This window comes from Dermacentor albipictus, chromosome 1 (genome assembly GCF_038994185.2).
Source record: "Dermacentor albipictus isolate Rhodes 1998 colony chromosome 1, USDA_Dalb.pri_finalv2, whole genome shotgun sequence".
Taxonomy (NCBI): Eukaryota; Metazoa; Arthropoda; class Arachnida; order Ixodida; family Ixodidae; genus Dermacentor; species Dermacentor albipictus.
Window position 1 is genome coordinate 461041776 of NC_091821.1, and position 68178 is coordinate 461109953.

Below are 68178 nucleotides of genomic sequence, written 5' to 3' on the forward strand. Positions count from 1 at the left end.
TCCTTCGGCCGGACGCTGATGCCCAGGACGGCGAGTTCGGGCCTCTCGCGTTCCTTCTTGATCTTCCCGAGAGCGTCGCGGACCTTCTGTCCCGCCGCGGCCGCGTCCGAGAAGTCGCTCGCGATGTTCAAGTCCATGACGGCGTACCTGTTGCCGAGCCACGAGGCCAGCTCCTTGAAGTACTTGGCGTCGGCCACTTGGTCGAGGCCGCCCGGGCGTCTCTTCTCGTCGTCGGCGCAAATTCCGACGAGAATCTTGACGCCGCGGATGTCGTACGCCATGTTCGGGTCGAACTCCTCCGGCTTGGCGTAGTAGACGAGGTAGTCGCAAGGCGAGTAGGCCACCTCGCCTCTCTTCTCGTACGCGGGGGCGCTCGTCATCACGCAGACGAGGCGGGGTGTGATGACGGCCGTCTGAATGTGGTGGATGGTGTGATTGGAATGCTCGGCCTTGTCGTCTTCCTTATTGGCGGTGTAAAGCATGTACGCGCCGACACCGCAGGCCAGCACCAGAGCGAAGAACATGAACAGTACCTTGAGTGTGTCCAAGCGGACAGCGACGTCATTCGGGGCACTGAAAACCTCTGGTGCCCCTTCGTTGCCCTGCGCTGCGTTACGGGGAGGCTGTGCAGGGGCGGTCATGTCGTGGGCTCTGATTCTTGCACCGAGGACGTACTTATGAAAGATTCGAGCCCGCTATGGCGTGCTTGCTTGTTCCTTCACGCGATGTCTTACTCGAACCTCCAATCTTCGTCTTCTTCTATCTTCTTTGGTGAAGAAAAAGAAAGGAAATAAAGAAGAAGGCCAGTTGCGGCCTAGACATTGCCCGTTTCGAGTCATTAAGGAGAGGGCGAATAACAAGCAGTAAACTCGAATATGACTTATGACGAAACGATCGCTAAATAAACGAGCGACCGTGCAGATTATTGAAATAAATACACAACAAAAGGATTGTAAAGGAATGGCGCGAGGTGAATGATCTGGACATAGAACAAGGACTAGCGCAAACGCAATAAGTGGCTTCGATGGTCTGCTGAAAGCTCTGGTAAGGAGGAAGCCAAGGAAGGGACGGATGGGCGTGGCCGGTTCCACGCCACTAAACATAGCCATGATAATGGTAGTATTGTCAATGTCATCATCACTGTAACCAACATATCATAAGACCAGTGCAGGTCGAAGGGAGCTTTCACAGGTCATTAATTAATCTTCATCTGCGTCAACCGACCCCTAACTTACACCTGCTCAACTTAATTTTATCGGCAAACCGATCCTCAGTCTTCTTCCGGTGCATTTTCCTGGAACGCAGAAACAATTTTGATGGTAGCGTACAAAGGCGCTGAGTTGGTAGGGTAGGTTCTTCTGACCATTAAGAGAAAGATCTAAGCGCTCTGCGTAAACTGTGTAATTTATTACAAAATTTTGAAAATGTGCATCGCTACCAATCTCAGTGGCGCCGTCTCCCCTGCATTTTCGAACGGTATACGTAGCGGCGTGGGGTAGTGATGTCACTCGGACGTGTGATTTGATTGGCTACGCACGTTACGTCATCGGGAATGTTCTAAACAAACCGCTGAACTATGCTTGTCTTTAATAGCACACGTATGCATCGTAATTTGTGTGCCCTTAAAAACAAGTACCCATATGCAATAAATGTAGTCGTTACTTCAAAACAGTGGCCCACTTCTGCCCGAGAAAGCGATGGGTCGCGGAGGGGGTCCCACATGAAAATGGGAGGAGCGACGTCTTTTTTGATGGCGGGGACATGAGCGGTACCAACGCTGCATTACGCTCGTCTTGCACTGAAGGTGTGTGCAGGCAGTAAACGGCAGCGACTACATGATGTACAGAAGACTCGAGCGCTGTACGTCAGTGTGGGCGCCAACCTCTTTGGTCAACGCAGCGATCACCCTAAATTTTAAAAAAAGCAAACCGCGTTTAGCGGTAACCGCAGGTTCCGCATTTGTCAGTGGGGCAAGTTTCGTATATTATTTTCCCAGAATGATAGCAGAAAGATATCTTAATGAGCCGCGATCCGGAAAGAAAGAAGCGTTGCGAAGGCAATTGAACGTATATTCACAAGGTGTCATACCGTCTTTCGGAGACTCGCCATGTGGAGTTATACTCCACATGGCGACTCTGTGGTGTTGGACCTCAGGGCGATCCCTCCGTTAGCAACCAGTTTGTTGCATTTGTAGGTGATCCCACTGCTAGCGACCTGTCTTTCGAAGCTCCACCGACGTTACTTATTGGGTAGCGTGGCGTTGTCGGCGAGCTGCAGGCATCCGGTAGACCATGGCGACCGAGCAAGGGCGAGACGACGTTTTGCTAGTGCGAAACTTGCACTATTTATTCAAAGGTAGTTGAAAGAAAATAAGATGAGAATGAAGGATGAAGTATGAAGTATATTTCGGAGCCCCTTAAATAGGCTCTCTACAATCGTGTGGGCGGGATCCTGCTTTCGTCGATGACACGTCACAGGCACAGAGAGAAGGCCCCTCCTCCTGCAATACCAAGCACGGGAAGGAGAAGTCGATCCTCTTTTCGACGAATCCGGAGAGAGCGTCGGGTGAGTGACCTCTCCGGTAGCGTGGGGATGACGCAGCACCGACGGGCCCCGACAAAATTGAGAGGGGGAGGGGATGTCGATCCTCTTTTCGATGGATCCGGGGAGAGGGTCGGGTGAATGACCTCTCTTCGACGAATCCGGGGAGAGCGTCGGGTGAGTGACCTCTCTTCGACGAATCCGGGGAGAACGTCGGGTGAGTGACCTCTCCGGTGGCGTGGGGATGACGCATCACCCACGCGCCCCGACCATGAGAGGGGAAGGGGATGACGTAACACCCACGGGGCCCTTGGCGTCCGGCCATACCTAACAGACTCTCCGGCGTGGGAGAAAGATCCCGACGTGTAGGGGCCAGCAGCCGCTGTACGAGGGATCGGCATTTTGGTTCAGGATTCTCCGTAGAGGTCACGAACCCTTCGTTCGTAGCAGGTAGATTCCGGGGAGTGGTCATCCGCCCACGTGGCGCTCTTGTGACATTTCTCCCTAGTCCGGTCCGGTGAAGTTGGTCTTGCCATTTTTCGTCTCCTGCGTGGGCAAGCAATCACCACAGAACAGTACCGGACCCACAACGACAAAACAGCGAGCACTAGGCCACTCTCCTCCAAGACACACCCGGCTTTAAAAAAAAAGAAAACCCGCTACGCTTTCCCCATTTCCTACGCGCGTCCTCCCCCCTTCAACACTAAAAACAGCCATTTCTTGAAAGCGTTAGGACGTCGTTATTAAAATCAGCTAACAATCGGCTTCACTTCGGAAACATATGAATGCGCGAAACAAAAACAAAAATGCCACGGAAACCCGGATGAGTATGAGGCTTTCGATACTCTAGGGGCAACGACTTAAACCGTCGGCATTGCCGTTAAGCTCACCCTTCTTGAACCAGCGATATAGCAAGCTGGCTTCCGCACCGCCCAAAACTACACGAACCGCATGTTTCCAACCTATCGCAGTGGCGTATTTATCGCACGTATTGGTGCCACTGAACAGTCTGGCCATCTTCACAAGTACGTAATCACAAGCTCGCTAGCCTTGTTGTCACTATTCAGAACGCGTACTTGCGTTGTAGGCAAACTTTTCATTACGCCTACTCACGTTTCTTCCGTTAGTCCCTACAGGACACGCAGCTTAAACGAGCAACTAAAATTGCGTAACTTACGCACTCCGCAGGACCCTTAAACAAGTTGCGTGTGCTAATAACTCGTTCTACGCACGCTCACTAAAGAAGTCAGAATACGGCTGCCCTCAACACACACGAGCAACCCAGTCATACTTCTGCTTCCTTCCGTCCACACAGGACACGTGCTAATGGAACTAAGAACGCTTCTCGGTGCCAATCATGCACTCACTGAAAACTTACGCGGTTAACCTTAGACAATAAAAACGCACAAAAAGAAGGTTAACTAAAACACACACACGTTACCGTAGGCCTCTCAATGATAACCTTGACACTCAGGTTACTTACACACAAAATTTGAAAGCCTATCTACTTATTAATGAACACCTCGCGATACTACATGTTCACAAAAAACCTCGTCTTTCAAATCTCGAGCGGCTCTAACAAAACACAAACAGAGCTCATACCTTACATATTGAAAGAAACTCTAGTCTCAAATCGCGGAAATTTCCAAATGTTCAAAAATAAAACAAAACTCTTCCTTTCTACGGAAGCTTCCTTGGTCTCCCGTTTCAAACGTTTTCAACTGACTCATACTTTTGAGCCGGACTCGAGGAGGTCGCGGACTGAAAGCTACCCTGGCTACGGAGGAACAACAAAAGAGCTGACTCACTATCAGCTCCCCCAAGACGTTAGAGTCCCCTGCCAATTTGAGTCCTCGCGCCCCGCTTTCAGCATGACCTCGATTGACCGCGTCGCTACTCCCCACCTGGTCTCGTCTTGCCACTTTGCGCTTGTTTGTACTGCACGCTGAGCTTTGAAAAGAACGGGGGAACGACGAGGAATTTAACTGCCCCATGCCCTTTTTCCGCGTTTGTGCAGAACATGCTTCTCGGTCCCCTTTTGACCGGTGGCTCGAACGTGTTTGATGCGTCAACATCGTCCGTGACGACTGCACCTTTCTTTTCGCTGCGCCCTGCCTTTTCGCGCCTGTTGCCGTCTTTGGCTTCGCTACTTTAGCCATCGCATTCCGATCCTTACGGCGCTTCTTTCTGCGGCGCTTTCTTTTTGATTTCTCCTTCATGTCGCCTTCTGGCTTCGCTACTTTAGCCACCGCATTCCGATCCTTACAGCGCTTCTTTCTGCGGCGCTTTCTCTTTGAATTCTCCTTGGTGTCGCCTTCTCGCTTCGCTACTTTAGCCCCCGCATTCCGATCCTTACGGCGCTTCTTTCTTCGGCGCTTTCGCTTTGAATGCTTCTTCCTGTCGCCTTCTGGCTTCGCTACTTTAGCCATCGCATTCCGATCCTTACGGCGCTTCTTTCTGCGGCGCTTTTTCTTTGAATTCTCCTTCATGTCGCCTTCTGGTGCCTCGTACTGGCCGTTACACCTCTCATCGGCCCGGATTGGTCTCTTGCCCGCACAGTCTGAGTGATTATCATTTAAATCGACTCTATCTCTGCCTCGACTGGCGGACAGCTCAACCGACTCTGGCACAATGCAGCAGGCTTTACTCGAGCTATGAAACTCGCACTCTTGCGAACTGCCCTCTACTGCATTGTCCAGCTCACGCTGTGCATCGACACACAGCCCGTCGGTCTCGAGCGCTGTCTCACACGCACAGTCCGAATGATTCCTAATTAAATCGTCCATCTCTAGGCTACCTAGACTGGCGGAGAGCCGCACCGATCCCTGAACCATGCAGTTGTTCTCTCGTGAGCTACGGAGCTCGCCATCCCGAGAACTACTCTCAACTGCATCGTCCAGCTGGCACCTCACTTTGGTACGCAGGTTTGACTTGACATAGGTGCTCGTGTCTGTCAAGTCCGCAGTATTCTGTATCTCGCTAACGACCTCGCTACTATGAGATGCGACGCACACGCGCGGTAACGGTGCCAATTTGTTTTCAGCTGGCCTAGCTGTCTCTACAGTCCTCTGTTGGCACAGCACCTCGTAGCTCTCACTCTGGCCTTGAAAGGCCTCTGTTGCCACTAAGGCATCGTTAGCAGCTAGCCCTTTCCGTTCGAGTATGATTGGGCCGTTAATCTCAAAGGCAATACTTTTCTCGTCGGCTTTTGGCGAAAGTCTGCTAGATACATTCTCATTCTTTTGCTCTGTACTGCCTACAGAATTTTCAGACAGGCGTTGTCTATGCTCCTTTAACTGCTGCCAATATTGTATCTGTTTGTTGTTGTTGTTGTTGTAGCCTGTGGCACGTGTGGCTCCTACCCACGATGGGGGATTGGCCAAGAAATGGATGGATTATTCCAAAATAATTTATAGCATAAATTTCCTATTATCTATGGGAATAGCATTGAATAGGGTTGAATAACCGGCTAAAATAAAATCAGGAAGGTGCTGTTGAGTGAGAAATAATTAATTTAAAAGTAATAATAAAAATAGAATTTAGCAGGGCATTCGTTTAGATTCTGTAAGGAATGTTTGGACAGCGAAGCATGCATCCCTGTGGCTGAAACCCAAAGTGGACGCCCCGAACGAAAGAATTGCAGGTTCTGTCAAGTCCAGGCCAATTCTTCTAAATGGCATCTCCAACAATCTTTTTCTTAACGCAGCAAAGCGGCGACAAGATAGAAGATAGTGCTGTATCGTCTCCTCCTCCTCACAAAAAGAACAAAGGGGAGAGGGAACCAAACCCGACCTGTGTAAATAGAAATTTAGGGAGGGAATGCGGCAGCGTAATTTGCTGAGGCAGACCTCAAGCATCTTTGTATAACAAGAATCGCTATGCCAGGGAAATGCCAGGTGTTTATACTCTGGAGAAGCTGTCAACTGTGGGTTTGATAAGGCTGATCTAATTGATCTCATCCGAAATCTTGCCGCCGTGATCTGTGCTGTCACTGGTAGAATAGGAAGAATAGGGCCGGCTAGTGATGCATGTGCCAGTGAATCGGCAGTTTCATTAAAAAACAAACCTTTATGACCAGGCACCCAAATCAAATGAATACATAGCACATGGGCAGGAACTAGTAAGTGGAAGAGTTTTAGCATGGGTGACTCCTTAGTAGCTATAAGGCAAGAGCAAACAGAAAGGGAGTCAGTAAGAATAGCAGCCGTTGTAATCATTGGGTCTAATTTAGGTAAAGCTAGGATTACTGCTAACAACTCGGCCAGAAAAATAGTCACAAAATCAGGCAATCTTAAAGAAAAAGACCAGTCGAGCGCAGGACAAAATATTCCAATGCCAGCTTTTTCCTCACACTGTGAGGCATCTGTTGCAATGATGATGTTTGTTTCTAGGGTGCTTAGGTGGTCTTGCAACATGGCGTTTAAGATGCCGTAAGGGAGTAGTTTCGCGTGGTTCGGGAAAATGTCGTCGAACCTGATCTCTGGGTAATTTGAATGCGTATTATTAGGAAGCACGTCACGAATTTGTAAATTTAGTGGGTCAAGTAATGTTTGCACAAATATAATCTGTGGTCTAGGAAACCTGGGCCAATGAACAGGAAAAATAATTCTGGATCGGAGATGAAAATAATTTGAGGACGGTTTAATGGTGATTCATATAGTCTTAAGTAGGTCTGAACAGTCAGAAGGTGAAATCGGCATAATATGGGTGGGATTCTTGCTTCCATGTATAATACGGCATTTGCAACGTATTTTGGAAGGCCTAAGCACAGACGTAGTGCCTCTCGTTCTAACAAAACTAGCGGCCGAAGCTTGTATGATGGAACACCTGAGAATAAAACACATCCAAATTCTAACACCGGACGAACGTACATTTTATATACCATCAAGAGGGATTTTCTGCGCATACCTCCGTCAGCAGTTTAAAGAAAAATCACTGTTTTGTACTTTCTAAAAAATACGTAAAAGCCAAGTGATATCCCAGTGAAGAAAAGCCGTGCACTCACCATATGCAGTCATGATCCAGACACCTTCTTTCCGAACGTTGTTGCCAGGACGAAGAGGCTACGATCTCGTAGTTGTCGTCCAAATTCGGGTCTCCAGGATTCCGTATCCCAAACGCTGCCAGCCAGTTTGTTGCACCACAGGGCGATCCCTCCGTTAGCAACCAGTTTGTTGCATTTGTAGGCGATCCCACTGCTAGCGACCTGTCTCTCGAAGCTCCACCGACATTACTTATTGGGTAGCGTGGCGTTGTCGGTGAGCTGCAGGCATCCGGTAAACCATGGTGACCGAGCAATGGCGAGACGACGTTTTGCTAGTGCGAAACTTGCACTGTTTATTCAAAGGTAGTTGAAAGAAAATAAGAAGAGAATGAAGTATGAAATATATTTCGGAGCCCCTTAAATAGGCTCTCTACAATCGTGTGGGCGGCATCTTGCTTTCGTCGATGACACGTGACAGGCACAGAGAGAAGGCCCCTCCTCCTGGAATACCAAGCACGGGAAGGAGAAGTCGATCCTCTTTTCGACGAATCCGGGGAGAGCGTCGGGTGAGTGACCTCTCCGGTAGCGTGGGGATGACGCAGCACCCACGGGCCCCGACCAAGTTGAGAGGGGGAGGGGATGTCGATCCTCTTTTCGATGGATCCGGGGAGAGGGTCGGGTGAATGACCTCTCTTCGACGAATCCGGGGAGAGCGTCGGGTAAGTGACCTCTCCGGTAGCGTGGGGATGACGCAGCACCCACGGGCCCCGACCAAGTTGAGAGGGGGAGGGGATGTCGATACTCTTTTCGATGGATCCGGGGAGAGGGTCGGGTGAATGACCTCTCTTCGGCGAATCCGGGGAGAGCGTCGGGTGAGTGACCTCTCCGGTAGCGTGGGGATGACGCAGCACCCACGGGCCCCGACCAAGTTGAGAGGGGGAGGGGATGTCGATCCTCTTTACGATGGATCCGGGGAGAGGGTCCGGTGAATGACCTCTCTTCGACGAATCCGGGGAGAGCGTCGGGTGAGTGACCTCTCCGGTAGCGTGGGGATGACGCAGCACCCACGGGCCCCGACCAAGTTGAGAGGGGGAGGGGATGTCGATCCTCTTTACGATGGATCCGGGGAGAGGGTCGGGTGAATGACCTCTCTTCGACGAATCCGGGGAGAGCGTCGGGTGAGTGACCTCTCCAGTAGCGTGGGGATGACGCATCACCCACGCGCCCCGACCATGAGAGGGGAAGGGGATGACGTTGCACCCACGGGGCCCTTGGCGTCCGGCCATACCTAACAGTGGGCATGCCTGTGGGCTAGCGGCACCACATCCAACTTTCCACGCAGGGACTGTGCGTTCAATTAACGATGCAAGTGCTTTTTTCCTTACCTTTTTTACATAGTAGAGATACGAAAGCGTTATCAATAACCTACTTCACAACACTGGCAAGTTCGCGCGCCAGCGCTTTCTTTTTTCACTGACGGCTGCAAAGAAATCTTACAAGTGTAATGTAGAGACAACCGTAGACGTACACGCGTTATTTGATATTTTCATGTTGTGAGGTGATTACCAAACCGAAATAACACCGGAAACAGCTACTGTGTAGTTTGTACATTGCATACACGTTCGAAGCAATGCGGCGAACGCCAGCAGTGTCATCCGCCCTTTTTCGCTTCGTGTAGCGCCTAAAAAACAAAGAAAAAGGAAAAGGCAGCGAACGTTCTGCATAGTGCCGCTCGGTCTCCATCCGGCCGCGCGCAGTTCGGCTTTCAATTTCCCTCCATGTAACCCAGGCTCAACGATAAAAACTGTTCATGAAAGGCACGCGGGAACGCACGCGGTCCTAATCAGCCGTAAGTACACAACAGTTGCGTCACCGCCTAAAGGAAGCGGAACATAGCGATGGCCGCACGGTGTGAAATTCGAGGGAGAAGGCCACGGCTTGAGGAGAGGCTAATGTTTAACTACTTGTATAGCTGTGCTATTAGGCGGGCCTCATAACCAGAGAGTGGTTTTGTCACCTGAAACCCCATTATTCAGCTCAAACCTGTGCGATTACAGCACGCTGACAACGAAATTCTAGTGAGCAAACATTTCCCGAGAGATGCCCTCTTTGTCTATAGGCGTATTCGACAAAAACCACTTCAGGGACCCTTTGAAAACTTGTCACGCTAATGTATACGTAAATTTTTTTCATCTGAGGGTTGCATTAACCTTTGGTTTGACATATCGAGGCCTCCACTAATATATAAACATATATACATAATGTATATATTGTCACGCGCTAAGGCAAGAATAAGCAGCAGGATCAGCAGCCAGACACGAAAATGTCAGACACAAGGAGGACGGTTCACCAGCCGGCGCAAGATCCTTGACTTCGTCGTCTTCAATCACCGTTTTTGCTGGGCACGCAGTGCTGGCTCAAAACACCAGGTGGCATTATTCCCCCTCCCAACGGAGCATCGACTCGATGCTCAAACACAAAACGTACATGGAAACTACACAAATTAGGTAAGACAAAAAAAAATGCGGGGGGAAAAATGCACACGGAAAAATGTGTTCTGCGGTTGGGAACAAAAAAAAAACGCTTCACAGTTCTTTGGAGGAAGACGCAACGACAGCGAAAAAAAAAAAGGTTGTTTCACTAGTACACTTCACCGTGTAAAATACGGCTTGAGGCGGACCACATGTACAGTCTCTGCGCGTGGTAAACAGCGCTTGGACGATGGCAGGTCTCCATCTGGGATCACTTCATAGTTCACGGCGCTTACACGCCTTAGTACTGTGTATGGTCCGAAGTACTTGCTGAAGAGTTTCTCGCTGAGGCCTCGCCGTCTAATGGGTGTCCAAACCCAAACTTGGTCACCAGGCTCATAGGTCACTTGTCTATGGTGGAGATTGTACCTTATTGCATCGGTACACTGCTGCTGTCTTATGTGCACGCGGGCCAGTTGACGCGCTTCTTCGGCGCGCTGAATGTACTCCTCGACGTCAGGAGCTAACTGGTCGAGCTGGTCGGTATCTTCATATGGCATCATGGCGTCTAGCATAGTTTGGACATCTCGGCCATAAACGAGGCGGAATGGCGGGAAGCGTGTAGTTTCCTGCGTGGCAGTGTTGTACGCAAACGTTACGTACGGTAGGATTTCGTCCCACGTCTTGTGCTGCACATCCACGTACATAGCGAGCATGTCGGCCAGTGTTTTGTTGAGTCTTTCTGTCAAGCCATTAGTCTGAGGGTGGTATGCAGTGGCCTTTCGATGACTCGTGTAGCTCAGCTTGAAGATGTCATCCAGAAGCTTCGCCGTAAATGCCGTCCCTCGGTCAGTGATGATGAATGACGGTGCGCCGTGCCGAAGCACAATGTGATGCATAAAAAACTGGGCAACTTCCGATGCTGTCCCGCGTGGTAGTGCCTTCGTCTCAGCGTAACGCGTCAAGTAGTCAGTTGCGACAATGATCCACTTATTGCCGGAGGAAGACAAGGGAAATGGTCCAAGAAGGTCCATTCCAACTTGATCAAACGGCGTACGCGGAGGGTCGATGGGTTGTAGAAGGCCTGCAGGCTTGCAGGGTGGTGACTTGCGGCGCTGGCATTCACGGCATCCTTTCACGTAGCGTTTGACGCAAGCAGTCAGTCTAGGCCAGTAGTACAGTTGCCGTACCCTGTCCAGAGTCCTTGAGTAGCCCAAGTGGCCAGACGTCGGCTCGTCGTGGCAGGCTAATAGGATGTCGTCGCGAAGGGCTTGAGGTACTACTAGCAGATGTGGTTTGTCGCCGGCACCTGTGTTTCTTTTGTATAAGATGCCCCCTCGTAGGCAAAATGACGACAACCGTCGCGAAAGTGGGCGAGGAATGGACGCGATGCCGCCTTCTAAGTGATCGATGACGGGTCTTAACTCAGTGTCCGATCGCTGTTTAGCGAGCAGATCCGGCCCGCTGAGGGCTCCCAGAAAGGCGCTGTCGTCTTCCTCGTCAGGATTCGGAGATTTAATAGGTGCCCGTGATAACGTGTCAGCATCTTCATGTTTCCTGCCTGACTTGTACACGATGGTGATGTTGAATTCCTGGAGTCGCAGACTCCAACGTGCCAATCGTCCAGAAGGGTCTCGGAGGTTGGTCAACCAGCACAAAGCGTGATGGTCGGTCACAACTTTAAATGGCCGCCCGTAGAGATACGGCCTAAACTTTGTGGTAGCCCAAATAACCGCGAGGCACTCCTTCTCTGTGGTGGAATAATTGGACTCTGCGCGTGACAGAGTGCGGCTCGCGTAGGCGATGACTCGTTCAGTGCCGTCTTGTCGTTGCACCAGGATAGCTCCGAGACCGATATTGCTGGCGTCAGTGCGTACTTCTGTGTCGGCATCCTCATCAAAATGACCGAGCACGGGAGGAGAAGACAAGCGACGTTGTAGCTCCGCAAAGGCGGTCTGTTGTGCATCAGTCCAGAGGAATGGCGTGTCGTCACGCGTAAGGCGAAATAGCGGATCGGCAATCTTCGAAAAATTTTCAATGAAGCGGCGATAATATGCACACAAGCCCAAAAATCGTCTCACACTTTTCTTATCGGTTGGAGCGGGAAAAGCTGCTACGGCAGCAGTCTTCTCAGGATCAGGCCGAACACCTGCCGCGCTTACGACGTGACCAAGGAACTTCAGTTCCTCGTAGCCGAAGTGGCATTTCTCTGGCTTGAGTGTAAGGTCAGCCGATCGAATGGCTTCGAGTACATTCCGAAGGCGTCGAAGGTGCTCGTCAAAAGTCTCCGAAAAGATAACGACATCATCGAGATAGACGAGGCAGCTTTTCCATTTGAGGTCAGCGAGAACGGTATCCATCATTCGCTGAAATGTGGCTGGAGCGGAACAGAGCCCGAAAGGGAGTACTCTAAATTCGTAAAGGCCGTCCGGAGTTACGAAAGCAGTTTTCTCGCGGTCACGCTCATCGACTTCAATTTGCCAGTAGCCGCTTTTCAGATCGATAGAGGAGAAATACTTCGCGTGCCTCAGCCTGTCCAGAGAATCGTCGACACGAGGCAACGGGTACACGTCTTTCTTTGTGACGTTGTTTAGCTTCCGGTAGTCTACACAAAATCGAAGCGTGCCATCTTTCTTTTTAACAAGAACGACTGGCGATGACCAGGGACTGCATGAAGGCTGGATTACGCCGTCTTGAAGCATTTCCTTCACCTGCGTTTGAATAGCATGTCGTTCCGTCGGGGAAACACGATAAGGCTGTTGCCGTATGGGGGGCACGTCGTCATAGGTGATGATACGGTGTTTCGTAATCGATGTTTGACGTACCTTCGACGACCGTGCAAAGCAAGAGTGGAACTCAAGCAACAGCTCGCGCAGGGGTTGTCTGTTCTCTTCAGGAAGGGTTGGACTAATGTCGACGTTGCGTAGAGGTGCGTCAGCAGTGCCGATTGCCTCGGAAACAAAACACTCAGTGACATCGGCGATCGGGTCGGCGTAGGCGATGACAGTACCGGGGAAAAGGTGCCGGTGTTCGTAGCTGAAGTTGGTGACAAGAACCTCACAGTGGCCATCGTGGAGATCGACAAGGCTTCTTGCTACGCAAACACCATGAGAAAGCAGGAGAGACCGATTGCTTTCTACGACTGCTTCACCGTGTATGAGCTTGTCACATGCCACTTGAACCACGACACTTGCACGCGGTGGTAACGTGACAGCGTCATCGATAACACGAAGGGATGCTCGAGGGTGGATGGTGTTGGTCGTCGCTGTGGCGCTTTTCGTCGAGAAAGTGACGAGGCGTTGTCGAATGTTGATTATAGCGCCGTGCTCCCTGAGAAAGTCCATGCCGATGATTAGGTCTCGAGAACACTGAGGGAGAACGCTCAAACTGGCAACAAACGTAGAGCCGCGAATCTGTATTCGTGCCGTGCACATGCCGAGTGGTGTGACGATGTGCCCGCCAGCTGTACGAACTGGCGTTTTATTCCAAGGCGTGGTCACTTTCTTCAGAAGGGTGGCCAGTTTTTCGCTGATTATAGAATAATCCGCTCCAGTGTCCACTAAAGCACTCAATTCACGACCGTCAAGCAGTACAGGAATGTCCAAGGAAATTCTTTTTCTGTAATCAGCAGGTACTGTCGTCGTCGATGTATCGTCGGGTACTGTCGTCGTCGATGTATCGTCGGTCCGCGTACGCGTCAGTGGGGGTCCTTGAGCACGTCCAGACTGAGCGGCCTCGCCCCCAAAGGTCGCTGTGGTTAGTTTTCCCGTCGTGGGCTGGGCGACCGACCCTGCACCACGCTTGCATACGTACGGCGAGTCGGAGAAAACCGCCGCGGCGAAGGGGAGCGTGACTGGTGTCGAGCTGATGGAGATCCGCGCTGCTGGGCAACGTATTCTTCGATTTCAGGAGGACGCTGGCCGAACCTAGGTCGCGGCGAGTTCGCTGAGAATCCGCGAAGTCCGAGCTCTCGATAGGAGCACTGTCGGTAGACATGCCCAGCTTCGCCACAGTGAAAGCAAATGGGATGGCGATCAGGTGCCCGCCACACGTCTGATTTCCTCGGGGCCTGTCGGTGGTCCTGGTAATACGAGGCAGCTTAGACGGCCTCGAGCATGGCCGGGCGCGCGGCGCGAAGCGGGGAGGGAGGTGGGGCAGGTTGCCTCAAAGCTTGCGAATATGACATATGTGGGCTGTCATGTCTTAGCGGTCGAGCTTCTGTATTGAAGGGTGGTTCTTTAAGCGCATGCTGAACTTCGTCACGGAGAACGCTGGACAAGGAGCTGAGCGTCGGCTGTGAAGGTACCGACAGTTTCTGGAGTTCTTCGCGGATCACGGAACGAATGAGCTCTCGAAAGAAATCGACGTGACCCCCGAGAGCTCCGAAGAAGTCCGTAGGTGAGGCAGTGTTCACTTGACGGTCGTATGATGGTGTCCGCTGGCGAAGAGTCTGCTCCATGGTGATGGCCTCGGAAAGAAACTCTGGCACAGTCTTGGGAGGACTGCGCACGAGACCGCCGAACAGCTGCTCTTTCACTCCGCGCATCAGGTACCGCACCTTCTTTTCTTCCGACATGCTGGGGTCGGCTCGTCGAAAGAGACGCGTCATGTCCTCGACGTACATTGCGACACTCTCGTTCGGCATTTGGATACGGGACTGGAGATCACGCTCAGCTCGCTCTCGGCGATCAGGGCTCGCATATGTCTCAAGAATCCGCCTTTTGAATTCTGCCCATGAACTTAAGGCATCTGCGCGGTTCTCGTACCATACACGTGCGCCATCGTTAAGGCTGAAATAGACATTTTTCAGCTTGTCTGCGTCATCCCACTTGTTGAACTCGGCAACACGTTCATAGTGCAACAGCCAATCTTCAACGTCCTCATGTATGGCGCCGTGGAAGGGATTCGGCGTTCGCGGATTGAGTAGCATACAATGAATCGGCGTTGTGCCTTCCATACCGGTTGGGGTGGTCGGAGCTGCCATTTTCTCTGGGAGGAGTCCAAACTCAGGGGCTTGTCCACGGATCCTTCTGCTGGCGCGGTGTACAGGCGTAACCACCGGTACGGGGCTGGAGCTCCTGCTGCCCGGAGGGGTTTGGTGCATAGATTAGATTACCCCGCACCTCCACCAGTTTGTCACGCGCTAAGGCAAGAATAAGCAGCAGGATCAGCAGCCAGACACGAAAATGTCAGACACAAGGAGGACGGTTCACCAGCCGGCGCAAGATCCTTGACTTCGTCGTCTTCAATCACCGTTTTTGCTGGGCACGCAGTGCTGGCTCAAAACACCAGGTGGCAATATATATATATATATATATATATATATATATATATATATATATATATATATATATATATATATATATATATATATATATATATATATATATATATATATATATATATATAATGTGTTTAAATATTCCTTTTTTCCGGTCGCCATCCGTGAATGGAATATGTTATCGCTTCTCACCACCAACACAGAGTCACTGTCTCCGTTTGAATTAAAAATTGAGAAGATTGTTTAGCAGGTTAAAATTGCTAGTGCTATTGATCGTGGAAACTGTAGCAAGGCTGAATAGGTGCTACGTCACGCTTATATGTATGCACTGCGCATGACCCACTGCGGCACTACTTTGTATATATATCCCGTTCATTCTTGCAATAAAGTTGTTCATTGCCTGACCCCGACTCGCCTACATGGTGGCAGCGGTTCACTATCGCTATGTCGGCCCCGTCAACGCTGCTTCCCCCGCCGAAACCACTGGACCCGTCAGCAGACGCGTGGCTTGGATGGAAAACTTGGAAATGTGAGTTCACATTGTTCTCCACGGCTACCCAGTTAAGTAAGCAGCCCAAAGAAGTCCAAGCAGCAACGTTACTTGTAACAGTTGGAGAGGAGGGCAGAAAAGCTTACAACGCCTTCAAATTCGAAAATGAAGCGGATAGGAACAACGTCGACATTTTGCTTCAGAAATTTGAAGAATTCTACAAACCAGTGACAAATTTGACGTTTAATGAATTTCGTTTCGGATCAAGAGACCAAAAGCAAGGGGAGTGTTTCAATGATTGGCTAACCGACCTCAGGCTTTTAGCAAAAAACTGCGAGTTCGGGGACCTAGAAGACCGTTTGCTCCGCAGCCGAATCATTCTGGGACTGCGAAACAAAAGCTTGCAGGAAAGGCTTATTTCCGAGAACCCGTCATACAGTAAGACCATTGAAATTTGCCGGGCCCAGGAACTGGGAAAAGAGCAATTTAAAGAAATCAGGAAGGCACAGAAGCAGCACGTGCCACAGTAATTCAAGCAGTCACCAAAGAAAGGAAACCGTGTGGTCATTGTGGCTATACCACTCACCGTGGCGAAATATGCCCGGCTGAAGGGAAAACATGCAAGAAGTGTGGTGGGCGTAATCACTTCGCTCAAGCATGTAGATCCTCAGTGCGACGACAAACCAGAGGCGCTAAAAACTTGCTGTGCGAGGTACAAGCGGAAGAAGATGATTTCTTTTTGCAAGCCCTGACTGTCAGTGCAGTCGAAGCGGCAGATCATTGGAGTGCAGCAGTTGACATTGGAGGCCGTAAGTTTACGTGCAAGCTAGACACAGGTGCTAACTGCTGCGTCATTTCAAACAAGGATGCCAAACTGCTGCCGAGCAAGCCACAGCAAACCTGCCACGCCACATTGACCGCTTTTTTCGGTCATAAGACTACAGCGAGAGGGAAAATTCGGCTGCGACTGTCAGCTAACAGCAGAGTGCACGAAGAGTCGTTTTTCGTGGTCGAACAAAATGTGCCCGTGACGCTGAGTGGATCAGTGGCGGAACGCCTCGGGTTTCTTTGTCGCGTGCAAAACGTTCACGCCGAAGAGTTATACCCGGCAGCACAACCTTTCGCAGACGTTTTCAGTGGACTGGGACAGCTGAAAGGCGAGGAGTATACAATGCAGCTAAAGCCAGGAGCCGTAGGAGTCGTCGTGCCAGCCAGGAGAGTTCCAGTGGCCCTTCAAGACAAAGTCAAGGAAGAGCTTCTGCGCATGGAAGAACAAGGCGTGATAGCAAAGGTAAAGGGCCCGACGGAATGGTCGAGTTACATGGTCACAGTCATTAAGAAAGATAAAGTGCGGATCTGCCTAGACCCCATAGCGCTGAACAAGGCATTGTTGCGGGAAAACTATCCTATGCCTACTCTCAAAGACGTTGTGCCAAAGCTTGCGGGCGCCAACGTTTTTTCAACCTTAGACGCAGCATCGGGGTATTGGCAGATAATGCTAGACGACGCAAGTTCAAAACTTTGTACAATGAGTACACCGTACGGACGCTACAGGTTCTTGCGCATGCCTTTTGGCATTGCCTCTGCTCCGGAGATATTTCAGGCAGCGATGCACCGCGTCCTAGAAGGTCTGCCAAATGTCGCAGTAGTAATGGATGACATTCTTCTCTGGGGCAAGACTAAGCAAGAGCACGACCACAATCTACTTCTCCTAACGCGCTGCCGTGAACAGAACCTTCGACTAAATTTGAATACATGCTTCTTTTTGCAGCGATAGGTGCGCTACCTGGGACACGTGCTCAGCGCCGAAGGCCTGTGTGTGAACGCCCAACGTGTTCAAGACATTCTGGAACTGCCAACACCAAGAAACTGTAAGGAACTTCAAGTGTTTTTGGGCACTATGAATTTTGTACAGCGCTTTGTCCCAAACATGTCTGTAGTAACAGCACCACTACGAACTTTGTTGCGAAAAGACATTGCATGGGTTTGGACGGAAAAACAGCAAGAAAGCTTTCTGAGATTGCGTGAGGCTCTTATTCAAGCACCTGTGCTCAGCTATTTTGATCCAAGCAAACCCGTGACGCTATCAGTTGATGCAAGCCAGCTGGGGGTAGGCGCTGTGCTGATACAGGATGCGCAGCCTGTTGATTTTTCCTCACGGACACTCACAGAGGCACAGACAAGATACGCTCAAATCGAAAAAGAAACTTTAGCTATTGTTCATGGATGCACCAAATTTCATGACTACATATTTGGACAGCATGCTGTAACAGTTGAAACTGACCACCGCCCCTTAGTGGCGATATTCAGTAAGCCGCTATACCAGTGCCCGCTAAGTCTGCAACGCATGCACCTAACTCTTCAGCGTTATCCTATCATTGTGACGTACAAGCCTGGCAAAGAGCTGTTCCTCGCTGACGCCTTATCAAGGTTTCCTAGTAAAAGATTCTTGGACGAAAACGAGCAGTTTCAAGTAAATGTTCTTGAATGTGTTTCAGCCTCTCAACGCTCCCTGCAGGATTTACTAGCAGCTACCAATGATGACGACACCCTCGTAAAGCTACGGGAGTACGCGAATACAACGTGGCCTCTTCACAAGCAAGAAGTCCCGGAGCCACTTAGGTCGTATTGGGCGTACCGGGATGAGATACATGCACAGGACGGCCTCGTGTTTCGAAGCAACAAGGTAATTGTACCACAATCAAAGATATGGGAAATGATGAGTCTTCTTCACGCGGCACACGCGGGAGTGGATAAGATGAAGGCGAGAGCAAGGAACGTGATGTTCTGGCCCAATATTTCCAGCAACATTGAGCAGTTCTCTAAAGCCTGTAAAGTGTGCCAAAAGCATCAGCCTCGACAGCCTAAAATGCCACTCCTGAGTCATGATGTGCCCTCACTGCCATGGCAAGTTGTCGGCATGGACTTGTTCTTCTTTGAAGGCCACGAGTTCGCCCTTATTGTCGACTTCTACTCCTTCTTCTTTGAAATTCGAGAGTTTCGTACAACAACGGCGAGCTCTCTTAACACGTGGTGTTCTCAAATTTTCTCAGTCCATGGCTTGCCCAGGAAGTTGTGCACTGACAATGGTCCACCTTTTAACAGCAGTGAGTTTAAGGACTTTCTCAACACCTTGGCTATTGATCACATCACCTCAAGCCCCTATCATCCGCGTTCCAATGGCATGACTGAGAGAGCGGTTCAGGAAGCAAAAAAGCTGTTAAAGAAGTGTGCCTTTAAAATGGCTGTGTTTCAAATGGCATTGCTTGAATGGCGCAATACCCCACGTGATGATGTGCTCCAGTCCCCCGTGCAGAGGCTGATGGGACGCCAGACTAGGACGCTTCTACCAGTACCTACCAGCCCCTTGGAACCACGGACAATTCCCCCTGACGTGGTCCAGGGCCGCCTTCAAGAAATACGCCAACGACAGAGGACCTACTACAACCGTGGCAGCAGGAACTTGCCGCCTGTGATGCCAGGTCAGCAGGTCACAGTGTACGATACCAACCAGCGGACCTGGTCTCCCGCCGTCTTTCTCCGACCAGCCGATGAACACCGCTCAACGATAGTCAAGACTGAAGACGGCCGGGAACTTCGGCGCACGCGAGAGCACCTCCGCCTGGTAGACCCACAGACGGAAGCGAGCCTCCTGCCCGAAGACGTATCTTCCACGGAGCCCCCGCAAGAACTACGTCGAAGCACAAGACTACGACGTGAACCCTGTCGGTACCCTCAACAAGAGACACGGTAACCACGTCTTAAGTTCCCCTGTAAAAGGGAAGATGTAGCAAGGCTGAATAGGTGCTACGTCACGCTTATATGTATGCACTGCGCATGACCCACTGCGGCACTACTTTGTATATATATCCCGTTCATTCTTGCAATAAAGTTGTTCATTGCCTGACCCCGACTCGCCTACAGAAACCACCATGTACTACTTGTGCACTGTGTATGTAGTCGGGTATGCAGCGTAGAATACCTCAATTGCCATTTTTTTTTAAAAGTTAGCATGTACTTGTGTTTGGTGTATACATTTTGTAGTGAAAATTGTTTATGTTTAAAGTGCAAAACTGACGTTATACATGTATTGATACTTAACATTAGCAGTGTTCTTTGTTTATGTACATATATATAGTGCCCACCTGCTATCGTTTCAGTAGAGACTGGCAGTATTGTAAATAAATTATATATATATATATATATATATATATATATATATATATATATATATATATATATATATATATATATATATATATATATATATATATATTGTTTTGTTAGCAATAATACCAGTAGCAGTCACCTCAGGCGACATTCGTCACTGCCAGGCTAATAAAATAAAAAGAAGGCTAAGCTCCTTCATTTAAGGCAGAAAGCTGGGCTAGTTGGTGGTTATTCGTATAAGGGGTGTGTTCGGTGTGTCTTCTTTCATGTTTTTCCGTGTCCTTTTTTACGCGCTAGTGCAATGTCCCCTTATACGCCAAAGCTTCGGCCTGCACCCCAGCTCAAGAGACTGTAAGAGGTAAGTGAAAAAGCGAAAATCCGTTCTCTCATGAAAAATGCAAAATGCACAAAGAAGGAAAATATATATCAGAAGGTTCTAGCAGGGAAAGACGTCAAACAAACAAATCTGAGGAAAAGAAATAATAAGAGGGTGGAAAGGCGAGCAGTAGTATAGGTGAGACGAAAAACGAAAAATAAAAAGAAATTGGGTAAAGTAACAGCGCACAGAGGCTGCTCGGACTGCATGAAAATTACCGAGACCTATAGTATGCAACTACGTGAACAAGACAAAACTAAAGGTCCCTTGCGTAAAACGTTCACTCAAGATATCACCGGTAGCAGCTTCAGGGATTCAGCTCGAAACCTTGCACTATCTGCGAGGTGCTGTTGATGCGTCATCATCGGCGCAACCAAATGCACGGCTTGACAAAAAAAAAACTTATTTTAGAGCATAGAACTACCGTTGCAGTGAATACGAGTCCTTGAGGATGTCTGCCATCTTTTAAAGAAAACATATAAGTTAATCCTCACGTCACATCTGGTGCATTGTTTCTCATTATGGCGCATATGTTCCGCGTATATTTTGTGATTGCGCATCAGGGGCGCTATAATGTAAAACTGTTCCAAACTGTTCTATTCCAATTCTGCAATCGGCCCTCTGCGATTGGTCAACGACTTTTTTGGACCGCCCCCACTTCATCTGCCTGTCACCCGACGTTACAAAACCGCAAAAACTCACCGCGTCAAAGTCACGTGTACGCGTTAAAGATGTAATAATATGCAGAACAAAACTGAATTTTTTTCTGAATAACCGCAGGCTGCCCCGTTTCGAAAGGAATAGCAGATGGCCGCCGCCGATCGCTCAGGCACTGGCTACTCGCACCTGCCGGAGAGCATGGGCTTATTTGCGTGTAACAAAATTTTTTGCGTGGCTGTGTAACGTTTTCGAGCCCTTTCGGCACGTTTACGACCTCGTTCTGCCAACTATTCTTTGCTGAGGATCCGTTTTAGCATCATTCTTAAGCTTCCGTTGCATGCCGCCGCGATTTTCGACTAGCCTCCGTAAACTAAGAAAGGGAAAGCGGACCAATCGCGGACACCAGCTACACCCTCTTCATCCGGTTATCGATTTTCACTGTAGTGGCTCGGCCCCATCGAATGCCTCTCCACTTGAGCGTGCTCGTCGCCTCTTGTCAGCCAATTAGATAAGATAAGCCGCTCAGTGCAGGCAATGTTTTTCGTTTTTCTAGCAAACAAAAGTGACCTCCCATGAATGAGGAGAGCGTTTGATTGGTATGTTCAGGCAACCCTGCGGGTCACCGCCCGATGGTTGCGCCTGTGGTTACGCAAATTTGACGGCAGGTGATTGGAATAAAAACATATTGGAATAGTTTTACGTTATAGGGCCCCAGTTCTCCAGTTCTCGCTTTTGTGCTGCCCTGATCTGGCTTCCTTGTAAGTTCCTCGCAGTCTGTTCTTAGCACGGCGACAACCTTCGAAGACGACATTATGCATACGACTATACCGCGTTCCGCCGACGGTATGCGCCACACCATCTCACTCAACTGTCGCGGTGACATCATGCGTGTCCTACTATCTTTAGCTGCTCACGTCACGTACTTCCCTATGGCCGCGACCTCTCCTAAACCTGCCAGTGCGTAATTAACGATTAAACATTTAATTAAAGTTAGCTCTATGCACACGAGAAAGTTCTCAAGGCACCCATGAGGGTGCACATGAATTCAGCTCGTGCTGTACATAGGTCAAGCTGCGCATGCCTTTGTATTCCTCGTTCTACAGTGGCAGTTCACAAATCCCAAAGAGACTTCTACGCTAAATACACGGAAACGATCGCTATACGAAAATATTTTGAAATTCTACATATAATTATGCGAATTTTAGTAAGTATTTGCGTTCTGTATAACGGTCCAAGTTCCTTTATTAAAAAAAAATAACTTCAGTATATGCGCACTGCAGCTGTACCTGTGAAACGATTCACCTGGTTACCCTAATTCCTCTGTCCGTAGAATGCGGTTCAATTGTTGGACGTTCCGTGCAAGTGCTGTGGGCCCGGTTGCGACAGATGTAGTTAGAAAGGCAAATTAATCGCCGCTGCGCGCACGGGCTGTCGCATCTGACAGCGCTGACACGATCTTCTGACCGTGGGCTTCTTCGCTCGCACTGGAAGCAGCTCGCAATTCTCTCGCTCACTTCCTAGAGAAGTAGCGACACGCTCCACGGCGTACACTGACGCACTGCTATACCCTGTTTTTTATATACTTTTATAAAAAATACAAAAATATTTTTATAAAAATAACGTGATAAAAATTAATAATGTTATTATTGTTACTGCGTTATTGTCTTGCTCTCCTTGTACACAATATAGTTTTAACTGGGCGCAATAAAGGTTGCGTCAGAAAATATGAAACGCCTTCATTCGAGATTGAAAAAAGGAAATGCCAAAAAGTTGTCCAACAGCCCACCAAAGATCTCGCACAACGCAGGCCCACAATCGCGCACCTGCGGTAGCAATTAACGTGACTCCCCCCCCCCCCCCCCCCCACACACACACAGAGAAAGAAGAAAAGAACAGAAAACGTAAGAAACTCAGAGCCACACTTTTTGACTCATGAAGTTGCTTTATTAGGTCGCAATAGATGTAGCGAAAAATAAAAAAAAATCAAAATTACGCTGACTCCTGGCGTTTACTCCTCCGCCCCGAGTCAACGATTGCTCTAAGCAGCTCCGATGCCATTCACTCGTTCGCATGACCTGTACGAACCCCACTCGTACGGCCAACGAAACGTTCGCAGAAGCAATGTTCAAGAATGGTCTTCGCATGAACGCCACCCAGTGCTGCTTAGTGTAACCACTGTTCGCTCGCTCCTTCAAGCGGGCAAAGACATCTATACCAAGTAACAGCGCGTTGACATCATCCTACTGTGCAGCCGTCGCTGTGTACTGCAAGCTGCGATTACAATGCCCACGAGCGTCGCGTTTCTTTCTTACTTTCCCACTCGTCTTACGTTATCTATATACATCTTGTATAATTAATTAAATGCTTACGAGTACATCGACCGCCCAAATAAGACCGTCTCTGGACTTATTGGCTCCATTGTTTACATAACGTCTGAGGTCGGCACGCAGGGTACAAAGTCTCTAGAACGTGTCTCTATACATCCCAGGTGCGCATAACTATTGATTAGCAAAGCAAATCTCCGTAAGGAGTGGAGCTTTTCCAAACCCAGTTTCCGACCCCGATACACCGTGTTTCTTTCGGCGAGCACTTCTTCGCTGCTCGGTGCCGCTCCCGCGGCTCTGCCTATTCACGGTCACGCACGAATTCGTGAGCTCGAAGCATCCGGCGCCGCATCGGGTTACGCGTAACCCGTAGACACACATATACGGACGCGTGACGCGAGGGCACGAGACGGCGGCGCGCCACGGACACGGCGAGCGCTCGACGCGGCCCGGTCGCATAGCCGGCCGAGCGCGCCCGGCGCAGCCGTCTCCTCGCGTGGCGCGCACGCGGTGAGGGATGTCACCGGGGGGTGGGGGAGGCCAGGCGGCCCGGAACGGACAGGCGCCGCTGACCGAGCGCGTCCCAAGACGCCGACAAGGAACGGCAGCTGGAACGAGCGACTCTGCCCGGCCACGCGGGCGAGCTTATATAAAGGGCGAGGGCTTTACCTCGGTGGAAAGGTTTTCACGGCCGCCGTTGCTGGAGAAGACACCGACATCTGTTGACTTGTGCGAGAGCAGGTCCTAGTTGGTTACTGAAGGAGCGGTGGCTGGACTCGGTCTCCCGAAGGTGGTTGCCGTTGTGGTTTGTGGCGTTCGGTGGGTGCTCGAGAATAGGAGACGCGAGGAAGACGGCGGACGACGCAAGTGGTACGTGCAGCTGTGCAAGAAAAAAAAAATGTCATGTACAGACTTTGTCAAAAAGTACGCGGTCGTTTGACTGCGTGCGTCTGTTCCCGTTGCCAATCTGACACTCCAGACTTCTGGGCGATGAGTGCGATAGTTATTTTTGTTCTCCAGGGTGGCCAGATCTTTCGCGATACTCCAAGAGCTCCTTTAACAGCCGGTAGTCAGCATGGCGGTCGCAGGCAATGTAGCCAGTATGCTTTTGATAAAGTCTGTATACAAGGATGGTCATTTGTTTTAAGGGCGGCTATGTGTGAAAACTTGCTGGTGCGGCAATTTGAAGTTATGAGCGGGAGGTGGCAGGTAGCTCAGTCGCGCAACGAATTCGGAGCAGAATCTCGCCCAAACCGACAAAGTGCGTGCGCGCTTTCGATTGTGTAATGACAGCAGCATCCTTGGCGATGGAACAGAGATGTGCAGTTGCCGTTGTACTTAACCTGAACGAGCCTTGAGCGCGCGTTTGCTTTTTCTGCGGAGAGTGCTGGATGTTGATGCGAATGCGTCGAACGGCCCATTGAGCCAAAAAAGCCGGCGTCTGTCGCCTGTAACAGCGAAACGGCAGGTAAATGCCCATTGGCTGCGACGGCCGGTCACCAGTGCGCCTCGACGGGGCAGAGCGGGCGAAAAGGAACACCTGCTGCAGCGATAGTGCGCCAGGTGTTACGTGAGGGAAGAGGACATCGTCGCGACGCCACGTCACCCTCGTTCTCACTCTCGGAAGCATGTGCTGCTCACGCGTTCCTTGTCCGCGCGGGTTCACGGCCTGTGTTCTATCTGCACCTTGGGAAGGCCAAACCGAAACGCGTTGAGCTTCGCAACGCGCTCGCTCGCCCACGTGGAGAACTCGAAGCACCGCTCAGCGGCATCCAAGCGGACGTTAGTGCTTTCGCATTCACGACTCATAAGAAGTGCTTAGGTGTCAGCGGACTTTTTGTTCTGGTTAGGATGCCTTGATTGGGGATGCTGTCTTCGTGCGTCTTCTTTCCTAAGCATGGACGCTTGCTGATTAGAGCCCGCGTTTGAAGTTAAGCAGCTGTAGATGTGTCTACATAGCTTGGGTTAAGTCTGGCGATGGCTGTATAGAGCCGAGGTCCGTACGTGGACTGGTGGTGTGTGCTCCTCGCTGACAAATTCGAAGACCTAAATAGCCAACCTTGTGCATGCGTAGATGATAAATACTGTCTTGTCGTGAACAAAGCAGCTAGGCAAATCTTAGTGTAATTTGACCGAGAGTCATCTCTTCTTGTCATGACCGTCAATGAAAGCATTTCCTGTGATTCCGAGGGGGATCATAGTGTAAAATATTTGTACGCGTTGCCTTTCTTGTTTTAATGTCCATTGCGATGCAGTGAGCTATATTCTCTTAGAGCGCGGAGCCGTTGGCATCAGGATGGTTTCATTTCTTGGTTGTTTCTGGGTAGTCAGCGATCTCATTTGCCGCAGTGCTGTAATGCTGCTCGCAAAACCTACAGCATTTAAAGTAAAGGAGGCGAAGTCCATACCAACTTTTTCGATTCGATCATGATGCACCAAAATCGTTTTTGTGCCTTTCTCGATTTTATGAAGGTGTTTCTATCGCACTTTGTATTGTTCTTTAGCTGGATACCGGTTAGTGCGCCAAGATAACCGATACAGAAATTTCGTCTCATTGGCAGCACCCAATAGTTCTCTAGATGTGAAAACAAAAGTCGGGCAATGATAATTGTGGACATGTCTTATCTGAACTGAACATTTAATCTCTGTCTAATGCAGATTTCGCGGCGCCAACAGGGTGATATTTAATTTCTCTAAACGTTCTCCAACAATGGTTCGCATCAAAAAGCCTTTAGAGTAGATTCAAATGCTCCTGTTAGCTCATTTGAAAGCGGCATAACTGTGCTCCTGGTAATGAGGTACGGATCATGTCGCATCGCTCCTCCTGCTGTGTGGAATCGACTTTCAGAAAAAAAAACCCAGTTAAGGTAATCTAAGTCGTGGAGGTATTTCGGAATTCAGGGTTTCAGTCCAGAATAAATACCGCGTGGAACTTTACTATGATAAAGTTAATAAAATAGGCGGCCGCATTTCGAGGGGGGAGAAATGCGAAAACATCCGTGTACTTAGATTTAGGTGCGCGTTAAGGAACCCCTGGGGGTCCAAATTCCCGAAGGCCCCACTAAGATCAGATCGTCGTAATTTTGGTTATTAAACTTGGATGAAAACTCGCGCCGCATTTAGTGATCAGTTTTGTAGCGACACGACATGGCACTCCAGAGTAATTGGATATACGGGGTGTTATACTTCAATGAATCCTCGTATCGCTGTATTTCGCGAGTATGGTACGTCTCCCCAACAACGGTGAGCAAACGACCTTGAAAGGCTTGACCTCACCTCAACCTCTAATTAGATTTAACGACATCACTCAGCCTCAACTTCACCCAGTGAGGTTGAGGTCCATTTAAGAGACCTCACCTTTGCATTGAGCAGCCGCCATCGACCTCACCTCGACCTCATTACTGAGGTTGAGGTCGGGTATTCAATGTCAGCCATGTTACCCGTGCATTAACCTACGTAAACATGTCCTGATGCTTCTTACACAGGTGGCCCCTCTTTCGCAACAGAGCGAATTAAGTGCCTTATATTACTCGATAAATAATAATTTTGTTAATTGGGACGTCCCAACAGCGAGACATGTGATGTTCAGGTACTCTACGGATTAGTTAAGCTATTGGTCTCGCGCGCCATGGATGGTTGCGGTGCGAATGGTGTTCCGGTGACGTTATAGCTGGGAAGAAATCGCTTTTAGAACGATTCGATTCGTTCTGCACTTCGTGAACTATAGCGCCCTCCAGTTCAGTGCCAGTTCCTGCTCGTTCGCGACCGGCTCGGTGCCTCCTGCACGAACGCTGCATGCACTGACGAGTGCAGGAGACGCTGTGAACCCGTCCTGCGCGAAGGCTGCACTGCAGTGAAACGGACGGCGACGTGCGGAACCTCGTAAACTAGTTCAAAAGGCATAGGCTCATCGAATGGCCCTCTTTTATCGTCTTGTGCGCTCCGGCTGGAACAGCTGGTTGTTAAACTTTGATCAACATCCGCGCCGGATTTAGTGATAGACATAGGCTACATTGTGTTCCTCCCGCTCTATCATGGCGCTCGTCGACTACTGGCTACATTTTTTTAAAGTGTTATTTTTCGTAAACGTCAGCATTTTAAGAGAAAGAAACGTTCTTTCTTTGTGTGTGTATGTGGGTGTGAGCTTTCCTCTAAATCCCAGCCGTCGTGGTCCATCACAATATCTTTTCACTCAGTTGCAAAAAATCACACCAAGTAAATAAATTAGGGTCAACGCAGCTGCGCAACAGAAGCAAGATCTTGGGAAGCTTTAGTTCGAGTCTAACTCCAATTTTTCCGACTAAAAGGCGTCTAAGAAACAGAAAGGCTTTTATCAGATCGCCAGTGCACCGGTTTGAGTGAAATTGGTTCCAGTTAAGCGAGAAAGTTAAAATGTAGTGACTATGGGTAGAGAAGAATTTTGATTTGAAGCCTGTATGTTTTTCAGCGACTACTCCTAAAGAGTTCGCGAAGTTTCAAAAATATTAGAGCACAAGGTCTATAAATCCGTAACTGTGCCCCAAAACAGATATTGAACTTATATAAAGTGAATCCGTCAGAGCATATAAAGCGGACAAATTTGATGTACAAATTTTACAGCTTATGTGAAATCGTTCCAATAATTACGAGGCTTTTTCGTAAGTCTTGCGTACACAAAAGTGATATATTTAAGAGCGTGTGGTTTGCAATAACTGAACTTTATGCGCGTTAGACGTGTTATTGAGTGAGTTTACAAAATAATGATATCGTCTTTTATTGGGGAGCTATAAAGTTTGAAATCTGATAGTTCAGCTTTCTGAAATTATTTCTGAACAAATTTGACAGGCAACATAAATATCCGGGGCCCAATCAAAAAATATTTTCCTTCGTAAGGGCTCGTTACCAAAGACGAGAGCGGCCCTTCGTCGCAAGAAAGTCGTGCCATCAGTGTCAGCGATGACAACACCCAAGGGAGCGTCACATCGACATTTACTCGTAGTCACTCACCATCGCCCCTTGCAGGAACAATGATACACATCACACACGCTGGTGCCACGGACTGACCTGAGCATCTGTCGCCGCGGACGAGCGTAGCCCTTTCCACCTCACGCCACCCTGGCCAACACTCCTAGAGGGTGTTGTCCTCTAGAGGGTGTTGTTCTCTAGAGGGTGTTGCCTTGTCCCCCTCCCCCCCTCGGAAGCGCAGAAGAGATTGCCCACGAGGCGGTGGATGCCATTGCAATCGGCAACTCAGCGCATGCGCAGGCCGTTTCTCTTCCGCTCCTCCTCCACTTTCCGCCCCATGCTGTCCCTGTAGCCTCCTCCTCCACCTGTCTCCTCGCGCGTTCTTCTCTCTTCTACCGCTGTGCTCTCCGTTAGCTTTCATCTATCGTAACGCCGTCGCCGAGGCTTTTAGAGCGGAGCGCTTAGGCGCCCGTTTCTGCAGCGAGCGTCGGCGTTGTCCCTCGTTGCCGAGTAAACGAACTCAGTGAAGGACGAAAGCGAACGCGAAGCGCAGCGGCAGAGAAATAGATTCTCGTTGTTGGGAAGGAAGGGTTGGGGTAAAGTGCAGCGCAGTAACTGTCTCTCAGCAGAGGACACCTCAACCGCGCTGCACAGGGGGTAGGGAATGAAAGTAGAGGGAGAGAAAGTTGACAGACTGCGATATCGAAGAAAGTGTGAGGAGGTCAGCGGAGGAGGTGGATGCAGACGAACCATTATGAGGACGGCGGGGGAGGATGGTATGGCGAAGGCGCGAGAAGAAAAGCGTAGCTCCGAGCAAGACGTGCTTTGCGGTGACAATGCCTATTAGATGGCGCCAGAGTAGCGCGCTTCGTCTGCATGGAAACAAAACGCTACATGAGCGAAGGTCAGTCGGCGGCGGCTCCTGTGAATCGCGCCCACGCAGCACCCGCGTGCCGCCTCTCGCGATCTCCCAATTAGCGAGGTAGTCACTCCACACATCGCTCCGTTTGCAGCATGCCGCACGAGACAGATTGTCCGGGCCAGCCACTACATCGCGACATGCGCTCAAACTTCGCATTAGGGAGTGTCGTAATCGTCGATGAATTATTTTATGTAAACGTGAGACCTGTTTTCTACAGCCACTAAATTTTAACTTTCTTCTTTTTAATACAACATACAGTATCACAATCGGGGTAGTGAAGCGAAAACTTTATATTTTGTCTATAATTATTCTCATTATATTCTACATTATTGAAGCTATTATTTACTCATATTTTCATCGCCTAGCGCTTACTCTCGAGCAGTATTGTTGCATTATTGTATTTCGCAATCGTGAAGCATGCGTTGCCCTATCTTCCTGAATCAAGAAGGGGGCCGACAGTGAAGCAGCAAACTGTGGTGTAAAAGTGTGATAAGCAGGAATAATGTGCCCCAGAAAGGCTGCGCAACTTTTCCATAGGTGTACCTATCTAAGGCCCTCCAATCAAAACGTTTGCCAGCCTTCTGAGGCACTCTGTTTCCGTTTATGTAAACTAATATGCATTCAAACAGTCTCAATCATCACCTTTCAATGCAAGGATGCAGAGTTAATTTTCGTAAGTATGATGGAACTATTTCTTCAGAATGTGCATTCACAAAGCATGTTAGCAGGTGCATTACATCCCTTTGCCAATGCAAGAAAAAGAATAGCATATGATCGCGAAAGATACACGCGAAAACATGTTAAGGCTGCCGTAATGCGTCCTCTTGCCTGCACTTGTCTCTTTACCGCTCCAGTTCAAGCTCAAAATTTTAATTATTTTGGTTACCAAATAAATATGACACGGTAGCCTGTGTTTGCATCATTGGACAAACCTCACCCATGGGCCAAGGGCGTTACCAAAGACAGAAGAAACGGAATAACTATGCACCAAGAGTCGGTTGTTCATTGAATTTCTGGTTTCCAAGACGAACGCCGAACTGAGTAACGTGCAGAGGCTGAACGGAGTTCTTCGTGACGTGTCGCTGCTATCTCTAGTGGCATAATGGAATTAATCAAGTCCGTTTTCCTAGACATATCAGCATGTATGGTGGCACACTACGTATTTTTGTCTAATTTTCTTCCTAACTTCGTAACGTACCTCTGGTACTGTTTCATCGTCCATCCTTCTGCGGTGAGTTCCTGACATTTGATAACCGCGGAAAACCTGTCAACGAACGGTCAGTGGTACGCACTGGAATGTAAGTGCACGTGCAACGCTGTTGGTTTGGTCAGTTCTTTGGTATCGATACACTCTGATTGCCGCGACTTGAGAATGTATTATCCTGAAACATCATTTTACAGCGAAGCTGTTAGACTCTAGTTGGTCGGCATTCTTCGTGTGTGCGTCCGTCGGCAAAACTGTGGGCCTATCCCGATGGCTGTGCAGGGCCAGAAGCAGTGGCTTGTACCCCTGGAAGGCAGATGCTCAGTCAGCCTGGTGAAGCGAATAGTGCATACATTCTTTGCAATCACGTATGCAGCATAGAGAACAGCATACGTTTCAGTAAAGAACAAGCACAGAACAGTCATCCGAACCACATAATTGATGATCAGGCGCTACTGATTACAATGCGAAGCACATGGGGCTCCGTGCATACATTTCCCGGTGAAGATTACTGTTGCGCAAGCGGCCGTGGTGACGGCAGCTTGCGACGTGGGGAGTGACTTCCATAGCCTTTCGTATATAAAAAAAAACCGGCCTAACAACTGATTTCAATGTTGTTGAAACACTGCCATTGGCGGCTGCATGTGGACAAAATTACCATGAGACCCATTACTCTGAATTACCTTTACTACCATTACCCAAAAGCAATAAAGCATTGCTGCTACAACTACAGCAAGCTACAAGCTACAACTGCTGACGCAGTTGTAGTGATGGTTTTCAACAGCTTCGCTGGACATTCAGTTTCGCAGAGCCGGCAGGGCGAGTCAAGTTTTTTATAAGGAAATAGCATCAGGTAAGCACGGAACCTAGCACTGAACCGTTCAATACTCCAACATCTTTTAAGCTTTGTTAGCACGTTCAGCGCGCACCATGCCTGAACATTTAGCACTGCATCACATTTGGCTGCTAATGCCACATTATTTCTACCTTGCTACAAGAACACAGTATTAAAGCATCACAAAAAGTACTAGTTCCTTAGAGACGGCATCAAACCCCTTCAGAAACGTCCTCAATAAGCTGGCAGACCACAAAAAATGCCTGTGGAGCACAGAGCATGAAAGACAGCGCGTCGTACGTTGGACACAAGCTTATTACAGCACAAAGACAGTGCAACGCCTAATGTTGCTGTTCTTCGCCAAAATAATAACAGGGCTCACGAGCCCTTGTGAGTGCCCCGCAACAATCACGAAACAAATTCTTTGCAAAAGAAACACGCCGTACAAGCACGTGCGCAAACACTGATGGCTAGCATTGAACTTGAGGAGTAATCCATGTTACCAAGGGTCTGCCAGACAGCGAATTCGGCCACTCGATATCACGGCCAATTATGCAATAGCATCTACTGCATGAAATCTAGAGAAATCTTGAGGACTCACACGGTTTTGAAAACTTGAGCCCTGGAGGTTGACCAGCCCCATGAACCAATTTTTACCCAGCGAATGCACACGTATAGCATGCTAGTTAAGCCCTCCTGGTCACGGCACACGTGAAAGGACGCCATGCTAACCTCACTCACAAAATTTATACCCCTCAGCAAGCTCACCACTATCTCAACCTCACAAAGTGAGTTGAGATTGAGGTGAGGTGGAAGTAGACCTCATGAGGTTAGAGACTTATGAGGTTTCCCACCTGTGCTCCCTAGTGCGAATTGCTGCAGAAACACGAGTTTGAAGAGCAGCTTTTGTTGTACACGCTCATTTGGCTATCCTCAGCGAGTTTCGCCGAAGTTAGTTGACCGAGGTTCGAAGGGCGACAATGGACATCGCCGTCCTCGTCAGCGTAAAGGAATGGACGGAGTCCTATTAGAAGGATTGTGTTACCTTGTGGAGCAGGTACATCGCCGAATATTCCTTTAGAAGAAAGAATAGAACGCACCTTTGGTCTAACGTTCATGATTGCCTAGACCTTGTCAGTGCCCAATTTTTCTTCACATGAAATGCTACTCGCCTCCAGACTGGAGCCGCAGCCTTACGGCTCATACGCACGCTGATAATACAGATGACGTCAAACATTTACAGCACGCTAGATCTGAAAAAAAAATAGAACTGAATATTTTCTCAGCCCAGGAACGCATCCTGGAATTAAAACTCATATTACCTATACTAGTCCCTTGACTAACAGGGTGGTGCACTGTTTTACTGGATGCAAATGAAGACTGGGCTGAAACTGGACTTTCTCGCGGTACTTGCATCCTGCAATGTTAAAAGAACGTGTGCGTGCACACAGGCCACGAGTCGAAAAGTGTACACGTGTCGTGTTTACATCCTGCCTGACCCTTTCGTCACACAGCCTGGTGCACTTCTTTTGCGTCGTCTCGTGTGCAGGACGGGAGGCAGCCATGCGTCGCAGGGGTGGTCGGTCTCGGTCGGCAAGGTCCGTCGCAGCTCCGGTGGCCGTAGCGTGCGTCGCCCTGTTAGTGCTCGCCTCGTCGCCGTTGTCGCGTGCGGAAGCCATGACGGCGGAAGACGGCGGCTCCGCCACCACCGCACCGTCCTACGGCAACCGCACCCTGCTGGGCGGCGGCCCGGTGAGGCAGCAACCGGCCAACAGAGGAGCACTCATGGCGACCGCCCTACCGGCTACTCTGGGGCTGAGCGGCATCCTGTACGGACTGACCGTGCTGCCGGCGCTGCTGGCGCTCTTCGGGAGCGGCGGAGCCTTCCCGCTCACGGGATTCCTGGGCAGCCTTTTCAGGGAAAAGAGGTAGGCGGTTGAGGAGAGAAAGTAATTTTTTTTAAAAGTGAAGCTTTCATTGCCTTTTCCTTTGACTGTCCCACTGCTACTGCTGCTACTGTCTGGCATACCGCGTTGGGGTGTTGTTCAGAACGTGTGTAGAGAGAAAATGCGGTGCGAGAAACTTGTTTGGACCTTTGCACCGCGTCGAATGTGTGCGTGACAACTTTATTAAATATCCTGCAATTGATATTTGGGTCTAGCCACGTCGGGGGCAGCAGAGAGACGTTGTCTCTCGGTAGCTTCCTGGGCTTTCTGCATGGCCCAAAGTTGGTCCGGAATATCTGGCATAGTGCGCCTCTCCACCGCGCCTCTAGCTTATCCGGGGGGACTGCAATTCTCCTCTGAACTACTTCACAATCCCAGAGTATATGCTATAGGATGGCTCTTCTATCATCTTTGGCATCAGGCTATGATTCCGAGTACATGCGCTTAAGATGTACCGGGTTCGTGTCAGTTCTGGTTTGAAGGCGCCTTCAGTCAACCGCCTGACACATGTACAGTTTGAGCTGGGAGGTGGATATATACACCTCGACAATTCCCTCTGGAGCTTCCTGGGCGTCGTCACATTAGCCTTTTGACAGCTGTAATTATCCGTGACTCCTCGCAAAAGCAATGCAGAAATTGCAACCCTTACTTTTATACTAACGTGCAAGTAAACAGGGAAGCTAGATAGAATGGTAGAGAGTAGGGGGAGAGGAGGCAGAGAATGCGTAGAACCGACGTAGCCGCGAAAAGAGTGAATACCAGCCTTGCCACTTTTCACCCGCAGTTCCCTACAAGGGGAACTGTACGTACTAGAAGAAGAATAAAACTTGAACTTGAACTTGAATGTGCTCAACGTTCTCAGTGGTTATTAAATATGGCGCACACCGACGACTCAAGCAAACACCTCCCCCTGTGTGTTCTGTGTACTAAGCAGACAAACAGCAGGGGTGCACGTAAGGTAACGTTTAACATCAACTCACCACTCTCTTGTTGGACTAAACGTTGAAGAAATTAAACGTTCATCGTTAATATCATCGCTAATTACCGTCACTCAAGGCAAAAGCACAGAAAGCTTCGCTTACATCGATTCCCACAGTGCGTGGAATCCGCATAAATTCTTAGTCATTGCTTTCTTTGACTGGACAAGATGATTTCGAACACAAGAGTGACACAGAATACTGCTCGCTGGAACCATGTAGTCCAAGGGAAGGTAGTGCACGGTGTTGGCGAAAAGCTTGCAAGCTCATGTTCCACACCTGTTGCGAATAGATCTTTCTTTTTGGGCGCTGTTCATCTGTGACTAGCCCAGGGGGACATGCATCCTTAACGCAACATGTATAGTGGCCATAAGTTTGTTACCCGTAGAGGCGTCAGTGCTTTTCCTGTATTCCATACCAACTCCCTCTCAAATTTCGCAACAGAACCTACGTAAAAGAAGGCATGCTGTTGAATCAGTAAGAAAGGTTTGAATCAGAGCCATATAGTGCGTCTCATGACGGAACCAAGGGTGTCAACTAACGTCACTACCATGTGGTGACGCAGTTGATCACTCTTTTTCCCAAGATAAATACAAATAATAAATACAAATACCTTTATTTCAACATCAGGGATGTTAGGGGTGCACCCAAAAAGCCTATGACTGGCTTGACAGAGGGGCGCACCCCCGGTTTGAACGAACAGGCTTGTGGGCTAAGAATACAGCTTATCAGTAAATTACGCAATGAGTTCCTATATACAGATTCTCAATCTCTAGTAAAGAAAAACAGGAAGCACAGAATCATATTTTTCTTTTTTTTTGCAGAAGAAGACAACACGTAGCCGGTAGTAATTTTTTCCGGTGCTTTGAACTGTTTCCGTGTCACTAAGAATGGCTACTCGATGGAATCTTTCTTCGAAACGCTTCTGATGCCCTTCTACAGCGTGCTTTTGAGCGTTCTCGCACGCATGCCTGAAAAAAAGAAAGCACGACAGAAACAAAGAGAGTGACACCACTTCCTTGAACTCTGCATTAGAAGCACGCAAGCGCTTTTATGACACTGGCAGCTGACGCCTCAAATTCAATACATCCCGTGTCAAGTTTGTTTCGAGCGAGTAATTTTACTCGAGTAATGGTCAGTAGGTTTCCCGTGCTCGATATAGAAAATAAATTGGTTTTTATCTAGGCTTAACATATCCAGATTTTATTACGTTCCACTTTTCATCTTTTCAACCCGCGGCGATAGCTTAGTGGCTATGGCGTTGCGCTGCTGAGGTGGAGGTCATCTTTCGATTCCGGCTGCATATCGATGGAGTTGAAATATATAAAAAAATATGCAGATCCAGTGCAAATCTTGAAATCTACGTGAAGCGAAGCTCTTGTGAAGCGGTTAATGAAATGCGATAAATTTTCCCATTACATTCGTGCGCGTTTGACGTAGAAAAAACTGGCGCGTGCCTGTGCTCTCACGCTCCCGTGCTACGCTTTGTGATACGCACAGCTAGCTGCCGTTGGCACGATAGAAGTACGCGTGCAGTCTTGTGGCCTGATGGTGAGAGCAAAAACCCCTTGATAATTTGAAAGTAGCGACACTCTCTTCCTCACGGCGCTTTCCTCCTCGATTGTCCTCGCTCGCCGGATGCGCATGGCGTGCTTTTTTCTCCTGGGCTCCCGTGGACGGACCGCAGGATTCTATGGAGGCGTATCATTTTGGGCAAGTTCCACGCCCCAATGGGGCTGAAAATTTTGAGAAATGCTAATAACAGCATCGATAATGCTGGAGGCAACGTTTTTGAGGAGGTTGTTGTTTTTCCTAAATCAGTATGAACGGGGTATATAAATGTAAAGGGAGCTTTGAGGCAAATTCTATACTCCAGACAATTTTTCTGCCACATGCTCAGATGCCTTACTTTGTGCGTCTGATCTAGTATTGCTTGTGACACATCCCTTTGAGTGTGGCTTATTAAGCGAAAGCCTTAGACCTCTGTTTCAAGGTCCCGTTGTGAGCTACAGAAAATATCATGTGACCGAAGGAAGGCGGGAAGCGAACCAAAGCATATGCAGCCGCGTATAAGAGATGATTATTGATTAGCAAAGTAATGACTGATTAGTGATTGTATTAATATGAATTTGGGTGTATTAAGGAGGCTTAAGGGGTATTAAGGTGGATTAATGTCGATGAAGGTGAATTAGGGTGAATCAAGGTGGATTAAGGTGCATTAGGTAGGATTAAGGGGGTGAAGGAAGATTAGGGTGGATTAAGGTGGGTTGAAGTGCATTAAGGATGCTTATAGGGGAATAAAGTGCATGAAGAAAGATAAGGGTGGATTAAGAAAGAATAAGTTGCATTAAGGAGGATTATGGTGGGCTATAGCATCAAAAAAGTGAATGAAGGAGGATTAGGGTGGACTATAGTAAATGAATGTGGATTCGAGTGGATTAAGGACGATTATAGTGGATTAGGGTGGATTAAAGGGAATGGGGAAGCATTAGATTCGATTAAGGAGGATTAAAGTGCATTAAGGAGGGTTAGGGTATATTAAGGTCGATGAAGGCGGATTAGGGTGCATTAAGGAGGACTTTCCTGGATTATGGTGGATTAAAGTGAGTGATGGATGATTAAGGTGGATTAAGGAGGATAAGGGAGGAATAAGGTCGATTAAGGTGGATTTGGTGGATTAATGTGCATTAGGAGGATTATCGTAGTCAAATTGGTCTTAATGCTCAATGAACCCTAATTCCCCTTAGTCCACCTTAATCCACCATAATGCTACTTCATCCACCTTAATCCAGCGTAATACTCCCAATCCACCTTAATACAACCTAATCAACCTACATCGCCCCTAGTGCACCATAGCCTACCCTACCCCATCTTGATCCTCCTTTATGAACCTTAATCCACCTTAATCCGCCTTAATCCTCCTTCATTCACCTTAATCTTTACTAATAAACCTTAATCCAACTTAATCCCGCTTAATAGTCCCAATCTACCTTAATACATCCCTATTCATTTTTATCAAACCTAATACAGCTCCATGGTCCCTAATCGACCTTAATCTACCCTAATCCATCCTAATCGGTCTTAATCCTCCTTTATCAACTCCAATCCACTTTAATCGACCTTAATCTCCCTTTATCCCCTTGAACCTCCCTAATCCTTGTTGATAACCCTAATCCATCCTAACCGCTCTTAATACATTTTCATCAACCCTTCACCTTAATCCACCATATTCCGCCTTAATCTACCTCCACCCACTTTAATCTTTATTCATGCATCTAATCCTTCTTAATGCACTATAATCCACCTTAATCTTCTTTAATGCACTCTAATCAACCTTAATCCTCCCTAATCCACCTTATTTAAATCACTTAATGATTCATTAATTAACTTGGGTTATCATTCTTTTATACAGGGGTGGACATGCTTTGGGTGACCTCTGGCCTTCCTTGGGTCACGCGATACTTCCAGTTTACAACACGACCTTGAAACAGTTTTCTAAAAGCTTTGGTCTTAAAAATATAAAAAAGAAACTCAATGTTGACTAGCTAACGCTCATCACCTGCAATACCACGGGTATACTTGCCACCAATTTTTTCAGGGCCCGAAGCAGAATCTATAACGCTGCACTTCCGACTGCATAACAATAGTTGGCGACGTGCGAGGTGATGGAGCCGCCTCAGAATAATAAGCATACTGAGGACAACCGCATTTTTATGCAACGTACAAATTGCCGCAACAAAAACGCTGGTGAGCAGGCCAAAAGAATGAAAAAAAATGCAGCAGTACGGGATGCTTTGCTACGAGCTGTAAGAAAGACGTCTCACCTCCGAAACAACGCTGTTCTTTGTCGGAATAAAGTTCTTTCGGCCAATGTTATGCAGCCACTGGTTCCTGCGCAAGCCGTCACGCTTTCCTTATGGTATCATAAAAACGGCATAACCATCTTCAGGCTTCTTGCTGCAGTTATATGCGCAACAGCCCGGCATAGCGCTAGCACATAGAGCAGGAAACAGCGTACAACGTTCGCTACGCCGAGCTAAAGCGCCGAGCCAGCCGTGCTCAGGAGAAAAATGACGCGAACGAAAAAGAAAAACGCAAGCAAAACTCCAGATCCGCGCGTTTCCAAGGCCAACGGCAGGGTGACCAATCGTCGTGCAGAAAAACGGGGGCAAAACTGGTTGCCGCGGGGGGGGGACGCATTTGCTGACGCGGATTTAAGTCGTCGCACTCTTTGGAATGTACACTGGAATTATCGTTGCGTCTCCCCGATAATGTTCGTCAGGATTTAGCTCCCTTGTTCGGCTAATTAGCTTTTGGTATTCACTCTCCGCAGCAGGACGCCATTGACACCGATACGTCACCGTCTCTGCCATACTCCTGGATATATCTTCAATATTTAAAATATTCCATACATTTCTTAACCGAACTTTTATAGCTTTCAGTAAACGCTCTCTATAAAAGCTACGAAGCTTCACTGCAAAGTTTGCTGAGGGTATGGCAAACCGATGAAATACAGCGTAAGCAAAGGCAGAATTAAGGCGCATGGCAATGGTTGAAGGATGTTTCGGTTAGATGAAACTGGTACTGTACAAGCCAAGGACATGCATGCTGGTGTTATATTGCAGGTACTGCTATAGTGGTGAGAGTGGCGCACGCTTCAAGAAGTTATACAGCCGTTAATTGAACACCATTTCATGCTGAGGAAAGTAGAGCGAAACATAGCGCTACTATTTGTCAGCCACATATTGATAATAAAGGGTAGCCAGACTGATTTTTCTACAGTTTGGTAGGAATTCATTGAGAAAATAGCTTGAAGCTTCTCTTATAGTTCTTTACAGCTTAGTGGCATTGCGCGCCAGCCTCACAAAGTAATTTCTTCAAAGCAGTTTAAACGCTAATTTCATACAAAGGAGAGAGTACAGGACATAAAGGCTGCATTTGTGTCGTACACTCTCATTTTTGTGTTTTTCGTGGGGCAAATACGAAGTTTCAGCCCCATAAGGTGAACAATTTGAACGACCGACTAGGGCCTCATGCTCTAAATAAATGAGCAATAACCACGCAGCCTTTCTGAAACACAGTTGCCTTCGAATAAATAAACGCTCTCAGTGATATTAATAAAAAAACATTTTGTAGCGATATTCAAATTCTTCGAAGACGGCCACTCGTTCCTAACCTCCGTTAAGTGACGATCGTGTTTGAGTGAGCAACGAAAGTTAAGCAGCGCTGCTGCTGCTGCCTCGCGACAGCTCCGGTACGCCTTCTTGCATCGGCGTACTGGAGGGCAGTGGCCGCGCCCACTGCGCGTCCTTCTGACTGTGCTCACACACTAACGTGTTCTCGCCGGATGGGCCCCGGAGCATGCGCAGGTCCACCTCGGCCGACGGTGCCAGCGCCAAGAGGGACTCCGGCAGCCTGCTGGCCGTCCTCCAGGAGGCGCTGCAGCGCTGGGACGGCGCGTCCGAGCCCTGCCGCAGCATGTTCGTCTGTCAGGTGGCCAAGGAGGCCCTCGGCGCGGGATACCTGCCAGACATGAGGCCCTTCGACGGCCTCTTCCAGCTCTTCTTGGGGTGAGGAATCCCTAGCCGTGGCAGAGAGAGAGCACAGGGGACGCCGCCATCTCGAATTCTCCGCAACGCCTTCCGGTTACGTCTCATGTTTTAGGCCACGTCTGTTTAAAGCTGTCGTTACCTGTTGACCCTAGAGGAACAATTACATAACGTTAAATAACGAATAAAAATCAGCCTAGACAGTTCGGCGGAGTTTTTACACGTGAAAAGGGGCCAAATTATGCGAAAATATTGCGATATCTTTGACGTCCTAATGACGTTGACGGTTTGGTGGGTTGGGCGGGAAATTCATAAAGATGAATTTAGGCATTCGTGAAATTTGATTCGCCGGGAATCCTTCGGCAGAGCTTGTGCCATGGATAATATGACATTGCTAAAAAAAAGAGGACTTCACGTTTATGGTCACTATACGAATCGAAGCCCTGTTACATACGTACTAGCGAATGAATTATCTTGAACAAGCTCTGTTATGTAATAGTTGTTAATTTGATAATTTTATTTTACAGCTTCTTAAAATAACTTTATTTGGGCTATTGTGACGCTGTACGTTGTGTGGAGGCATTTGCGGTTATTGTTATAGAATCGCGATTATTTTCTGTTTGCAAGGGTATGTACAACATGATATGTCTTCAGATATTTCTTTCAATTGGATGTTTACAATGATCTGTATATCGAGACGATACACTAACGTGACTTGTTTCCATGCGCGCGAGTGATGTGTTCAGATTTATTGTGACACAGATGCAATATTTCGTGTGCTTCTGAACCATTTGTAATCTTTACAATAATCCCGCGGTGATTTCTTGTTTTAATTTCCTTAACTTTTGTCGTGCTTTTATGCATATGTACGGGCGCCGTCTTAAATGTTTTTTTAAGGCATGCATATAAAAATATTGTCGGAGTAGAATGTCACTATCTGGCCGAGATACCTCACAAGTGCTCGAGTTGACTGACGCTATTATTTCGGACATTGTAGAGTTCCGTGATGTTGTCGAATTCTTTTATTGAAATTGTGAAGAGAGAACGTGACAACCATCGAAACCGATTTGACAAGGTGCTAGATCCACACGTTTCCTCGTCAAAGCCAATGTTGACAAGCAGACGTATTGCAAGGAATTCACCTTTAACATCGTCCATGTTCGCTTAAGTCGCCGAGGGCAGGCGTAGCTGAATTACGCAAGGGAGCCTGCGCTTGCACTTGAAGGATTCCCGCTGATCGGGTTAAGGGTTACGTGGAGCGCGACCCAAGGGGGGCCTCAAGGAAACATGTATCTTAACCTAACGTAACTAAAAGGAACCTGAACAGAAAGCGCGTTAATTGGCAGAGTCATTGTGGTTGTACGAAGGTTGCCTGTACAAATGAGTTCCTAAACTACGTATGAGGGAAACTTTTGAAAGCTGCGGCACATTAAGCGATGATACAGGGGGTGTCGGCCGGACACTATCATGGCAGAACCGTGCCTGTTCATGCAAGTGGCTTGAGGAGCTTTTGTGGTCTTTTATGGGACTGACTGGCCTATTTTGATTCATTGTTGCAAGTGAAACGAATACTCGGAGCAGCTGGCATGTGGGGTAGCCAACAAAGTTTCGATCGATCGATCGATCAATCAATCAATCAATCAATCAATCAATCAATCAATCAATCAATCAATCAATCAATCAATCAATCAATCAATCAATCAATCAATCATGAGCTTTATTTATGCTAGTGCAGGGATGATGCGACTTGAACTCGGGAGTGAAAAGTTAAGGAATAGATGGCGCAATAGGGAGGGGGTGCCTTTCACAATGTGGCGGAGAGTAGGCAACTAAAAAAAATGCCTAACAAGAGGTCCAAGCAAAAGGGTAATTTTTGTTCGCAAGTTCAAGCAATGTTGTTTGCGAACCCAATGTAATTGACTGTTTTAAATATGAGCAACGATTGAGTTGTGGGCTGTAGCGTCCAGGCGGCTGCATAGTGAACCACGAGAGACGCCGTAATGGAGTACTCCGGATTAGTCTTGTCAAACCTGGGGTTGTTCAGCGCACACCGAAAGGACGGTACCCACACGAGAGTTCTCGAATTCCGGCCCCATCAAAATGCGGCCGCCGGAGGCCGGGATTCGAACCTACGACCGCACGTGCTCGAAAGCAGAACGACTTTACGACTGAGCCACCGCCACTATTGCGCCCCAAATCCAATTTTCTATGTAATTCGGCAATAGAGCACAACGATTCGTACTGATCATAATTTGGGTCCGTCAACGTTATCGTTATCTTGCTATCATAATAATAATTTTATTTGGTGCGTTCAGTACGAACCTCGGCCAAGCGGCCCCGCTATCCGATTACACTACATACAGCCGATGACAGACGAACGTCCTCCTTGCAGGGACTACGGAAAGTCAGCGTCCACCAGCAAAGACGCGAAGGCTATGTTTCCGCACCAGGCGTTCTTTCACGCCATGCGAGACGGCTTCCGAGGTTGCAAGGCCAAGTACGACTGCGACGCCCCGCTCCAGCCGCCGCGTTATCCGCGCACCAGGAAGCCATGACGCCCCGCGGCTGTGACCCGCCATCATCACTATCCCCTCCATCCATGGTAGAAGACGGAGAGTGTGTGCACGCTATTCATTCACCGAAACGCCGTTCCTGTTTTTATTTATCTCGCCTTCCGGCTTGGATCGTATGAAGGAGATCATCGATTTCATCCTGTAACGTGGACTTCAATGCCTTGCATATCCGGGTTGCGTAGAACAATAAACAACAAAACAAAACAAAACAAAAAGCAGAAGAAAAGAAGAAGGAGCACTGTGGAGTAATTCATACCAAGAAAATATTGTCTTTCATAGGAGCGTAAGAATACAGTACCTCATCTTCTAGTCGTTTTCTGAATTGCGGAACTCTACTGTATGTAACTCGGTGAACAAGAACGCGTTACGAGAATAATCATGATCTTCGCCGCATAAAGAAAAAGTCAATAAGGAAGCGAAAGTAATCCCACCACATAGGCTTATTAACCGGGGGAGGGGGGCAGGGGTGTAAGTGAATCCCCCCCCCCCACCATCAGAAGTGGAGGGCAAAAGTATTACTAACTACTAACACGGAACTTCAAGTTCCGTGTTAGTAAGGATAACTCAGAGTAACTGTCACGTACTTGCTTTAAATGTAATGCTATCAACAATTACTAAACCCTCGTTTTCTCCCTATTTTTGTTCGTCGCATACAGTTTGTCTCTCCGGTGTCTTCGGTGAACTAAACAAATGAAACAAGGCATCTTATTCATATTTGTGGAAAATTAGGGGCATGATATGTGTAATGTGTAGGCAACGTTCGAAATAGGTGGGTTAATTGCGCATTTTTACAGTAGATTACACATTCAAGAGGCCCAGAGCATTATCAGTGCGTATTACGACCGGCGTGAAACTTGCAAGGCTGCCCTGGACTAACTAGAGTTGTAACTAAGGTCAAATTTTGCGAAAATATATCGGGGGCAAAGCTACGCAAAGTATGTGTGCAATGTTATATGCGCATTGGTCAATAGAGTTGTTGGGAAAAAAATGAAAAAATGTTTTTAACATTTAAGCACACGTTAGAAGAGTCAAGCTGCCGTTATACGCTAAGCTTCTCAAATTTTCAAGAGAACTCTGCATTTCACAAATGTTTTATTTATAAAAAATGGGCGCAATTTAAGTGGATATGTGCTGCGAATGTTTGGCGTTTCTTGCTTACGAGAAGCGTTACGAATAATTATTGAACCCTCGATTTTGGGGAGCTATTAATGCGTAATACGGATATCGGGTTCACCTGGTGTCCTCAGTGAACTAAATGAGGCAGCTTCTTTACGTTTGGTTACAGTAAGGACTAAGTAATGGGTGATGTGTAGGAGAAGTTCAAATTGGATAGGTAATTGCAGCTGTCGTAATAAATTACTTATGCAAGCGCTCTAGAGCGCTATGAGTGTGTCTAATGAACGGGGCAAAACTTAGCCCATTGCCGTGGCAAAAGTACATATGCCACCGAGATAATATTGAGCAAAAATTGATAGAACGCAATGAAAAATTTCTGTGTCAAGGTATATTAGTTGGATCAAACACATTTTAATTGTTTTTTTTTAATTCAATAATTAAGTTTTAGAGCACGTGATACGGCCGCTATCAGCTTCTTCCCATTGTCTTCCGCCATAGCTATAGATAACAGGATATTTATATTTCGTTGAAATGGGAGGGGTGGTCATGGTAAATGCGATGTCGGACAAATATTTCGCCTTGCTGGTCCTGTTACAATGGATGAAATTAATTACTGAGCCCCCTCCCCTCCCCTCCTCCTGTGTTCCATCTTGCCCTCCTATTTCCATGTGCCATAAGACGTTCGTAGGTGGTTTCTCCGAGGTTTCTTCAAACCATTTACTACGGAACAAACAGACTTTAAGGGATATGTGCGCCGTACACGCACTTGTAAACAAGGAGCGTCTAGCAGACGACGCGATGCTCCATGCACACTATCGTGGTTCAGCCATTGTCCGCCAGGCGGCGACTCCGCTCGATCTCGCGGACATTGTAACTATACGAATACTACCTGTGATGTACGAAGCGTCACCACTACATGCAAGTGCTTGCTCTCGAAACCACTCCATGCTAAACTCGCAGCTGTGCTTCGTGGTTTTCCTTGCGGTGCCATAGTATCTCCGAGAGTGTTATGACACCGAAGACACACCTAGAGAAACCGGCAAATGTAGGATAGCAATAGGGGCTTGTTGGTACGGCATATTTTATTTTGTTATAGCGCAAGCTTGACACGGACTACAGAAGGCACATCTGACACACACAGCGCTGTGTGGGTCAGATGTGCCTTCTGTTGTCCGTGTCAAGCTTGCGCTATAACAAAATGCGGCAAGTATAGGTTCCCCTGCTACATCTGAGTGTCTGTAATGCGAGGGCACTGTCAAGACCTGCTCCATCACTCCTACGACTGCATTGCCTCCAGAATCAGCTTGCACTACAAGAAACGTGAGTACGCTTGCGAGAACAGACATCGTTCATACGGGTGTCAGGATTGACCAACCAAGTCACCACTTTTGATAACACTGCCTCGAGATCGGTCTGGTATTCTACAATATACTTTCTTCGACACCCACTGCAGCTTATTTATTCAGCTAGAGATTGACACTAAGCCCAGTGGAAGAGGCAAGGAAAACTTCGTTTTTATAACCGTCATCGCAATTTGACGTCCTGCTCGTACGTGTTGCTGACTGCTTCAGTCAAATTTCCGACTGGGACGACATATTAGAGAGTTTTAGAATAGGGGCCCCAAACGTTTTGGAGCCACCAAGATAGCGTGGAAGCCACTGCGCATGCGTGAGACGCAATCTGCGTTTGCGTTTTGCGCCGGGCACGCTATTACAGCGTACTAGAATCTAGTACGGTGTAACGCTATTTCACTGATTTAGCGGGAGCCCCAAAAGTTGCCCCAAAAGATTTCGTAAACAAACACGGCGGCACCCATCGAAGCGACGGTTCTAACCTTGCCCCAAATAGGGTTCGATTCGTGGTAACGCGGGAAGTTCGCAAGCTAGGAGAAGTGATTGCGGCTATCGCTTTCTCGCAACTAGCGTGTGTTATGAAGATTGTTTCATTAGACGCCGCTGATTCCTGATTCGATTGTGGATTTTATGGCTCGTAGGCCTAACACGGTTTAGCTTGGCTGGTGAAGGCAGGTAAAATTGGTTACTCAAAACTAAGCGCAACTAATTGTTTGCTGCTTACAGAATAGCCTCTAAATTGGAATTACACGCGAAAACAGAAAAGTCAAAATTACTCTTGTTATCATAAAATAGTATATTTTTAAAAATTACTTATAATAGCTTTTCTTTTACGCTGTAGTGGTGCTGTCAGCGCAAGACGCTATCCGCGAACGCAAAGCCCTATTCTAAAACTCTTCACTCCTGCGTGCCCCGATGCTAACACCCGCAAAGCTCTTTGGGGCGCCAGACTATTGGGGCCCCTATTCTAAAACTCTCTATTGTCGGCTACGAAGCACGTCGTGTATGGGCCGTATAAGCAAACGGGCTCCTCTCACACGGGAAGAGCATCTCATACCCAAGTTGGCGTCAAAGCGGTTCATTGAGCCAAGTTTACCGACGTGAACCAGTGACCGAAGTTGGTCCGACGGTTGGCTTCGAATCCGGTTCCCTCAGCACACCAGCCCGGTGCTCTACCCATTAGACCATGAACTACTCAGTGACCTTTCTGTCGGTAAGACTTATGTACTTTTATGTCGGTAAGAGACACCGACATACAGACAGATGGCTAACGGAAGTGCATGAAGTATCCTAAGAATGCTAATTGCATTTAGAAGAAAACTTAGGTGGCTTCTTGAGCTACATTTGAGCGAGAAATATGCGAAAGCATGGGCGATGTCCATCTCGACGTGTTTATACGGGACTTGTTTGGTTTATGAGGTAAGCTGTTAATGGGACTAGAAGCGCTCGAAAATGTTCTACGCGTATTTTCACTGTGGCCTAAGAGAACCAAATGCTTCACCAAGTTCATATTTAGACCGAATGCGGAGAATTTCAGGAATTATGTGGCAGAAGATATGGGACTGTGTGGGTAAATATGCATTAAAATAGTATTGGTAAACCCTTGGTCCTCGTTTTTTTTTCTTTCCTTGCCTTTTTAGAGACGTTATGAGAAACATTTTCATTGCTTCTCCGGGGTCCTGGGAGGACCAATGGTGGCAGAAATTACGTATCTGCAGACATTAGCGACCATGTTATGGTCACTGATTACCGCTATCTTGAAATGTACGGGTTAATTCATACATGAGCAATGTTGAAAAACTTGTGGTTTAATTGGAGGAACCTTCTTGATGCAACTGGACGAAAGTAATAACTTCGCTTGAAATTGGACTGTGATTCTGCCAAGATGCATAAGTCTACTGTCTGTTTTTATGCGTTGTGCCCTAGGTATATGTTACGACTTTGCTCATTACCGTTCATTGCTAAGCACAGTGTTCAGCGACCACCGATTGTCGTGTACTCCGTCCTCTGAAGTGGCATGTGAGTCACGACCCCGTACACAGAGACGTGACGTGAAGCATGCGCAATGCTTAGTTTGCTGTGCTGCACAATAACTAAGGGCTCATTCACACCGGTGATTTGCAGAGGTAGCGTGGACAAGTCGGTCGCAAATCGACTGGTCGTCAATGGCGACAAATGTTCGCTTTTGTAAGGAAGCGGCTGTTTTGGGTTGGTCGCTCACCGCTGGAGTTTTCCACTCGTGCCACTACCATCGCTATCCTGCTGAACCAGTCAGTGGCGACTCAGAAACTGCCATCAGAGATTTCGCAGAAAGAGAGAATATGCTCTACGGCATAACCGAAGCTGTATTATCCAAGCTTGGACAAACGCTCTAGACAAACGGGAACAGGTAACATGGAGACAACTCCAAACAGACACTGCCCAACCCATACAAAGTCAGTGTCGTACCCAGACGTATACTATCCTGCATACTAGCTTCACTCTCATGCAAAAGCATATATTTCACATATGCTATTACACGAATGTCCCGAGAACACAGGTCCGGAGTGCTCCCAAAACTTTGCAGAGTGGCAGGCTGCAGTGACCAACTGGGATCCTCATATCAAAAAGAGGTCCGTACTGCGTGCTTTGGAGGTCGCAAAAGCCACGCCACGGAGCTTCAACGCCAGGGCAAAACCAGTACTTAAGGAAGCGAAGAGTTGATGATGTCCAGGTAACGGCTCTTACTCTTCTAACAATTTTGCCGAAATTTTTGATTCATTCAAAGTTTTTCATTCATTCATTCATTCATTCATTCATTCATTCATTCATTCATTCATTCATTCATTCATATATGCAATCACACAAAGCTTTGCTGTATGTAGATTGTAATTCGTTGGATACAACATCATCATCATCATCATCATCATCATCATCATCATCATCATCATCATAATCATCATCATCGTCGTCGTCACCATCATCATCAATTATTATTATTATTATTTTATATTATTATTATTATTATTATTATTATTATTATTATTATTATTATTATTATTATTATTATTATTATTATTATTATTGTTGTTGTTGTTGTTGTTGTTGTTTGGTTCGAACACACGAAATCAATCATCCCGCTTTCCATTGATGATATCCGACATCTAATGCTTCCGAGGAACACAAGCAAGTGCCTTTCACGACAATGCGAGGTGACGCTATCAAGATTGCTATCAAGATTTCCTTCTTGCCGCCACATCTTCTCCCTCCGCAAAATCGTTCTCATATTACTAACTGGTAATATTGGTTTAGCAGTTACAACGTGAAACATATGTCCTTTGGCGTGTGTCAATTAGGCATACAGGGGTCTATCATTACTGCTCTGCATAAGCTCAACTGAAGCGTCCAGAAGACTACGCTGCCATAGGGTACCGACAGTGGTGCACTTTATTCTTTTTTCAGTGTTTATGAACGAGCCCTCTCAAAATTTGTGTTATCATTTAGTTGCCTAATACTTCGTTTTGACTGTTTCATTCTTGGCCCTTTCGGCATCTTGTTGGGCGTACATTTCTTAATCAATCCAATGTGGCCAATCTTTCTCGTGGGAGTGGGCCACGTTTTGAGGCAACAACGACAACAACACAACAACTGCCTGCCGTGGCCTTAGAAATACATCAACACGTCTCACCGGCTCTCAGCGACTGTATGGCGTCCGGCTCCCGAGTGCACATTGCCGATGACAAATGCGTTCGAATCGCGATGCTGAGACCCTGTATTTGACGCGCGTAGGCGCTTGTTTTTGTGACGCTTTGGTGATGGTGGTAGGCTTGTACTTTCTGATTTATATTATTGATTTGCCCAGAAACCTTGCTTCCAGCACACGACTTTTCACGTATGATTGAGAAATTGACAGAATAATTCAGAATGACAGTTTAGCTTTGCAAAAGGACCTTCACCTGGTACACGAGGGGTGTAACTGTTGGCTAATGACAGTACATGCATATGAGTTCAGCGTAAGAATATTGGGGATGTGGATACAGCAGAACGCTGGAACATCCCACACCCTTCAAAAACTAAAGGGGGTCACAGGAAATGTGGCTAGAAGAATAGGGAGAGTGGCAAGGAGCAGAGACGGCCTAACTGAGGGAGAGACCATCAGCCTGGTTCACGCATTCGTAATTAGCCGCCACGCATGCGCCCTTCCGTATCAGGCCTTGGAACACCAAGAGATCAAACAGGCAAACGCAATAATAAGAAAAGCCTTCAAAGCCGCCCTTGCTCTCCCTGAATGCGCTAGCACAGAGAGATTCGAGGGACAGAGTCTGCACTTTCGACGAGTACGCAGTCGCGACGTTATATGCTCAGAAAGAACGACTTTCTTCTTCAACTCGGGGCAGGGATGTATTGGCGAGGTTAGGCGTTCCCCTGAGACCCCAGTATTGCGGAGAGGAAACGGCACAGATAGACCGCCACGTACGCTCGCACATCGCGGTGGCCACAATTCCCCAAAACATGAACCCCAAGTACCATCCCGGACGGCACAGAGCAAGGGTAAAGACTCTTCACAAACGTTTTGGCATGAGCCCGGGAGTGTATCATACGGATGCCAGTTGAACCAGGTCAGACGCCTTCACCATAGTCTCTACGTGTTAGAACAACATAACAATGGCGCCCTTCAAAACCACCTCGGCATGCTTGGCAGACGCTGCAGTCATCACCTTGGTCATTCAGGACGCCGAGTGCCAAACCACTTCGGTTGTCATATTATCGGACTCACAAGTGGCTTGCCACCTATTTCTAAACGGGTCGGAACCCCAATCAATAATCAAAATTTTAGACAATCTACTAGAAAGGCACCACACTATCATATGGTGTCGGGCACTCGAGGGACTGGCAGGAAACGCAAGGGCAGACCGTACTGCTCGCGGATGAAACGTCCTAGCAGCGGCATGGCCTAGCGACGACCACCCACCGAATTCTCGTGACATCCTCCTACAGCAAAGGCAGGACATCCTCACTTTTCTGGCCATCCTCACTCCGATTTAAATAGCCAACAGGAGAGGGACTGGCGTCGTATTCAGACGAACACATACACCCCACGAAATTCACTGACGAGTGCCCGTGGTGCACAGACACACCCACACTAAAGCACATCACGTGGGAGTGCCCCAACAGGCCTCCGCATAGACAGCCCCATAATACACCAACATCCACTAATAAGGAATAGGCAGTGGGAGGCATGGCTTGCGGACGAGGGTCGGGAGAGTCAATTGGCTCTTCTGGACCAAGCCCATCGAGCCGCTCCTGCCAGTGGAGCCCTGGAATAAGAGCCCCAACCATCGTGCCTTACTTTATTTATATTCAATAAAGATTTTACTCACTCACTCAGCGTAAGATCTTTCAGCCGCAATAGGTGCGCCTCTAAATTCGCGGGCATTACTTGTTAAGCTTCATCGTTCCCGAAGGGGAGGGGGGCTATCCTGTAGGTGTTCTAGCGATATCGTGTTGATAAGATATCCTGTTAAATTCGTGCAGAAATTGTACTTAAAATGTCGTTTTGATTTTGTATAACAATACTTATCTCCGTCTTGTTTGTTTTGAGCTTGCGTACACTGTTCTTTTTTCGTCCAATGCATAATTTGTTTCTGTGCTCGTGTTAACAATTCTTGCTCTTCCAGAATTTTGATATTGTTCGTCCCTTTCTTTTGATGAGGGGGGTAGCTTCATTGTTGTTATTTACTTTTTGTAATCTCCACCTTACTCATTGCTCCTTTGCAGTCTCCAGGGAAAAGTAAGTAAATAAATAAATAAATAAATAAATAAATAAATAAATAAATAAAACATGGCTCGTCCTCTTGACTAGCACACGATACTTCAAACTTGAGCGTTGTTTCTTGATCCAGATATATGTTTGGCGGTTTCCCGCCGCTCGGCTCGTTTGGTGATGATAACGGTGGTGATGATAACGCAAGCGGGTACCTTTGTCGCTGTGGCAAAGCAGCTCCGGCGGCGCGCTTGCTTAGAACACGAAGGGAGCGATGCCGACACCATTTACGGAGGGCCGTCTCACTGACTATAACGTGGCACAGTGCCACGTCCACAAAGAGCGGGGCATGGCGTTGAACGCTGCAGCAGCGGCGATTTGTTTTGGAGGAGAAGAAAGACGAGGAACGGGCGGGGTTCCCCGCTGAAATGGCCGCCTCTACGTCTGGCGGCAGCACCCAGTCGGGCGCCAGCGCGTCGAGCATGTCCGCCGTGTCGTTGTCTGACCGGTGCCGACGCAACATCGAGAGCGAGTCCGAGTACGAGTCGTCCGAGTCCACAGGTGGGTGCGACAATTTCCCCGAACTCCTCGCGAGCGGGAGACCCAAGATCCATGCTGGCGTATGACATCTAAAGCTCGTGCCAGACACCCACAGCACACGTGTCGTGTTGAAGAATCGTGAGCCGCACCTGCGACCGGGTTGTCACTCTGATGCCGTGCGTCCGGACTACAGCACAGATCGCGAGCAGAGTCGCTTCCATGCGATGTGCCGAAACTCTTATGGAGAGAGACACACAGAGCGTTTCGTTAGCGTTTTCTGAAGATCGCCACTAGATACAGTAAGTGGTCTCGACCGCTCTCAAAACTTATTGACGTTTTCACCGGGATGTGAGAGCAAGGAGGGGAGAGGAAGTATTCTGTAAGTGCCTACCTAGTTGACTGTCTATTCGGGCACCGCAGATTGGCTGAAGCTGTACCAGTGAGAAGGAGACCAACTGCGCGCGCCTGACTCTTTCTCACTGGTACCACAGCCCAACCAATCAGCTGCTCAGCAACAGCCAAAATTGACAGTCTCTTATAGAACAACCTACTCAGGCCTTCTGAGGGGAGCACGTAGCAAGCGCGCACGCTAACACTGTTTGGAGCGTCTTTGAGAACGTAGTCAGTTGAATTCAGCAGACTAGAGGGTTCTGAGATAGTCCTCTGGAGCTTTCAGTGGAGTCGTCTATAACTTTTGCGCAGTCAACAGGGCTTGGTGGCCGTGTCCTCGAAAACAAGCCCTTCATACTGTAGCACAGTGAAGAAAGAACAAACAAACAAAAAAACAAACAAGAAACACCTTTCGGAGGTTTATGAAACGCTTGCATTGGCAAGGCTTCCTTCATGCTAAATCTAGGGCCATGCTTATAGTTGCTTACTTTGGGCACCGATTAGAATGTGCGAACGACGGCAGCAGTGTGACAGAAATAACTTGTTGTCAGCAACTTTTTGCATTAGCACCATTTTCGCGGCAAGTGGTGACGTAGTGTCTTGTCAGGTATAGGGTGGCCGTAAGGTGAATGCTCCACTGGTCGGCTTTCATTTTACGGCGGCGTTGAACTTCATAGCAGATGAAGCGGAAGCGAAATCGTTGCAGAAAAAGAAGAAAAACTAACAGCAGTCGTTCAACAACTTTGACCTTGTCTTCTTTGGTGCCATGGTCGCGAGCTGAAAAGTAGCTAGCAAACCCTGGGCTTTTGGCGAAACGTATGCCTGGGAAGTTGCATCAGGATAAATAGTTATGCTATAGTTACTACACGTGCGCAGGGTTGTGGCTAGCTCTACGGACAACGGACATTTAGGAACTAGTAGGATGGAAGGCTCCGACAAATGGAAGTGTTAAAGAAAAACAATTTTGGCTCGTTAGTACATAAGGCTATTCATCCAGATGTCTTTCAGGCACCAAGTAGAAAAATTATAGAGGAACTTATGTATCCTTACATCCATTGCATACGAAATCAGCATGATTCTTCCGGGTGATACTTTTCGCTTAGTCATGTGCTCAAATTGGGCAAAGTCAATTTTGAGGATGGGCGACGCAAATTTTGCGGGTGGGCCAACTCAATTTAGGGAGTGGGCCAGGAAGGTGTCGAATGTGGGTCAGGTCAATTTTCGACTTCGGCAAAGTCAATGTTGGGGGTGGGTCAGGCTGGCTTTGAACACGGGTAAACTGAATTTTCGAATTAGGCAAAGCCCATTTTGGGAGTGGGCCAGGCCGCTTTCGAACACGGGTGAACTGAATTTTCAATTGGGCAAAGTATCTTGTTTCGGGTGTGGGCCATGGCGTCCGTCCGACGCCGTGGCTGTTCACCGTGGGCTTTCGCAGTGCGAGCTGCAGCAGGTGCGGCAGCGCCAAGAACGTGACCTCATCACTTGGTCACATGGGTTTCGGTACCATCGGATGTTAACGCCGGACATTCGATAGTACCGCTTCATGGGGTGTATAATGCTTTCGCATTAAAACAAGAAAAGAGGACGGATGGTAGTGCAACTAGCAACTGAAACACTTTATTAAATCTACACAAGTAAAGAACTCTATAAACTATAACGCCATAACGCTATAACGAAAAACTATTCCAAACTTTTCCATTCCAATTCTGCTGTCAGCTCTCCACGATTGGTCAAAAACTTTTTTTCGACCACCTCCACTTGACCTGTCTGTCACGCGACGTCACGAAAACCGCGATACCTCCCCATCTGACATTATGTGTACACACTGATTATGCATTATTTGGCAGAAAAAAGAAAAACAGTTGTTTCTGATTCGACCCCTTTTCGCCATTAGCCCTTGGCTATTGGTAAAACGTTTTCGGACTGCACCCACTTCACCTGCCTGTCATGCGACGTCACAAAACCGCAAGAACCCACCGCGTCAAAGTGACGTGTACGCGATAAAGATGCATTAATGTGCCGAACAAAACTGAATTTTCTTCGGAATAGGCGTCGGCTGCCCCGTTCCGAAAGGAATAAAAGATGGCTGCCGCCGATCGCTCAGACGCTGGCTACTCGCACCTGCCGTAGAGCATGGGTGTATTTGCGTATATTAATATTTCTTGCGTTGCCGTGTAACATTTTTGAGCACTTTCGGCACGTTTACCCCTTCACTCTGACAACTCTTCTTTGCTGAGGGTCCGTTTTAGCGTCATTCTTGAGCTTCCGTTGCATGCCGCCGCGATTTTCGACCAGCCACCGCAAGCTAAGGGGAAGCCGACCAATCGTAAACGCCGGCACCACCCTCTTCATCCGGTTATCGACTTTCAGTGCAGTGGCTCGACCCCATCGAATCCCTCTCCACTTGAGCGTTCTCCTCGCCTCTTATCAGCCAATTAGATGCGACAAGCCGCTCAGTGTAGGGAATCTTATTCGTTTTTCAAACAAACAAAAGTGGCCTCCTATGAACGAGGAGAGCGTTTGATTGGTCTGTTCAGACAACCCTGCGGGTGACCGCCCGGTGCTTGCGTTGGTGGTTACGCAAATTTGAAGTCAGGAGATTGGAATAGAAACATATTGGAATAGTTTTACGTTATAGGGCCCCTACACAAGTAAAGAACTCTATAAACGTACCGTAATAATTTATTACGGTAAGAAGAAAGACACCTTGTGGCCATTCCACCAAGTGACGGTCGTTATAGCATCCAGTCGTCTGCAAGTACGGTTTTTTTAAAGCACATGCTTTCGAACATCATTGCACAGCCGGCAAGAAAAGGCAGTGTGGTAGGTCGAAGTGAAGAACTCATATTTTCTCAATGAGAATTACTGACACCTGTGATAGCGCCGGAAGTCGCTGCAACTATCACTGAGTTTGTAAGAATTTAAAAAGGCTTGTATTGAAGCTACGTATCAAGGAACCTACGGACATCAATACAGTGATGTTTGAATTGATTTCTTGTTGCTATTTTCTTGACAGCTTAAACCAGTTATTGAATGAGTCAACTCTGTACTTGCATGATGAGCGAGTTACAGGAAGCGTACTAGTGTTGCGTACGGCTATTCGCAGCAATACCTTAGAACTGGCGCCCCTTTCTTCTTCAACTCCATCGCTCAATTACGACGGAAAACAAACGAGTTTGTAGTTAGGTGCTCCTGCGTGTACGCTTGGGCATATTTAGAAATTAATGCTAGACAAATTGCCTACTGACACTGTCTATCGGCTGCCACGTAACCCACGGCAGCTCACCGGTAGCCACTAGTGCCCCACATTCAGCCGGAGCAACAGAGAGCTTCCCGTCCTGGACACTGAAATAATTTCGAGGCCGCATAACATACATGGGAACAGACACATGAATATACGGACACACAGGCACAACTTGTTGCCGTGTCTTTCGCGTTGTGCGAATGTCGGCCAGGCGCGGAGCACCATGCATAAACTGGTTGCACGAACTCTATTTTTATTCCTACGCTGGGCGGCAGATTAACTCTTACTTCGCACTCCTCTTTATCTTCTTTTTTTTTGTGCCGAGCTGTGAAAGCGTGAGCTCGTTCATTTGTCACATACGCGGCCACCGAGAAGCCAGCGCGCCGCACACACTTGGCGCTTTTTCTTGGTCGAAGCCCGTGGCGTACAAGCGCGAGAGACGCCGAATTGCCTGCGCCCCAGGTACGGCGTTCTCTATCCAGAGCCGTGGCATTAGCGCGTAATTGCGAGTGCGGTAATAGTTTTTCGCCCGCGGAGCGCGACCCGTGGCGTGACGGATCGCGATTAAGCTGTCTGTGAAGCGGCCTAGAAGCAGCAGCGCGGAGGATTTGCGCCTTCAGCTGAGGACGTTTCACTCGAGAGCCAGCACGGGTGGGGTGCGGTGCTCCGGGCCCTCAACCGAGAGGTTTGTGGAACGGAAAGAAATCAGGGCCCTCAGCCTGCAGTGTGCGTGTGCGCGTTTGTGTGTGCTTGTGCGCATACGCGTGTGCATGCACGCACACATACGAGCTTCCCTGGGAGAAATTGCGCAACAATGGCGTTCTGACGCCGGCAATTTCGACAATCGTGGCGCTAAAGCCAGCGTGGCTCGGCCTCGATGTCGATGAGCCGTTTTTGCACTCTCTGAAGTGTGCCGCGCGCTGTTCGCGTTAAGGCGACGAGCCTTGCTGCAAGACCAGCGTTACTTTCGTGCCGCCGACGTTGTGGGCTTGTCTGCACTGTTCTCGAAGTCATGGGTGCGCACTTTATAGGCTGTCGCGCCGAACGCCACGGGAGCAGTGACTGCATAACCTCTAATGGAGACGGAGTGCGTCTGCAGTATAGTTTACGTGCAGGATCGCGTAATTTTGCCACGCACCCCGTGATGTGATTTATGCACCGAAACCTGTAATCCAGTCTAACTTCCACCGTGTCTCCCATGGGCGCTGAATAAATTAGAAGCTTAAGTAGCATGCAAAGGCCCGACGGCGTATCGGTGGTACATGCGTGTTGAATCGTCTTTCCATACAGTAGCTACTTGTCATATGAGCCTTCTCTCGTCGCGCGCGAGTTGAATCATAACTCTACAGAATCGTTAAAGGTCACGTGACTCTCCCACGTTCGTGTCACATCAAGTCGCATCCAAGGTCACCAGTTGGTGTGCTAAAATTAATGCGCCATGACGAACCCTGGCGGGATCGATTAATCATCATCATCATCATCATCATCATCATCATTATATTTTATGTCCACTGCAGGACGAAGGCGATCTCCAATTACCCCTGTCCTGCGCCAGCCTATTCCAACTAGCGCCTGCGAATTTCCTGATTTCATCCTCCCACGTAGTATTCTGCCGTCCTCGACTGCGTTTCCCTTCTCTTCGCACCCATTCTGTAACCCTGATTGCCTACCGGTTATCTAACCTACGCATTACATGACCTGCACAGCTCCATGTTTTTCTCTTAGTGTCAATTAGAGTACCGGCTATCCCCGGTTCCCCAGATCCCCGGTTCCCCGGATCCACACCGCTCTCTTTCTGTCTTTTAATGTTACGCCTAACATGCTTCGTTCCATGGATCTTTGTGCAGTCTTTAACTTGTTCTCAAGGTTCTTTGTCTGTCTCCAAGTTTTTGCCCCATATGTCAGCCCCAGTATAATGCACTGATTGCACACCTTTTTTCTCCATGATAATGGTAATCTTCCAGTCAGGAGCTGACAATGTCTGCCGTATGCGTTCTAACCCATTTTTATTCTTCTGTAACTTTCCTTTTTATGATCAGGGTTCCCTGTGAGTAATGGACCTAGGTAATTGTACTCTGTTACGCACTCTAGAGGCTGACTGGCGATCCTGAACTCTTGTTCCCTTGCCTGGCTATTGATCATTATCTTTGCATTCTGCATATTAATCTGCAACCCTTGTCTTACACTCTCTCTTTTAAGGTCCTCAATCATTTGTTATAACTCATCCCCAGTGTTGCTGAACAGGATAATGTCACCTAGCTGCAAACCGAAGGTTGCTGAGATATTCGCCGGTGATCCCAACTCCTAAGCCTTCCCACTTTAATAACTTGAATACTTCTTCCAAGCATGCAGTGAATAGTACTGGAGAGATTGTGTCTCCTTGCCTGACCGCTTTCTGTATGGGTATCTTCCTACTTGTAGAGAAATCTGTGGAATCTCTGTATGGATTTTCCAAGATATCATCATCATCATCATCATTATCATGATTTTTATTTTCACCACTGGATACAGAAAGTGAAAAAGGGAGAGCCGGAAAAAAAGCCAAAATTGTATCGGCTTTTTCAAATAGCCAAAGATCAAGGAGCAATCAAGGAGTACAGGACGTAAGCGTCCTGTACTCCTTAATTACGTAATGCCTCCATGAGTGCTGGTATTTCTACTGAAAAAAATGCCTTTTCGTAATCTATGAGAGCCATATAGAGAGGCTGATTGTATTCTGCAGGTTTCTCGACTACCTGAATGATGACATGGGTGTGACCCTGGATAGCATCCCTTCCTGAAGCCAGCCTGGTCTTGGTTGTCTAAAGTCCAGCGTTTGCCTTAGTCTATTGGAAATTATCTTGATGAATATTTTACAAAATACTGTGAGTAAGCTAATGGGCCTATATTTTTTTCAATTCTTTACCGTCTCCCTTTTTGTGTATCAATATAATGTTCGAATTATTCCACTTTTCTGGGACCCTTGCAGTCGATAGACACATCGTATGAAGAGCCGCCAGTTTTTCAAGTATTATGTCTCCTCCATCTTTGATTAAATCGACTGTTATTCCATCTTCTCCTGCCGCTTTTCCCCGTTTCCTGTCTTGTAAGGCCCTTCTAACTTCATCGCTAGTTATAGAAGGAGTCTCTGTAGCCTGTTCTTTACTACTTCGAATAGAAGTATCGTGGCTCCTCTGGGTACTGTGCAGGTCAGTATAGAAAACTTCCGCTGCTTTTACTATATCTTCGAAATTGCTGATGATAATAGCCTGATTATCTTTCGGTGCATACATCTCGGCTTGCCCTATGCCAAGTTTTCTTCTCACTGATTTCATGCTGCGTCCATTTTTACGGCTTTCTCAGTCTTTCTCACGTTATAATTTCAAATATTCCTTATTTTCTCCTTGTTGATCAGTTCTTACAGTTCCGCGAAACTTATCTCTTGAGTTAGACACTTCCGTTCTTTGTCGTTTCTTTATTAGGTCATTTGTTACTTGGGAGAGCTTGGCTACTGGTTGCCTTGGTGCCTTGCCTCCCACTTCAATTGTTGCTTCTGAAGCCATCCTAGTTACGGTTTCATTCATTACCTCTGCGCCATCTTAATCTCTGTGTTATAAGGGTGTATATTTGTTTACAAGTACCAGCCATAATTGGTCTCCTGTTTCGTATTAATTAATATTTTTTTGACGGAAAGAACAGCGATGCCCAGGACGATTAAGTGACGTCTAAAAATAGCGACAATGACGTACCCCGTTCCTTCCGGCGCCTGTAGAACCGCGAAGCATGGCCTTCGAGGTCAGTTTTCACTAACCTGAGGGAGCCGTCGCTGGGAGTTGCGACTCGGGCACCACGTAACCATTGGTCCGTGAATAAAGCGTAGAGAGAACGTCAAAAAAAGCTTATAGAAATGACGATACCCGCCGTGGTGGCGCTGTGGCTTTGGCGTTGCGCTGCTAAGCACGAGGGTGCGGGATCGAATCCCGGCCGCGGCGGCCACATTTTGATGGGGGTGAAATGCAAAAATTGCCCGTGTAAAGTGTATCGGGTGCACGTTAAAGAACACCAAGTGGTCGAAATTAATCCTGAGTGGTCCACCACGGCGTGCTTTATAATCATATCTTGATTTCGGCTCGTTAAACCCTAGAATTTATTTTTAATTTTCGGAACGACGATGATCAGGGAGCAAACTGACGAGACGTACGACTGGAGATATACATCCTGTCGCTTTGTGTTGTATCTGAGCCATGGTGGTTTTGCGTCACATATTGTTCTTCGATGTGCCTCCGGCATGAACGAGCAGTAAGCGCGAACCAAGATTTTGCGTATGAGAAATGTGCTCACATGCGACTGCCAATAGGTAGCCAGCCTTGTTTAGATATGGCATGGTTGTAGGACCCATGGGTGGCTGGTAGTCTAGGTGACGCGAAGCGATGTATTGCAAAGGGACGCATAAGTTATTGACTTACGAAATACAGTATATATGTGTGTAAGCTTTACAGAGTGCTACCGTATCACGAGTTCAGAACGCGCCCGGAGGCAGCTCCACTATCATGTCAGACGGAAGCGCCCCGTGACGAAAAGCACAATGGAATCGTAGCGTCGTGGCCAGTCGTTGCGAACACTGAGACGGCACGTTTTGCCTGGCTAGCATCTGCCGCGACAAGCTCTATCAGCGTTTTTCGCGGCTTGTCGCCATTTAAATTTCGTCAAAAGCTTCGTCATGGGGAATTTCCGTCTGAAGTAGCAGAGAGGCGCCATCGGTTCCGATATTTCCTGGATTCAGAGTTGTAATTTGATGATGAACATCTCCATGTAAGTCAGATTTTTCTCAAGATTAAAAAAAAAAACAAGGAATTGTGGTGGATTAAAATGTGGCTGCTTCTAAACTTGTCATGTAAACTGTCCCCAAGGCTCTAATATAATGTTAATTAACGAACTGATGTTAATTAGTCTTCTGAAACCTACGTTATTCGCGACCAGGTACATCTGTTACGCCTAGGAACTCATTTGCATGAAAGGCATATTTGCCACACTCACAGCTATTTGCAAAGCTCTGTATATGGAAAAGAAAAAGCGCCCCGTATAAGCAAATTCGCTATATATGCGTGATGTCCCTAAAGGCGCGAGCAATGGCCATCTTCAACTGCCGGCTTCATAATCTAAACCTTCAGACACCCGAAAGGTCTCGCTCGACAAAACGTGGTTCCGAAAGAGATGTGAGTGTTGGCGCTCGGAGAACAGCGCGCTCCCCAACTTGGTTGCATGATACTATGTGCACTTTGCATAGGCGCCTTTGTATCGGAAAGTTCAACCACCACCAACCACTACAAAAAAAAAACAGGAGAAAGAGTTAAAATAAAGTTATGCGCTTTAGAACCTGGCCCGATCTGATAACGTTTACTTGAACAAATGCCGACGCTGTCCACGATAAGCCGAAGCCATGGCAATCAACTCGCTATTGCGTCGTTCGCTATCGTGTGGCGGGCACCCGACCACCCGCCAGTGATGAATAACACTTACATAAGACAATTTTTGTGAACGCCAGCGGTGTTCTAATGCGGTAATGTTTTCAAGCTCATTCGCGGCCCTCGGATGGGGTCGTTTTGTCTATGGCAGTGCTGGTGGGAGAGGGGCACGTCGAAGTAGGAGACGAAGAGGTGTGGATCGTGAAAATCGTGAGAAAAATCACAAGAGAAAGAAAGAAGGCACAAAGCACCAGTGAACTCGGGAACTGTTGAACATCTTTATTGAGAATGCGACATGTGTATCACTTTGCCACTAGTGTCCTGTCCTTCCTTCGGTTGTGCTGTGTTTTCCTTGAGCTGGTTTCCACGATGCAATCAGGCCAACATACCCGATTTGCCACTCTTTTCAATAAATTATGCGTGGCTCAGCTATCGCAAACACCAGAGGCCACTGGAGCTGGGGAAGGACGGTAATGTAGTGCCAAACCGCACACAAAACGCACGAATGCCGGCAACGCGCCCCTACGGCGTCCGCCAAAGGTGCCTACTATGGCGTCCGCAATTCGCGTTACCAAGGCCGTGGTTGTCTCCACTCTGTACGGAGCAGCGGGCGAGGAGGACATCGACACACCCTAGCAGCCGCCGGAGAAAAACGCCCCTCCTCTCTCGCTTGAACTCCCTCGCGCGCCACAGGAGAGGGCACGCTACCGGGCTGCGCTCCTGGCTCGCATATGTGCTCCTTTTTTCCCCGCTAGGCTCCACCCATCCTCGCCGCGGCGCTATGCTGCGTGATGCTATTTTTATACTCTACCTCTCTCAGCTCTCTCTTCCCCAGTTTGGTGAAGCTGCGCACGTCAAGAGAAACCCAGCGAGCTTCTAACAGCACCACTGTAAAAGAGTGGGGAGAGGAGGCGCATGGAAAGAGGACGCTACGTTTGTGGTAGCGCTGGCGTCAGTGCGCAATTGTTGCGGAGATTACTGCGCAAGGCTTTCACGTGACGTCACGGATGCAAAGAAGAAACGCGGAGACAGTGCCTCGCACTAGAAAAATGGCGCCACCCAATGACAGGTTCGGAGAAACCAACCGAATCCTCAATCAAAGCGCCACTTTATGGCGTAAAATAACGGTTCCCAATCCACGACTAGAATGCAGCCCATGCCACCAGAGCACAGCGTCAGGGTCTACGGGACCCAGAGTTACCCAGGATACCCTACGCGGGGCCTTCCGCTTCTGCTGTCAGAGGAGGCGAAACATCCTGTCGATTACCTGCCCGTAAGTGGTGTATTAAGCGTCACACGTATGCACGCGGGTATCCGAATCGGAACTGTCACTGTCGAGAGGCAAAAGCAATGCTGCGCACCGTGAGTCGTCCATGACGTCAGCCATTACCACGAAAGAGTTCCGGTCCACACCACTGGCTTTCCCGGAGCAGCTTCACCTGCTAGACGGACTATTTTCGGGTGGAATTCTGCTATAGATCCCTCATTGAAAACGCTACTCGCGCTTTAGCCCTGTCATTGGAACGCACCTGTTCTAAAAGTGAACGAGGAGCTGCGAACACTTCATCATTGGAATTCGCCATTATTAACGGAGAGCGCCGAGAGAATGCTCGCCGGCAGATGACGTCTGGATGTACCTTGGCGTCAGAGTGGCGTTGATTGCATCATACTCTGCGCTGTTTTGCCTTCAGAAATTCAGAATGGCACTGACTGCATCATTCTGTTCGCTCTTCAAGGTGACATAACGGCTGCGCTTGAACAAGCAAGGGCGACGAGGCGTCGTTGCACAGAGAATGCAAGAGGGGAGCGGGCCTCACGTCGTGGTGCTGATGAGGAGGCTAAGTGGCAGCGTCGGTCGTACGAGTTGGCCGAGGAGCGTGAAGCTAGGCATGCCGCTAGGTACAACGTTGGTCGGCTTCTTGCAGAAACTACCTGCACTTACAGAAACCGCCTAGAGAATCCAGGCCAGAATTCACTAGCTCTGTAGGTATGCAATCAGGTTAGTTACGGATGACGTTACACACACTCATTTAATAAAGTGATGTTTCTTGTTTCTGTACGTCACATCTTTTGCAAATTTGCAATTGCTTGTTCATTCTCATGCGTTGGTGTGCGCTGAACGTGCATCAAGTTTTCGATTGGATACCTTCAAAATGGATGAAGACCACCTGTAATGCTACCAAGAAATGCGTGGCTTACGGTGGAATGAACGTCTCTCTTCCAGCACTGCAGCCCAATGCTCGGATGGTTAGGCCACGATCGCAAGCACGCTTCCTTCGTTCCAAAGTCGCTCTTTTAAACGTCTGACGCGTGCCTTGCGAGCCAGTTTCTCGCCTTTTTCTCTTGTGACAGCTAGCGCCTTTGTAGAAGCCGTATTAGGGTGCATTGACTTCGGCATAGGCGCACACTTTTAGGTCAACCAACCTTACTTCCAAAGTGGGTGAAGTCCAACTATGCTGTTATCACATTATCACATGGTATATACAACTGTTAGTAGTTAACAGACTTCGATGGGCTAGTTGGTTGCTGGCTTCATGGAGCATGGCTATAACGGCACGTTTTGAGGACAAGACACAATAAATGCACACAGGACAGACGCCAACCTCTCGGCGTCTGTCCTGCGTGCATTCTGTCTGTGTCCTGTCTTCAAAACGCGCCGCTATAACCATGTTCCATCTGTTAGTAGTTGTAGCAGCCTTCGGTTTTACGTTGAGATTTGACTGTGCCCAGAACAGCACCTTTTGTTTATCAGTGCCCCATTCGTTTACAATAGTGCTTTCGCTTTGACACGACGTACTAACGGGGCATCTCACAGGGGCGCACCAAAAGTGATGCTCGGTGCTGTGCTGCGCAGCCGACGACTGGGTGCGCGCCAACGACGGCAACGTGCCGCGGAACGCGCTCGTGGCAGGCCAGAACCTGAACGGGGAGAACTTCTACGTGGGCCGCGTCATGCTTCGGGGAAACGTGCTGCCGGGAAAAGTCCTCCCCTCGGCCAAGGTGTGCTTCGTCTCGCTCGACCAGATCGAGTTCTCGTCCAACGTGTACGAGGTGCTCGTCAAGGCGCCGTCGCTCAACTACCAGTGGGTGAGCGACGCCAACCCTTCTGTTCAATCGGTCATAGCCTGTGCGTGCTTCACTTGAAGGGCCCCTATAAACCGCACTATGAACTCGAAGCCAAGCTAGCGGTTTCTCTCTCGCCTTCCGAGGTGCGTTAGAGGCCCCTTAAGAAAGAAGGCTGGAGGCGAACTAATGGGAGTGAAGTCGGGTCGTCTTCTTCTGCGCAATGAACAGTGAGCGTTACACCGGTCGTTCACTGCTCACTGAGCATCATTGTTCATCAATTATGGCGAGCACTTGTAGAAAATAGAAAGCTCAGATTAGCTCCGCGTTTACGGTCTGCTGCACTCAGTCTGGCGTATCCCAACACTTCGTTCGCAACCGTCCAGGAGGAATGCTAGTGCACGCGTGCAGAATGCTCACGCCGGCAGCGGAAGGGTCTACAACGAGGGTCTACAGCGAGGGTGGCGTCCTGCCTCGCTCAGCTGTAGATCCGATTGACGCGGCTTGGACCCTGGCGGTGCGCCCTCTGGGCTTACTTATCATTCTGTGGCCTAGCTAACTGTGTGTCACTCGCATGTCTGGGAGACGCTATATCGCGGGCCTATTAAGCATGCGAAATCAACAGTTCCCCTCAATGATTCAACGCGCAATATGCCCCGTTAGCAGACCGTAAACGACGCTGAGGTAAATGGGTCTGACAGATGAGGACGTTATTGACTAATTGTCAGGGAAACTTTAAAGCGAAATCTCTCGAAAACAAATGTTCACTACCCTGAAGGAACAGGAGGCATTGGGGAGGGGAGGAGGAGGATTGAAGAAACAATATTTTCTGACTGATCGGCAGCGTGTTCTGGCAGTGACGTATTTACGTTTATCTAGGCGAAGTTGTCACCTAGTCAATTGCCTATTCAAGGCGTACGATCACAACGCAGCATTACCTAAGTTTCTTTTGAGCCAATTAATCCGGTTTAAATAAATATCATAATGAGAATCATAAACGGATCTCTCACACGAGATCAAACGAGATCATAAACGGATCTCTCTCTCACACACACACGCACACTCACACACACAGACACACACACACACACACACAAAAACAGCAGCAACAGACATTTGGTAGGAAGCCAAGGACCGCTCAACGAGGCATAGAATGAAAATTGATCGGTCCTACATTAAGAGACAGGAAATAGTGATATGAATTGGAAATTGAACTAATTTAGCAGGCAATCTAGTAGCGATTAAGAGGACGATTGGTGTTGGGCAGGTCAAGTAATGGATAGAAAATCTAACTGGTAAGTTATAGAGCAGTATAATGGGTGTCACGGGAAGGGAAATACAAGTTGAAGGCGGTGGAGGATTGCATGCTGTGATAAGATAAGGAAGTCTGCAGTCATATGGTGGAGTCGGCAGCCGATGGATAATGGTAACTGGATAGTACTGGGAAAGGTCTTCATTCCACAGTGAACTTCAAAAATTCAGTGGCGATTTAGCAGTGAATGCCGATGAAATGCGTTAGCATGTAGTCCCACCTCTCTGCCGTCCCAGATCTATGATTGTAACCGCGTTACCCACATTGCAAAATGTTGATAAGTAGCTCACTCGACACACGTCCTGCCCCTTCGGGAAACGAAGACTGACCGTGGTCCGGAGCAGACCTACGTCAGGTGCACTATATATTTATACCTTTACCACGTCAGCGGCGCCCCACACTTCACAAACACACACTTCTTACAGCGAAGCTGTATACCTCTATCGGCTTGCCCTCTCAATGCATTCGTCGTGTCTGTGGGCAAAAACTCGACCAATCACAGCGGGAGGCACGCGCCGCGAGCGCCACTGGGTTCCTTGCCGCACCACCAGATGGCGCTCGCACCTGTGGCAGCGCCGCCGCCGGCTGTGTGGGCGAAAGAAAAAAAAAAGAACCGAAAGCTCGCTTTCGCGCATAATGTTTGCACTATAAGCGTTTGCCGGGAAGGATTACGGTTGCGCAAGCTGCAGTTTACGGGAAGCGGCAACTGTAGCATACGAAACAGGGAGTGACGTAACTGAACTTTCATATGTAAAGTAATAACTCGCCTAGCAGCTGATTTCATTTGTGTTCTGATAGCGCGGGGGAAAGGCCACGTACGGTTAGGACTCCCGAAGAGCAGCGTGAACACGACGAGTGGCTACGGGAACGGCAACGTCGACATAATGTTTTAGCTTGTCCGGCCTGACCACAAGAGCGTCGGGCTCAGGCTCGGCAGGACCCAGTTCAAGGTTTCGTCACATTGGCCTATCAGATCAGGTGACACCACGGCTTCGCTGGCCAACTACCTTCACAGCGTGCATTGGATCCTATATTTTTTCCCACTTCGACCCTCCGAATGCCAACGCATTAAAGAAGACGTGCAGGTGATGTCCATGATGGCATCGGCATTGCTTCAAACTCTGAGACTTCGCGGAGTGTGAAGCGCTAACTGAAGCCGTCTCTTCATGCTCTCACACTACTCATGCATTTCGTCTGTCGTTGCGTCCGCGAGATGCGCTGATGGCATTTGCGCTTACTATTTTTTTTCCTTCTTTCGGGTTTGCCTCGATCGCAGATTCGCATGGGCGGCTGCGTGATGCCACGGAACGCAATACCGGCGGGGCGCAGCGCGACGGGCGAGCTCATCTACATCGGCCGGCACGTGCACAAGGGCGAGCTGACGCCGGGCAAGGTGATACCGTCGCAGCGTTGCATATACATACCGTACCTGGGCAAGGAGATACGCTACCGCGACTTCGAGATCCTCATCCAGGGCGAGTACCCTTACTTCGAGCGGGCCAAGGGCAAGAACAAGGACAAGGAAGCGCAACAGCAACTGCTCGACGGGCCGAACCCGAGCGGCAGCAGAGACCCGCCACTGGCCACCACGCCATCCTAAGCGTCAGCACAGGGACTGAAACCCACCACGCTTCATCTCATTGCCGCCGCGAGTTGTTTTTTCGAGCGCCTAGAGCATGTACGTGCGGACATTAAAGCACTCATTGAGTTAGGTTAATGTTCTCAGCTAAGCTGCGCGGTGACTGCGACCTCAACTGCTTCTGGCGATAAGCGGCGATCTCACAATCTGTTGCCATTTGCGCCGTAATTAAGAGCAAGAAATAGCGAACCGTAGGCTACGTGAAACCTTGCGATGGGATTTCTGTAAAGTTCGTCCAGCTGGAACTGCAAGAAACCTTGCGTTGGCCATGCGCATTGGTCGACACTTACTGCTGAACAAAAGTGCTGATGCCAGCTGTTTTTTGCCAAGTTTCGCGTGACCGATTGATGTATTACCGCTTCACAGCGCTTTTATTGGCGTTTGGCTAGTGAAATGGCTTTTATTGCTGTTATACGCATTCGCAGCACAGCGGCTTTTGTTTGCGTTTATTGGTTTGCTGTCTCAACCCTGACGCCGTGAGACAGCTGCTAACTCAACACTAACTGTTCCGACAACACTAACTGCTGCTCTACGGAGCAGTTAGTGTTGCAAGCGTTGCCTCGTTTTCATGAACCACAGCCTGTTTCTTTTTGCAATGAATATGGGAAATCTAATTATGCGAACTTATGTTGTCGTAAGTGTAACCAGCAACAGAAAATCATTGGATATCATATACCGCTGCACTTTCTAAATAACTCTAAGCTTTTGAAGCATATACTTAGCGGGCCATACTTCAGGACCACTTGGTACATATTGAAACTAATACAGGTTTACCGACATTTTTCAGCGCCATAGGCAAGTCCTAAATAGAAATATATTTGTTCTCTGAATGAAGATATTCTCTTCTGCTGCCTGTGCTCAGCCGTATATTTCTGGTGGAACTATTTGCGCTTCATCAAATGCGCTTCCTTCAGAAGTCTTTATCAAGTATTCATTATTGCCGCGCTCTTCGGTTACTGCGCTTGGTGATCCGCGCGAGTTTCAACTCACTGCCTCCCCTCATCGGCATGTGTAATGGTTGGTCTTCGTGCCAGGCCAGTAATGTGGTATTTCTTGAGTGCCCGATTTCCTGGCTATGGCTTTCCTTGGCGGCCCCATGTGTTCTACCCTTCTGACTACAGGCTTCATCACTGCGGCTAGGCTGCACATACGGGGTTTATTCATTTGACTGCAAAATCTGTTTCGTTATTGTTCACAGAAATTTGAAATTTATAGCAACAAATTCTGCAAGACCTTTCACATTGAAGGGGGTTGCCGAGTGCGTGTCACAGACTCGTGAACAGAATTTAGGTGGGGTATGGAAAAGTGCAGACTCGGTATATATGGTGCTCTGTCACGTATGCGTGTACTGCAATTAAAGTGAATAAATGGCTCACTTCCTACTGTTGGGGCGTCAGTCCTCCTCCTCCAGAAAAACTGCTCTGCTAATTTCACCACGTAAGTACGCCCTGCCTTTGAATGTTCCATTCACGATTGTATTTGAGGCATCGGTGCTGTGGCACACCAGAAACATGTATGAATTCTCAGTACAAACTTTTTTGCCTCTAGCCGATGACAATTTCATTGCTTCTTTCTCGCTCTTTTACATTCGTTTGGTAGTATTATTTGTTTTGTTATATATTCAAGCGGACACCTTATCTTATCCGCGTGTGATTGTTGAGTCACACTTAGCCTGTGCCTCCCGATTCTCTCCCAATCGCTCTGAGAATTGCGATGAGTTAGTATTGCTTTCCCAGTCAATGGGAGCAGCTGTATATATGCATGTGACGTGCATGGCCATCGCCGTATTACAGCTTTTACGTGGTGCACATTTTTACGAATCTTCTGGGCTCGTGCCAATCCTACCGAAGTGAGCCACATGAGGCAAATCTCCACGCGCATTAGAGTGATAGTATTGTCGGTGAGGTAGCACGAACAGCAAGCCAAGATTGGTGCCGGTTCTTGAGCAGAGTCAATTAAGTAGTCATTCAGTACATTTTGTTCTTCTGAAGCACCGCCATTGTTGGGGTCTATCTTTTTGATGAATTTCATCTTTTTTCTGTGCTGAAAATCTCTTCGACAGCAACTCTAAGTCACCGATACAGCCTT

The 68178-nt window shown here is 48.2% G+C and overlaps 2 protein-coding genes across 3 annotated transcripts; both read left to right on the forward strand.

Annotated features, from left to right (window-relative positions):
• The first annotated feature begins 23727 nt into the window (after positions 1-23727).
• LOC135902848 (uncharacterized) lies at positions 23728-42473 on the forward strand. 2 transcript variants are annotated; one of them, XM_065433119.2, is made up of 4 exons: positions 23728-24167; positions 32752-33130; positions 39495-39695; positions 42067-42473. In XM_065433119.2, the coding sequence occupies exons 2-4, from the start codon at positions 32766-32768 to the stop codon at positions 42227-42229; spliced, it is 729 nt and encodes a 242-aa protein (XP_065289191.1). In that variant the 5' UTR covers positions 23728-24167; positions 32752-32765; the 3' UTR covers positions 42230-42473. The 2 variants fall into 2 exon arrangements, with proteins under 2 accessions (XP_065289191.1, XP_065289190.1); XM_065433118.2 differs by having other exon boundaries at positions 23730-24167; positions 39486-39695.
• Positions 42474-50844: 8371 nt separating this feature from the next.
• Positions 50845-66181, forward strand: LOC135902847 (natterin-4-like). The gene is made up of 3 exons (XM_065433117.2): positions 50845-51019; positions 62931-63163; positions 65728-66181. The coding sequence occupies exons 1-3, from the start codon at positions 50887-50889 to the stop codon at positions 66049-66051; spliced, it is 690 nt and encodes a 229-aa protein (XP_065289189.1). The 5' UTR covers positions 50845-50886; the 3' UTR covers positions 66052-66181.
• The last annotated feature ends 1997 nt before the right edge of the window (positions 66182-68178 follow it).

Excerpts from the sequence above, each read along its gene's own strand:
- LOC135902848 (XM_065433118.2), top strand. The coding sequence starts at position 32,766 with ATGCGTCGCAGGGGTGGTCGGTCTCGGTCGGCAAGGTCCGTCGCAGCT. Across the intron at positions 33,131-39,485 it reads AGCCTTTTCAGGGAAAAGAG|CATGCGCAGGTCCACCTCGG; the intron begins GTAGGCGGTTGA and ends TGGGCCCCGGAG. Across the intron at positions 39,696-42,066 it reads CTCTTCCAGCTCTTCTTGGG|GGACTACGGAAAGTCAGCGT; the intron begins GTGAGGAATCCC and ends TCCTCCTTGCAG.
- LOC135902847 (XM_065433117.2), top strand. The coding sequence starts at position 50,887 with ATGGCCGCCTCTACGTCTGGCGGCAGCACCCAGTCGGGCGCCAGCGCG. Across the intron at positions 51,020-62,930 it reads CGAGTCGTCCGAGTCCACAG|CCGACGACTGGGTGCGCGCC; the intron begins GTGGGTGCGACA and ends TGTGCTGCGCAG. Across the intron at positions 63,164-65,727 it reads CGTCGCTCAACTACCAGTGG|ATTCGCATGGGCGGCTGCGT; the intron begins GTGAGCGACGCC and ends CCTCGATCGCAG.